The sequence below is a fragment of the Enhydra lutris genome, unplaced genomic scaffold (assembly GCF_002288905.1).
Source record: "Enhydra lutris kenyoni isolate GAN:26980312 unplaced genomic scaffold, ASM228890v2 scaffoldscaffold19, whole genome shotgun sequence".
Classification (NCBI taxonomy): Eukaryota; Metazoa; Chordata; class Mammalia; order Carnivora; family Mustelidae; genus Enhydra; species Enhydra lutris.
This window is the reverse complement of record NW_019154103.1, coordinates 13,724,078-13,796,166: the sequence shown is the minus strand read 5'-3', so window position 1 is coordinate 13,796,166 and position 72,089 is coordinate 13,724,078. Positions and strand designations below refer to the sequence as shown.

Here is a 72,089-nt window from a genome sequence, read left to right as displayed (position 1 = left end):
AACAAACAGTTGACTCCTTTATTGTGAATTGTTTTACTTTTTGTCCCTTCCCCTAAAGTAGCCTAAATTCTGGATGCAGAGGAAGGGTAGGGAGTTATAGGAAGTACTAGGAGGACAAAGGCACTGGTCTGGTGAACATCTCCAAAGATGACCCCCACTGCAGTGGAGCTTTGACTCCATTGCACTTCTCAAAGAATTGAGAAGATGAGCCATTTTTCACTGAAGAAACAATGTATGAGCTGGATCTTGAAAACAGATAAGTATTCATCAAAAGAAGAAAGTAAAAAAGGATCAGAGATGTGAGCAAGACTTTACTTGTAGTTTTAGATCACAAAATAATATAGGACTTAAGAACATGCAGGACCTCATTGAAAATGAAGGCTCAGTACCATTAACAGTATGAAATGTCCACAGCAGACAGAAAATTTGACCATATGCCACTTTATTTTATGTGGTTAAATGTCAATTTGAAATTGACATCCCTTCCCTCACTTAAAAGTTAAGAAACTAAAAGCTTTATTTAAGAAATAGATAACTTAGGTAAAGTCCCAAAGCAGACATCAGATAAAAAATCAAGATTTTTATTTCCCTCTTCCTCTGTGACAAGTACCTATTTGATTAGAGACTTCCATTAGGAAAACTGAGCGATGGAATATAGCATCGTGTAGGAAAAGAGATGTCACCATGACGCTACTTCTGGAATAGAGATTTTTAGATGCCTCTTACATAACTGATTTGATCATCTATATTGTCAGAGAAATACGGAGACACAATAGGCAAGAGCAATTATTTTTAATCACCCATCAACATAAAGTGTCCTACCAGCAATCTGTATCGCAGATTTTATCAACACATGTAACCTTCCTTTGCTTCAGTGAGAGTTGTGTGGGTGTCCGTGCACTGGAGAAAAGAATCCCACGAACACATATCGCTCTTCCCCATTTGCATTTTCAGTATCCTGAATCTAAGCATGCTCAATGAATCTGACAGGGAGTGCTACTGAAGTCTCAACTCTAAATAAATAGTTTAAAATAAAAAGTTGTATAAATATCGGTCTGTGCCAACGATGCGGTTTGAGAGGGAGTGCTATAAACACAAAGTAAATTAAATGGGATCTACTTTTGTGGGGTAAAAGGCTACTTAGACTGGTTATTATAGGGAAAATTCTGTTGTGTGGTGCGACAGCACGTACCCATGTGGCTAACCCACAGCTGGTAGAAGAAACGAATCCCACCCATACCTAGGAGCGGTGCCACAGCCAGACCACAATTCCTATGAGGGATGAACTTAATTTGCTGAAAATGAAGGCCAGGCTCTGTTGCAGCTCATTAGCTGGTTACAGACACACTGCGAGAGAAGAAAGTGGAATTCAGTCGATGTTCCAACTTCTACATGTGCTGTGAATAAAACAGACTATTGTTTTTTTGATAAAGAAGTATTGTTTTGAATGTGCAGAGCGGCTAAGTAAAGCCAGCAGAATTTTTTGGCCAAATATAGTCTCTTGCTCACTCCTAAAAATCCTAGCTTTCAAATTAAGAGCTGAAGTCATTGAAGAAAAAAAAAAAAAAAAGTTTACATTCCTACAGCCTCCTGCAGCAAAGCCAAACAAATGTTTGGCTTAAAGCTCACTTACATCTCTTTCATGAGCCTTTTCTTTAACATGGAAGTCTGAAAAGTACCATTTCTTTTATCGAGTCATTTAATGCCAAGCTTTGTGTGTGTGTGTGTGTGTGTGTGTGTGTGTGTGTGTATGTGTGTGTGTGTGTGTGTTTAAGTGAGGACATGCACACTCAGCAACAGTACTATAGGGTCAGTGTAGTGGTTTTAAAGCATGGGGTCATATTTGAATTTAAAGAAACCATGGTTTTACAGCTTCTGGCATAATTTAGGTCACAGTCACAAACTGATTTTTTTTTTAAGCATCATTAACCACTGAATGGACAAGGAATGTGTTATTTTCAAGGAGTTTCTTTGGTGCCATTTCAGGCAATAAAAAACTAAGGACAGGGGTCAAACTTGGGAGGGTAACCTAGTATGTAGTTGCCCTCCTGATGCACTTTTTTACCATAAAAAGTCAACATGCTTTTTGGCCTTCGGTCTCCGAGTCCAAGGTGGATAACACGGAGCAACATCAGTTCGTTGGCGGCAGGCATCTGGATGGCAAATTTTCATACAGTCAGTAGACGGCAGATCGGCAACTCTGCAAAGCCCGCTAAAATTACGAAAACTGCAGAACTGAATATGCAGTGGCCTAATATTTTTCAGGATCATGGGTTGATTCTCCTTACAATATTCTACATGGATCAGTCCAATTTTTGCTATAATTTAGTTGAGTTTTGTTATAACAATGACCTTCATAGAAAACAAATTCCCAGTTTGAGAGCAGACAATGAAGTGGATTCAATCAAGCCTCTTTATAACTAATTGGCAACTGGCAATCCATGCCCAGACCCGAAGAAAGGGAAAGGAGAGAGGCTGTGTGTGCTCGTTCTCATCCCTCTCTTCCTAGTTGTCTACCAGCTCCACACGTTGGTAGCATTCTAGTGTTTTCAGGTGTAACTTGGTACTAAAGGTACATTCTCTGAGTGCAAACGATCGGTGTGTCAGAGTGGGGAGAGCAGAGACTAAGTATGCCTTCATGATCGAACAATGGCACGCTGAAAGCTGGGGTTCTCCTTAGACCATTCTACTTCCCTTCTTAGCCTTCAAGAACTAAACAAACACTTTCATTACAGAGGGTAGTTGTTACATGGAAGGAATAAAATGAAACATTTACCATAAAACATTATTTATAGGTTGAATTGTTTTCAATATCAAAGAAACAGATTTGGTGGGGCATGTCCAGAGGGTCCACAAACTCTCTCTTTGGATGTTAGTGGTATCAGCCCTAATAGAATTTCACCTGCATAGACTTACCCGCAGAGTTTACATAATCAGTATACTAGTGATCAGTGTTAAAGGGAGAACTGAAGAAAGGTACAGTTTTCCAGGTATCTCAGGTATCAACTCTTGTGCTTTTGATGAGTGTCCTAAGATATTACAATCTACCAAGGAATGTTTCTGATTTATGTCAAAACCTCTAGAATTAAGTCCAGAGAGGCTGTAAGTGAAACAAGAAGGTCACCTTTTGAAAAAATGGATGGAGACGGCCTTCAATTCAAAACGCAATACCAACTCATTAATGAGATGGCTCCAGACATGTGTTTTCCAAATAAATATTTGTTGAGTATATAAACATACTAAATGTATTTATTCATTTTGACAATTTTTATTAGTTTCTAAATGTTTTCTAAGTGTCCTTGTTTTCATAAAAATGTTTTAGAATACAAATTTAAAATTTTTGTCTCACGTCCTTGTTGTGAGTCTCCACTGTTGCATTACATACCTGTGTGCCCTCTTTGCCCTTAAAGCTGGCTGCTTTCTCCTTCAGTTCCAGATCCTCAGTTAGGACTTTTCTACTGCTATGCCTGTGTCTAATATTATTTCACTTTCTTCCTTCCAATCTGTTTTGAGATAGGAAAAGAGATCTAAATTTGTTAATAATTTATGTTAAATAATAATCAATATGACTCTGTTTAAAAACCTACTATATAAATTCCCCAGAAGTTTTGCGACTGCATTTTCTGCCAAAAGCTTAAGTTGCCAAAGATGAGTAGTCAGGCAAGTGAGGAGTTATTGGGATATGTAAGTCCTAATCACCTCTAGACTACTTCAAAAAGTCAGGGAATACCTACACCAACAGAGATGCGAGTTGACCACCAAATGAGTTTTTTCCTCAGTAAGACTTTACATTAGGGGCTAATTTACATCCTAAGTTTCTCCAATCCCGCCTCATATTTGAACACTGGCTTATGGTTTATGAGCAACTTCCACAAAATATATGAGTGCATATATTACCTTCATAACATGAGTATGCTTGGCTTTTTTAGGTGACAAGGAACAGAAACCTTCTCAAGCTACCTTAGGTTAGTATAAAGCATTAGAGGAGAGTAAGGAATATAAAGACCTTTGAAACAAGCCAATTGGCCACTGGACATGACTCAGGGATGGGAAGATAGTTCAGAGGACTGTGAACCCACACGATCGGGTTATCACACCTGTACTTTGGCCACAGCAACACATTTCTTCCTTCACAGCAGCTTCACCATTATTCTCACCTATTTTCTTGTTTTAGTAAATTTTTGGTAATATTTAAAAACAAATTAGTAGAACAATTAAAAAACTATTTTCAGTGTTTAAAATATTTTAATTTAATTAAAAATGTATTAAATATTAACTATTTAAAAACTATAAAATATTAAAATTATTTTCAGTACTTTATGAAGGATTAAATGTTGCATACTTTAAACAACCGAACATGAAGATAGTACTTAACACTCATTCACTCTCTCTTTCTCTCACACACACAATTCACTAGTGACAAAAAAAAAATAATACTGAGCTTTTGGGTGTGAAATGTTTCTGGCAAAACACAAATAATTTCATCAGTTCTACGAGTTTCCTTAGATGGTTGGTGTTCAGTTAAAGATACAGACTTGAGGTGTATGTTTTTTCTTGGTCTAGAGAAAGAGGAATCATTTACTTGTTGCAACTCAACCCTTTGAAAGTCGGAGTTTCCTGTCTGCTTATTCTCTTGACTGCAAACTGAGCCTTCTCTTATGTGAGGTGCTTTCACTTAAGAAAGAGACCACTTTTCACACAAGATAGACCCAAAAAATCTTAACCAGAATAGAAAAATTTGTCAGGGACATAAAAGCCAAAAAGCATTAACACCACAGTCTCTGCAGGGGGACAAGGGAATGTATAGCCATTGTGTTTCCAGCTTCCCTGACCAAGCCTACTTCTGTAAAGCTTCAGTCTTGGGATCTTGAGAAAAGAAGTAATTCAAAAGGAAGTGTGGTGGAAATTTCCAAAATACAGAGAGTCTGTTTGGATAAAAACAGTGAAGACAGACTTCTATATTTAATGATGGGGCCTGGGTTCCCTGTCTTCTGTGATCACTGGCTCTGTGTGGTACACTCTGGTGAGTTTATGATGGTGTAATCCTCCAATGAATGAAGCACTCCCTTCCCTTCACTGCTGTTTATTCTTAGCTTATGCACACAAAGAGCAAAGAAAGTTGTCAACAACACGTCCAGTTTATACACTAAGCACTGTTATGAGCCAGATGACTCAAGTGAACCAAGAAGCCCTTGTATCCTGAACATCCTTCATTCATTCATTCACACACACAAATATTTATTCTGCACCTACTATGTGCCAGGTACAACAACAGAAGAGGTTAACTGGGGAAAAGTGAAGGACAGGGACATGGCAGTGGTAGAGAAGGAGGAAAGAGGGAAAAAATAGTTTATATTAACAAAAGGGGAGATTCTTTTCCTGACATCCTCTAAAAATTTGTGCCTCTCAGTCTAACTTATCCATCATATTAATTAAGTGTTCATTTCTGATTTGAACCATAAGATTCCAGAGAAGATTCCAAGAACCATAAGATTCATTTCTGATTTGAACCATAAGATTCCAGAGAAGCCCCATGTTGATGAGCTCCTTACTATTCTGTTCAAAATTCCCACAGTAGTTGAAAAATAAATCTACACTAGCTCTGTAAAATAATTCAAGCCTAATGAAACTCCATATATTTTAAGAGCAGAGAACAATGGAGATAATGTTGCTTTCTATGAAAAATTATAAATTTCATAATTATAAATACCACTGATAGGTCCATTTTACAATAAGCAAATAAGCAGATTAAAGAGGAAAATCCGACAGCACCTAAATTCTAATACTTTTGACATAATTATTTAGGAGAAGAATCAGAAAAGAACGGAAGATACGGGGTTTTTTTGTTTTGTTTTGTTTTTAACTGGAGTTTGGAGGAGTTGTAGATCACCTTTTGTCTTTAAAAACGAAGCCCTGCTGTTAGGGGAAAAAAATGGTAGCTCTGGCCAATGGCAAGCTGTTTTAATATCATTCTGTGAATTGGGACAACAAAAATAGCACTCGTTCAGAAAATGTTTTCAAGTCACGATTTCTAGAAGTCACCCCACCCATCACTATGTCAGAGTATTTTTCTTCAGTCCATTAGAAGCAGGTTTTGCCTTTATGCTGCGTTCAAGGATTCCAAAGGTTCACTCACAATGTCAGACTACAATAAAATTCAGCGTAATGTGAACCACTCTATGATATTGCCTTTCCTTATTGCCTTTCAGTTACACTGTTCTAAATGCAATAAAGGAGAAGTTGTTCTGAATGGGACAGAGAGAGAAATGAGTATCATTCCCTGAGTTGAAAAGTCATAGACTATATAATATGCTAACAGCTTTGAGCTGAATTTCTTATACTGGTGGTTGGTTATACTTGTTTGAACATCTGAGTAACCTGAAAAGCGTCTAAGATTGCTTATTACAAATTGGAGTGGTTTTTATTTAGTATGCATTCCACAATGGTCAATCAAGCAGTGTTCCCCCTGGCCCCCAGCTGCAACTATATCAGTACATTTTTCTAGAGAGCAAACCCACAGCACTGTGGTCATAGGAAAAGAGAACTCATGGCCATTTTCTCTGAGGAGCAGCTCCTGTGAAAATGAGGCATTTCTTTTTACACAGTGGCTTGACTCTTAGCAACAGGTCAGAGCTAGGGAAACAAGCATTGCCCAAGATATTCTGGGGGCTGTAAACACAGGAATGCTCTGAGAGGTGCCAGTGGGACCCCAAATGATCCTGAGCCATTTACACACAACTTTGGCACAGTACAGACCTGTCTCTCTGCATTCATTAGCCTGAGGTGAGCTTCTTGACGGGAAGTCAGGAGCAAATGACGAAGCTTAGTTTTCTATGCCTTCCAAGGAGAGCAGAACTGATCTTTGGAGGTGATGTCAGGAGCATTCCAAACATGAAAGTCAGTTTTAAAATACTGAGAGTATATAATGGTTATTTTACATACGGTCATCCATTTATGTGAGAATGAAAAAAAGGACTTCCAGACAATTCTAGCCTATAAATATCACCAGGCCCAGTCATTATTTTAAGTGTTTCCTTAACCCTCTAAGAAAAAAAAAGAAAAAGTTTAAAAAAAAACACTCCAAAGTAACATTTCAAGGGTAATTATACTCATATTTTGAAGTAACATATCTTAAGAATATGAATGATCCTGTCCAGCTTACATCTTGGGTCGTTTTGTGCAAAATTCCCACTAACAATCCCTTTGCCTTGTACTTAAAATAAACCCATCTATTCCTTCTCCCAGAAAGAAAATAACAAAAATCTCAATGGTCGCAGTGAAATTATCCCCTGTGACAGAGTGAGTCATCTAAGCCACTGCAGGCAAAAGCTCACTTCTTTGAAAACTTGTTCTCTGTCTTCCTTCTAGGGAACCTATATTTACTGGCGTATGACTGGAAAGCATGAAGCTTTACTTCACTTTATGCACCTGACATGGTCTGAAGGAATTTTGTTGAAAGTTAATGTTTTTGTACAAAAATGTATTTTCTCATTGGCTTTCACCATATAGTTAAAGCAGCAGAGCCAAAGAAAAAAATTTGGACTAAGCATTTTTAATTTCTGTTAAGAGTTCAACGTTTGCTTCATTTTTGTGATTTTTTCCCCATACATAATTATTAATTCTGCAAAATATCAGAGCTGATTCTATGCACTCATTCAGAGAACACTTATGATTAAAAAATTAAATATCCACAATTTCTGATATCTTTGACAGTATTTAATATTTAAGAAGTCACAGTGTGCCAATTTTATAGTTTAAATGCTCACTGCTGAAAAACATTATAAAGATTTTATTGATGAGAATTCATCAGCCTTACCAGTAATTTTACAGAAGATATATTCCTTTAATAACACCTTCTTTTTCTCTTCCGTCCTATTCCAATTACTAAATTTTTAAGAGACACAACTTTCATGGATTCTACTTTGAGGTACCTCAGATCTAACGGGTTGATTTCTTAAAACTATATCCTTTTATTTAAATCAATAAAAAAGCATAACAATTTTGCTACTACATATGACATGCTTTACTTCATTTCAATGAAATTAATAAGTTTTATAAAGCCAATCCATTTTTCCTAGAAAATTTTCAAAATTTTTTTCAAAATTTCCTCATTTTAAATAGGAATTTCCATTATTTAAAATGTTTACTGGAAGTTGTACAGACATTAGAGAAATTCTGAGTTACTCTAATATAAAAATATATATACCTACATATCTATCTACAAATATTCACAGAATTCTTTGAAATTAAAAATCCCCTGACTGCCTAGTTCTAGACAGTGTATTTTCTGACAGAGGTTTTCAGAAATACAACAGGAAACATAAGTGAGTCTATAATAAATCCTTCTTAAAGGTGTCAGTGTTTTCTGTTATCTATAAAAACTTAGAAATACAATAAAGAGAAAGGCACGAAAATCTATGTACAATGCCATATGCTGAGCCAAATATAATTAAGAAATCTTGAACTTATGCCCGTGCCCCCAAAAAACTTTACTAAATGGTTATCTTGGTTGGATCAGCTCCCTCCACCAAGACTGTCCCCAAACTGACAACCTCAGAGATAAGCCACCACCTCAGCACCACTACCCAAATGAGAACAGAGACAAATATCCTGAGAAATTTTCTAAGGAAAAAAATATGAAGGAGTTAGGGCTGACAGGAACATTAGAGGTCACTGGTGATAAAATCACCTATCTTCAGGGAATTAAATAAAGAAACCATAACATTTTATAATTTTAAAAATTAATGAATATGTAAGTTCAAATAAAGTACCCTAAGAATACAAGACCTTTAATAAGAAATAGAGATTGCTCCAGCATGGTTTAATAAATTAATTATATAACTAGTGCTCAGTGATTTTTTTTTTCTCTAACTTAGATAAAATAGATAATAGATAATTCAGAGCTTCCAGCTATTATTTTCAGGCCCTCCCTCTCTCTCTCTACCTTTTGTTGTCTCTTCCAGGAGACACTTCTGTATCCTATTTCCTCAGACTTATCTTCACCAAACTGACCAATGATTCCAATTAAACATTAACTGTAGCAGTTTAGCATGTTAATCCTGAAATGGGTTTTTCCACTTTAGACCACAAGCTCTCAAGACCCCAAGAAATGAATAGGAGAATTTAAAACAATTGACAAATAATGAGAATAATGTTTAGTTCACAAAGGGCTTCAAAATTTATCCTCAGGAGGCCATCTAGTCACATAGTTGTGATAATCGTTAGGGTAGAAGTTACTGGATTATAGAGATGATATTTACCACCAAAATGAATGGTAGAGTTTTGTTAGAATTATTCAATTATTAATTGTTCACTTCATAGAAGTGCTAAATAATAAACACGGCTCAGAAAATGGCACCGATCCTTCTCCAAAACATTTTCATGATGCCATTTGTGGAGAACGGGGAAAGAAATTGATGGAAAGTGTGCCTTCCTTCACGAATATACACATCTTACTAATTAAGCCATGTGTTGTAATTTTATCTAAGCAAGCAGGAATGCACAAAAAAGTGCCTATATTGTACCATAAGAATTTGATCTAAAACACAGTGTGGAATAGAATAAGAATAGTAAATTATCACTAAGTGGAAGGTGGTAACAATAGTAGTTCAAAATTCATAGTCAGCAAGGCAACACTACACAAATTAAAGCCCCAGGCATACTCTGCATTTGGGTGGCACAGCGCAGAACCACATATCCATGCTGAAGAATTCTGTCTGTGGAGGTTTATATGACAGCCAGCAAGACAAGCAAAGAAACTCACAAGATAGCATTTTTTTAGAGAAGAGTCATTCTTTGGATGGGGAGATTGTCTCCATTGTAATCCATGGCCTAAAGGACAACGCTGTTGTGAAAATTCCACGGTTTCTGTGACAATCTCTGCTACTCTACTGAGCTCCGAAGGTCACTGTCACTCTGTGTTTCTCTGGAGATTTCCAGTGAGTCAGCTATAAAATCCAGAGTTGCTAATGGTTACGTTCCATAGTCAAGTTTTCCAGAATTAGCACTAGAACAGCATGCCCTGAGACCAGCAGATGCTGTGGTCGGGCAGGACAGGTGTTGGAGGCACCTAAACAGCAAGTACACTGAGAAGCCAGGTAAAGACTGAGCATGTCTGGGAGCTCCATGAGGAACTGGTGGGAGCTACAGAGATTCAGAAGCAGAAGTTTTTATATGGTGTTATATGGTGATGGTGGTGGTGGTGGTGGTGGTGATGTGTGTGTGTCTGTGTGTGTGTGTGTCTGTATGCTTTGGTAGTGAAGTATTCAAACATTTAGTTCATACATTGACCCCGTGCTTGAATTTTCATACGTGCTCACCTCTAAAGGCCCATACTAAGGTTTTGGGAAATTGGATACTGTGTATTTAACAGAACAAAGACAGGGAAAGGATCTTGTGAGAGGGGGAGAAATGCGTAGGTGTGTGAGAGAATAGAGAAGGAACCACCTAACAAGATTATCCCTAAATTTGAGGTTAGGCTAGATTAGCTAGAATTGTACTGGAATGTTCCACAAACAATTAAGCTTTCTTCATATCCTACTTTTTTAAAAGACTTTATTTATTTGTGAGAGAGAGAGAGAGAGAGAGAGAGAGAGAATGTGTGCATATGTGCACGCACACGAGGGTCAGCAAGTAGAGGGGGAAGGGGCAAAAAGTGAGGGAGGGGGACAAGCAGACTTGACTCAGTGCTGAGCCCTGACTCTGAGCTCCATCCCACAATCCTGAGATCAGGACCTGAGCCAAAATCAAGAGCTGACTGTCCAACCCACTGAGCCCTCCAGGAGCCACTCTTCTTCTTCTTTTTTTTTTTTAATGCTTTCACTGACATTCCAGAATGAGATCATTAGCTGGCATTTCTCATTTCTTCCATTTTCCGGGACTTAGAAGTCCTATAATCCCAAATTTGACTGATTTGCCCTTTCTAATCTGCTAAAGGTGGGGAACAAACAAAAGTTTGTTAGAGCAGTAAAATACAAATCAGCAGGTTCTGTATGAGTAGAAGTACTAAGGGTTCTTCTACCATTACTGACATCGTGGACTTTTTCCCCTTGAATTACTATGCCCTTTTGGTTATTTCTTAATTCCTTACTATGGTCTGAATGTTTGAAATACTGTCCAGTTGTTATGTAAACTATTAATTAGTATTTTAGGCTTTACAATTAATTTTCTCTACAAACTCTAGATTTCAATTACAATGAATACTTTTTTTTTTTAAAGATTTTATTTATTTATTTGACAGAGAGAGAGAGATCGCAAGTAGGCAGAGAGGCAGGCAGAGAGAGGCGGGGAGGGAAGCAGGCTCCCTGGCAAGCAGCAAGCCTGACGTGGGGCTCAATCCCAGGACCCTGAGATCATGACCTGGGCCGGCAGCAGAGGCTTAACCCACTGAGCCACCCAGGTGCCCCTCAACTGCAATGAATACTTTTAAATAAAAATGGTGGGCAGGTGGTTCTGCTACTTCTTTATGAATTGTCATGTATCCGAATTAGTTCTTCTGTATGAAGTGTTATGCTAAAAGCAATGATGCTGGCTCCACAAAATGAACTGCACACGAAAATAAGCACATTATTTAAGGTAAATGAAGCTTGTAAGGGCTCTTGAATGTCAATGATTTGCATGGAGAGTGTTTTCATTTGTAGATAGATTTCCCAACTCATCTGGTATGAGAGATTCTGATGATAGGTGAGCTCTCACTAACGATTAGATGCTGGGGCGCAGATGTTGTACAAAGCTACATATCCATTAACAAATATTGATATGGCATCTATGATTGGCCAGGTCCTAGGCAAGATCCAAGGACCATGAAAATAAATATGATATCCTTATATCAAAAGGTTCATAGTCTAGCTTGAAAGATAAACATATCTTCAAGTATTATACAATGCGATACAACATGAATAAATGTGAAAAATAGGGATAAAGCAGAAAGATCTCCTGACTTCTATGGATGGTAAGAGAACATTTCACCACAAAGATGTCATTTGAACCATACCTTGAAAGAGTGGATACACATTCCAAAGGTGGATAGATTTCTGTGTCAGAAGACATTCCAGCTATGGTCAAAACACGGTTAATATTTAGTAGTTTATAGCTTGTTGTAGCTACAAGGAAGTAGTGTAGACAAGACTATGAAGTAGATGGATGATGGAATCTTTCTGTGCCACAGTGAGGAATTGGACTTTATCATGTAGGGAACAATAGACCATGGTAGTTTCTTAATCATATTTGATAATCCATCCACAAAATAAACATGCAAGTTAAAAATTCTGTGATGTACTTAGTTATGCTCTATCCTCCCTCTTTACAGGTCTTTGTATATCCCCACTCCCCAGAAATACAGCCCAGGCCTCTCCCTAGGCCTCTTGTGGAGGACTCAGGCCCTGGACAGAAAGCCTCTCCAGTCCTAGGGCAACCATTTATTTTAAACCTAAATTCACTCCAAACACTGACTAATCTCTTGCAGCATACCCAAATGACAAAGAATCCAACCTACCATTAAAATATCCCCAAATGCCGGAAATATTCAGTAAAAGGGATTTCATCTTGCAACCCCAGAAAAACATAATAAAACTTTCATGTAAGTATTTATAACATGATTGATAACATCACTTTTGTTTCATGAAATTCTCAGTATCATGAGAAAGTTCAAAAGCAAATGAGAAACAGTCACATCTTCCTTCATCCACCAGCAAAATCCAGTCACCTTGCAAATTGGAGTTTTATGGCTTTGAGGAGTGATAGGGTAATGGGAAGTGCAATTGTTTGAGCTACTTGCATGATATATTTCTGATAGCTCACAGAAGTCCATGAAGAGCAACTTATCTTCACTTCTCTCCTGTCAGCTATTGTGTGAGGAGGTGGCTCAAAATGTGTACTGAAGAGCGTGATTACAAGTCTTTACTAAGAAAAAGGAATTTCTTTTTACCCTGGACACACAAATAATGGTCTTGTTTCCATCACACTCTTTGCTTTTGTCTATTGATGATGACAAAAGTATAAATGGATTAAACCAAAGCCGTTGGGAAGATAATGTCAGCCAGAAGATCTGGGTTCTAGACAAATGATGGACTTCTGGAATTTAAAATAAAGTCAAAATTAAAGAAGAGGCCAAGACCAGAACTTCTTAAATCTCCTAAATAAGACATTGTTATCTTATTTACAGCACAAAGCTGTTATCCAGGTATTATATTATCAATATAAACCTAATGAAAGTATAAGAAATTAAAATTTATGAAAATGAAAATCAGCAGGCAAAAAAAAGGGTATGACCATGTTTTTCCTGCCTGCATGCTCTTCTCTATTGATACATATTTTGCTTCTCTGTATTTACTCCAACTCTTTTTTTTATAAGCCACTCATGTTTTTTTAATCAGTTGCTTAATCAAAGGATCTAAACACTCTATGGGAAATTTCTCCTTTCTTCTCCCGTGGCTACATAAAAATAAAGGCGCTAGCTGTGACAAATATTTTACACGGATTTCTGCTTCCTAATATATTTAACTGACAATGGAAATAAGACAGGCATTAAAGGTTATACACTTATATTGGTTTTCACTTTATTTCCATTAGCAACATTTTGCTAACTTTCCAAATTATGCATTGTTACCTTGACCCATTTTTTAGATGCCTCACTGGATCTGAAAGGCAGTAATTTGGAACTTAAAACTTGAACTTTCGATTGTTATATTTTTAGTACAATCTAACGGTATTCACAGGAAAACGTGGATCTAGGCTAGAAAATAAGGAGTTGTTTCAGAAGCCACCACCCTTTTAGTTCAAATCTTTTTATCCTTAATTTTTCCTAAAATAATTTTTTGCTAATATTTTTAGCTAATTACTTGCTTGGGCCACTGGGTTAATTTTACATTATTGGTGGGTTTTCAAATTGTGTGCCTTTACTAGGTTCAAGAATAAAAACATATAAAAACGATGTATGTTAACTTAACCTTACACTATAAATGTATGCTTTTTCATTATAATTTACAACACAAAGGTTTCAGACACTCTACATGGTACTCTGATTCTTACAAGAAATTGTTGAGATTCAGGAATCATGAACCATGCCTAAGTTCTTGGAAACTATGTGTCTGCTATGGTGGCTGTTGGCTCCTGTGAATGGAAAAAAGTGCCACAGAGAATTTCAACCAACATGAAGCAACTGTTCCAAAGAATGTGGCTTAAGATTTTCAAAGACAAGTCAGACAGTTAAAGCACGCAGCTGTACTAGAAGGTGACCAAGAATAAGAATAGATGAATCAAATAACAAATGCATTATGAGACAGGTCTGAACTGTCAGGACTAACTTAAGTTCTGTCTTTTTACCTGAGGAGACTTCATATTTCAAAAAAAAACTGAATTAAGAGAATGTAAACATACAGAGAACGAATTTCAAAATTGAGCAGCGGCAAACAAAATGGTAAACAAATGTTGTCCAAAATCAAAGTAATAAGAGGTTATCAAGTTACCCTGACAATGGGAAATACCTAAATCCTGTATGTTCTTTTGAGGATAGCACACACGACAATTTTAAATCACACTAAAATTCAACTACAAAATTCTCCCAGAATAAATTAGCTTCCCAAAAATCAAACATTTTCAGAGAGCCTATAAAAAAAAGATAAGTGTGAAATGTAGGCCTTCTGTGGAATCACCAAAACCTCTTAGCTCTTTATTCTTCCTTCTAAAAAGTTTCTCTGCCGAAATATAATTTAGAGAACATGCAGAAAATAAATGTAAGATGGGCCAAAAAAGTATGAAGGCTGAAGCTCCAATGACAATTTAGAGAAAATACATGTTATTAAACTTCAACCCATTTCTTCTTGGTGAATGCAACTCATTATTTCCCAAGGAAATCAGGCTTGACCAATACCATTGTGAATTACTTGTATAAATTAAATATGCCACTTCTATAGAAAACTTTAGGTCAGCAGCAGATGTTGGTAAATTCCTACAGAAATGCATGCCCAGAGAATGTTTTTTTTTTTTTAAATGGCAGAAATCTGCTAGCTATTCCTGCCTTATCTGCAACAGCTGAGCAATCTTTCAGTGCCACGCGGAGACGGAAAACTTGGCTCAGATATAGCGTGGACAAGCTTGCCTTAATCACATTGCTCTTTTACATGTGCACAAGGACATCAACATTGACAGTACAGAGTAAAGCAGCCATTTGCTGAAAACAACTGTCAACGTTGTCAAGTTTTTGGAACCTCTTATAATGTGATTTGTATGACAAATCTTGTGGCATTTTGTTTGTCAGCAACAGTAGTGAATTTCCATGTATCTGGGAAGGCAGGGAACTGTTCAGAAGTGGATTGGGTTTCTTTACACAGACTGCGTTAAAGGGAAAACAGTTATTAATTTTAAAATGACAGATTTCAAATAGATCTAGAATTTTAAAAGTAGAATTTCATTAAAAGTATTGCACAAAAGTATTTCCCCCCTTCCGCACAAACCTTGAAAAATTGCAATCATCGCTCAATTTTCCTTTGTTGCACTCCAGGTTTTGAAAACTGTTCCTGTAAAAATATTAATATTTTCTGAGACTGGAATCTGTAGCAGTAATTACTAGGGTGTGTTCTAAGTGACAACAGTAGGTTCAGTCCTTTCCTCAAGAACTAGGTGTGCACTGCCATACGGCTCATGAAATCGGATATAACAAGTTATAACTAACCTGGCACACACCAGTGTTACTCAACAATGTACCTATTAAGAGACTATTATAGAGATCTTATGGTTCATTAGTTTTTCAACATTTCCTTTTTTCCTACTCTGAGCTTGTGTTTTTCATATACCTCTTCCTTAATATGTTTCACTCATTTGTCCTTAGTCAAGGTCCTCCTCTGCTCGTACAGAGTCCACTTGAACAAGCGGTAGGACAGACCGCATATCTGCCCCTCTGTGTACCTGCCAAAGTGTCCTTGGGTATAGGAGACCAGCGTACTCACCCAGCCAAAACAATCTCAGGTTCTTCACATCTATACTAGTTATAGTTCCTGTAGAACAGATATGACAAAGTCTAGTGAATCTTTTGTATGCTTGCTCTCGTGTGGATCTGCTCAGAGAATTCCAGAAAAGGCATTCTCTCCCGAGGCGCCTGGGTGGCTCAGTGGGTTAAAGCCTCTGCCTTCGGCTCAGGTCATGATCCCAGGGTCCTCGGATCGAGCCCTGCATCTGGCTTTCTGCTCAGCAGGGATCCTGCCTCCTTTCCTCTCTCTCTCTGCCTGCCTCTCTGCCTGCTTGTATTCTCTGTCTGTCAAATAAATAAATAAAATCTTAAAAAAAAAAAAAAAAGCTATTGACATTGGGGAAGGTATGTGCTATGATGAGTGCTGTGAAATGTGAAGTGTGTAAACCTGACAATTCACAGACCTGTACCCCTGGGGCTAATAATATATGTTAATAAAAAATTAAAAATTTAAAAAAAGACATTCTCTTCCTGTTATGATCCTTTGCCTTTCTCCTCAAAATGTGCTGAACGTAATATGTACAACCACCCTTACAAATAGTAGATACTCAATGATTTTTTTAATTGAGTTGATTTCAATTGAAATGATAAATAAAATTAAGATACTTTTATCATTGAAGAATGAATCCTTCAAACTCTGTGATAGCCAGTTCTCCCTCCTGTTTTCCTTCCCTTTATTTTCTGGAAGAATACCAGAGTAGGGGCTTAGAATAGCAATAGAAATACAAGGCAAGCTACAAATACAAGCTACATAAGTGATTTTAAATTTTCTAGGAGCCATACTGACAAGTAGATACAGATTAATTTTAATAATATATTTAACCCAACATGTCCACAAATGTAAAATATTCCTTTTTTGTTGTAGTAAGTTTTTGAAATCTGATACATGTTTTATACGCACGGCACAGCTCCAATAGGACTACGCACATTTCAAGTGCTCAATAGCCCCATACAGCTGGCTCGTGGTTGCCCCACTGGAAGGCAGAGTTCTAGAGACCTCAGTTCAAGCACTGCTTTGTCCAACAGCTTATGTGACTTCAAGTAAGTTCCTTTGCTATTGAGTCTTGTTTTCTCCACCTATTAAAAACACTTTAATATCTCCTGTCTTATTTTATCTGCAGGCAGTTTATGACGAACATAGGGAAAAATATATTTAAAGGTGGTCCGAAAACTAGAAGTTCTCTGCAGTTTTAATTTTTTGTTGCTATTTCCTCTTCCATTCCCCAGAATTCCCTCACTCCCTCACTTTCCCTTTTTTTTTAAACTGGCTGCTACTTAAAATCTTATGGGGAAGGCTTGATGTGTTTTATGGTTTAAAAAAGCTACCATCAAATGCTTAAAGTACCAGCCTTTTTCTCTCAATAGCAGTTTGCCTTCATGAAATCCCAAGCTCTGGATAGTATCAATAGCTTGCCTTTTCTCTGATAGCCACTATTTCTAAAAGACACTCACATTCCACAGTTTTGGTGCCCTTCTTCCATCATCTAGTTGGGCTTTGATATTTCTAGACCAGAGCTTTGCCGAACGTCAAAGACAATGTAGAGATAAAAAGGCAAGACCTCTGTTCCTAGATTTATTTTAAACACCCAGCTTATTCTCTACTTACAAAAACACTCTATTTATAAAAATTATGTATATGGTTGAACTTTCAATCACTATACTTTCAGTACAACTTAAAGGTATTCACAGGAAAATGTGAATCTAGATTAGAAAATGCGGAATTTTATGAAAGCAACCAACCCTCTCTAGTTCAAGCCTCTTTTCATCCTTAAGTTTCCCCCAGAAGAATTGTTTAGCTAATATTTTTAGCTAATTACTTGCTCATGGGTAGGAAATGCCTGGGTAAGAAAGCTATTGTTCCATTTCTTTAAATTCTGAAAACCTCCTTTACCATCCCATGATTCTGACTGGCTTTTCTCCTCCAGATTATTTCACATTCATTGCCATCCTCTCCCTCCCTCCCTCTTGCTCTTTCTGTCTCTCAGTCTGTCTCTGTGTCTTTCCCTCCATCGCACTTCCTCCCTCCTTCCTGATCCCCGCTTGCCCTCTCAGTCTCCTCACTAAATGTATTTTCCGGACTAAAGCTAAACTGTCACCACACCCCTTTCCTTTCTCTGGGGCAGCGTGTATTTAGTATCTGGCAGGCTATACATTAACTGTGGCAAAAGAACTTTGAAATTTTTGTTTACCAACAACCAGTATCCTATATCCTACAAACATGTAATGGAAAATAAACTATAAATGCAACATGCAAAATATATTGATTATAAAAACATCTTATAAATGAATCTAGCAGAATCTAGAAGTATCACTAGCTGCCTAAGTCATCCACTACCCCAGTAAAATAGAAATCTATCAGAACAGTGATCTAAGTGTTGTGGGGTTTTTTTAATGCTTCTGAATACGATCTTAATCACCATTTCCAGTGATGTTCCTACATACCAGCTGCAGCCCTGCTGATTAGAGCATCAATTCCAATTGATTTTCTAACACATACTTGCAATGTCTATTGTATCTCATTGCACACTGTACACTATTGGTATTTAGCCAAAGTTAAGGGGGGGGCGAAGATTTTGTGTACAAAACGCATGGGCCCCAGGGAATTTTGTAATTCTCAGGAGAACAGAAGAATCAGGTATTCAATGTCACACTAAATGGCTTCTTAACCGTTAATGTGTTTGGTGGCCACGGGCTCAAATAATTCTCTTGTCCAGAGCCAGGGTTACTCAGCTGTATAATAACCCCTAAAGTCTCTCCTTCAAAAAGGACTCAGGATTCATGACTTTAATTTTACCACCGATAATATGAAAAGTATACTCCATATAGTACTGAGCAAGCATTCACTCTCAGCTTCCTTCCACTATAATGAAATTCTAATTGTTTCTAAAGTTTAGGAAGGATAAAATGGTTAATCTCCATGATGACAAAAGGAAGCCAGGAAAATAAAGTGACACACTTGAATGAACTGTGAGGAAATAAAGTGCACAACATGCGATAATGCCATGACTCTGTGTTATTGCGCATTTCTGGGCTGAAAAGATATGGTTTGATGGGTAATTTGTCATGCTGTGCAATAGAGAACAACAGTAAAGAGACTTCAGACAGAAGAAAATTACACAAATAGTAGGGTGGAAAGGTATAATTGAAGATGGCAAAAGATTGAAAGAAAGACATTTAAAATTACTGTACTGACCTACTAAATGCACTTGGGCGTGGAATCCTGGCCTCACAAGAGGAGGCATTAAATGACTTGGGGCTGTGACACGACTGCCTAGCAATGCCAATCTCCCGAGCTCTGGGAGAACAGCACAATGCACAGCCCACCGAACAGCCTCGACCTGCTTTCTTTCCCAGAGGAGCCGGAGCGTCTGGTGAACTTAGGAAAAGTTTTCCAAGGAGGCACTGTTTTGTTTTGTTTTGTTTTGTTTTAAATGAGGAGTAGCTTTAATCTCGAGTTTGGGGGGCTTAACTCCTTCCTTTTCTGAAGTCAATACATCTCCACTCTGTAAAACTGAAAAGCCACTGTAATACTTCTTTTAATGAACTCATGCAAAAAGGATGTTGCTTCTCGAGTCTGGTTGAGTTTCTAAAGGATACAAGAGAGTGGCACATGGTAGGACACACGTCCATAAGAGTGAGGAGCAAGAGATGCCAGCATGAGCCCCATCCCTTCCGCAGACTCATTAATTATGCAGGGCTTAGGGCAAGTCGCTTCACCTTGCCAAGCCCAAGCCTCCTTCCCTGAGAAGGCAAGGCATGGACCAGACACTTTCTAAAGACTTCTTTCAGTCCTGCAATTCTACTCTAAATAGCAGAACCTCTGAAATGCTTCTCAATCAGGTTATTTTCTTCTCCTTCCCAAGCTCATAAAGCATGGATGTCTCAAACAACCATACCTTGTAATGGGCTCGAGTTACACATCCCCTTTGTTCCCTTAAATTAGAGAAATATGCCTTCTACCTTTCATGCAAGATGATTACACGGGAAACAAAAACTAGACAGATCTATTTCTTACATATAACTGCTTAATCACGACTTATCTTTAAAAGTTGATTTTTTTTTAAAGATTTTATTTATTTTTTGACAGACAGAGGTCACAAATAGGCAGAGAAGCAGACAGAGAGAGGAACAAGTAGGCTCCCTGCTGAGCAGAAAGCCCGACGCGGGGCTAGATCCCAGGACCCTGGGATCATGACCTGAGCCGAAGGCAGAGGCTTTAACCCACTGAGCTACCCAGGCGCCCCTAAAAAGTTGATTCTTAATGACAATAAAAACTTATTACAGAAATAACATTTCTTTATCTAAAGGAAAGTGCAATCTTTAATGATGATATTAGATACTAAATTTTAAATGAAGTGGTAGCACTTTTGCAATTTTTATTATTACTATCATGTTTACCTTGCCCCATAATTTCTTCCAGGAAACAGAAATCTTAGGGTGTAAAGCTGTGTGATGCTCAACAAACTACTGAAAGTTTTTCCTTGGAAAGTGTCCTGAATGTATAATAGGTAAGGCTTAAAAATGTATAAAAATTCATAATTCATAATTATGAAATGATGATATCCATGTTTTGAACAATTTTTTTGATTTGAAGAAAGCTAAATAAGCTCAATAATAAGGCCTTAATAAAACCATTCTGTCTACTGACGGTTGCCGGGGAGGAGAGGGTTATGGACATTGGGGATGGTACGTGCTATGGTGAGTGCTGTGAAGTGTGTAAACCTGGCGATTCATAGACCTGTACCCCTGGGGCTAATAATACATTATATATTATATATTATATTATATTATATATTAATATATATTATATATATACACATTATATATATAATATATAGTATATTATATATTAATTTAAAAAAGAACAAAAAAAAGCATTCTCTCTAGATGACATCCAAAGGAATACATTACATTAAGAGATTTTAAGCTCATAAGGGTATATAAACCTAAAAGGTGTTCAGAAAGAAGGTGTAAGATGGTCTTATGATGTACTCTGGGAAAACATGTAGATTTGCCTACCGTGCTGCCCCAGAAATATCCTGAATATCATAAACAGAATTTTGGACTGGATTTCATCAAGAGACATCGTTATATTTTCTTCTATTCTTCTATTCATTTTCTTCAAGTTAAACATTTCATACTTCAGTATTCAGTATGTTTTGTATTTGCAAATTATAATATTGATGATAATAAGCAACAGGTACCATAACAACTCTCTCCAGAAACATCTTTTCGTTAATTCATTTCAGTATGAGGCTTAATTTAAAACTTCAGTAGAAAATGCATTGTAGTGGATTCTAGCAAAATCTTTTCCCAACTCCCAGGGCCTATGATTAATATATTACACATAGCAGAGCAAAGAGAAAGATAATTTCTGACTAATGTCAATAAAATCATGTGTTAATCATTTAACTATAAAGTTCCAAAATCAGGGTGCCTGGGTGGCTCAGTCAGTTAAGGGTCTGCCTTCGGCTCTGGTCATGATCGTAGGGTCCTGGGATCAAGCCTGCATCAGGCTCCCTGATCAGTGGGGAGCCAGCTTCTCTCTCTCCCTCTGCCTCTCTGCAGCTCTCTCTCTCTCAAATAAATAAATAAATCATCTTTTAAAAAAAAGAAAAGAAATTTCAAAAGTTGAAGAAAAATCAAAACTCACCTATGCTGGAGTATTATACATATGAGGTTAATCTTTTGAAGGATGTAATGAGCAAAGACTCAGTCTTCCGATAAACAAACTTATCCATCCAACAAATAAGAGTCTTAATGACTTGTAAGGTCTCATCCTGCTTTGGGATTTTATAGTATATGAAAACACGTAATTATGCTCAAGAAAATTCTATTCAAGATGGTTAGATCATGAGAGACAAAAACTCAAAATCCTCAAGACTTCATTTTATTGTCTACCTTTTGTGACTATTTATAAGAAGTCTAATCAGGGCCATGAAAATTATTATCATTTTGATCAATATAGGAAGGAACAGGTCTAAATGCTATCATTTAAGAAAATAATAATAAATCCCACATTCATTCATATATTTAATGAGTATTTGTTAACTGTTGATGATGTGCTGGAAGACAGGAATAAAGGGGCAATTAGACAGACAATGGATCCTGTCCTCACAAGGTCTAGGGAGGAAGAGCAGGCAGTTGAATAAATAACAATAAAGTGGGTGAATGTTAAGATGGGATACATACAGGGAAGTGTGAGGCCATGCAAGGCTCCATTAAACCTGTGGGAAGATAAGGTGAAGCTGAGACCTGAAGAATGAGTAAAGGTAGCTGATTTTGTGCAGTGTAACTTCTTGCTTACGTCTTTGAACCCACTTTTCTCATTCTCTACATGCCCTCCCCACCTCCTCATTCCTTCTCATCCTCTTGGATTTAGTTTGGGTAATCATCTCTTCAAGGAATTCCACTCTGAATCCTCCATCTCTACCAGTCTAGAGGGTATACCCCCCTCAATGCTCTCACTGAACCCATACATATCTTCATCCACTAGTCCTCTAAATACCTGTATAATCTTGGTCTCTTGTGCTATTCAAGAAGAGGTTTCTTTGAAGATCCTGAGAACATTCTTTTAGCCCTCCAGAAAGGCTCTGAAAAAGCCCCTTTGACTTGATAGCCATCTTGCTACTAGCCACTGATGAAGCTGACCCACAGAGAGAGTAAGGAAAAAGAATGGAAGGGAAACTGAGTCAAAACTACTGGATTACAATGTTCTTGAATTCCACTCTGCCCCTGGACTTTCAGTAGTGTGAACCAACAAATTTCCCCTGTACTAAAGCCATTTGGAATTGGGTTTTCTATTACCTATAGCCAAAAGCAGAGAGACTAATAAAACATTATGGATGGGAATCCTGTCTTTTTCCAACACATTATTTAGTCCATAGGAGCTGTTCAATAAATGCTTCCTGAACAAATGAACAAAGTAATTCAAGGAGAATATCTAAAAATGAAATTACTAATTTCATACCTAAATAAAATTGAAAACAAATTGTTTTAAAATTATATTTAGAACACCTGCCATTTTTAGAGGTTTCCCTATATTGTAAAGAAAGTACATCTTGTGCTCTGCTGTTCTAAGCCTCTCTCCTCAGAGCCTTTCTTCTCTCACTCTTGCCCCCTTCATGCCCACATTACTCCCTCATTATCCAGTGTCCTCATATTTCTTTACCCTTCCCACTTTCAAATCCTGTTATCAGAAAGAGCTGGTAAGCTCATTCATACTGATTTCTATGGATCTGATTTAAACAAAGTGTTACCATTTCTAGAGATATTTGCAAAATCCAAAGATTTTAATCTCTCATAATGCAGCTTCCGTTATGAGCAAGCAGGTAAAGGAGGCATTTGTGGAGCCTGAAAGCCAACTCGATGGCCCTGAAACAGCAGAAAGAAATGTATGATTTCCATGAACACAAAGGCAACTCTAGACATTATCATCAACGGCCAGCCCTACAGATCAACAGGAACCTACTCTTATTCATTTTTTTTTCTTATTCATTTTCTTAAGAGCAAATAAGTCCAGTAACCAGTGAATCATGTGATCAAGTGATATTCATGCTTCTAAGAAGTTCTGGCTGTAGACGTCATCCCTGGAACGGGATTTAACACCATCTGGTCTGTATCCCATTTGTAACTGAGTAACTTTGCAAATAGAAAAAGAATCCATAGTAAAAATTCCCCTACGTCCAAATCCTATTAGCTAAATAAATAATACTTGATTTACTCCATCTACGAACAAACTCAAGATGTTACAAGCTCCAAACTCAGATAAAAACTAAACTCTTAAAAAAAAAAAAAAAGTATATGTCCCTACATAAGTGTTCCAATCTAGAGCAATTAAAAATTGCTTTGGCAGGGTGCCTGGTGGCTCAGTCAGTTAAGTGTCTGCCTTCGGCTCAAGTCATGAGCCCAGGGTCCTGGGTTCCAGCCCCACATCTGGCTCTCAGCTCAGCAGGGAGTCTGCTTCTCCCTCTCCTGTGCTCTCTCTTGCACTCTATCAAATAAATAAGTAAAATCTTTTTTAAAAATTGCTTTGGCTACCTTTTATTTTGCAAATCAGATATTCCAGAACCACCTTTATTTCCAAACATAAAAGCATCCCATTGCACACCTCAACAGAATTGCCTGTATATCCTTAATGTCTTTCCAAGCAATTTTATGCAGTCAGCACCCTATACATTAGGGAAGGAATGGATGTATGCTCTATGGGTTTCTTATAATAGCAATGAACTTTCATAATCAGACCCATTTCTTGATTTTGCTTACTTTTTTATGCAGCTACATTAATACTACATTGTCAGACAAAGACAAGAATGAACATGAGACTTGAGTTTAAAACAATAACAACAACAATATAGCCATCCAAGGAACAAGTGCTGAGCTTGTGAAAAAAATAGCTCCCATTTTATTAAATAATAGTGTTCATGCAGGGATGTCTGAAGTACTCTGCAAGGCTAATTAGGACAGATCAATGTACACTTACCTCTCCAGAAGGCTGAAAGGTGTGTAGTGACTATGTGTCATTAAAAATTTACTTGACCATGGGCATCAGATGTGCATGAGAGAATGACCCTGGTGAGCACTCTAAGTTTCCATTTTACTCATGTCATCCTCAATGCATCAAAAATGCTGTAGACACCATTACTATCACCCAGCCTCATAACAGCTGATGTGCTATATATGTTTGAGAGGGTGGTATCAATTAACTATATTATCCATAAAGCCACTTGCAATTACTACCACTTCACAATTTATCATTAACACATTTGGCAGTTTTTTTCCAAAGTAACATTTATTTAAAGGTTAATCAAAATTCTTAGAACAGCATTTATTATAATGTGATTTTTGATAATTGACTAAATCAGTGGCTCTTAAGAAAAACACCCTGTCTCAGTCCTGCTCAGTATACGCCACAGTGCCATTTGGGGAAAAGAAATACATATTAGAAATGTTCATTTCAGACCTCGTCATGGAAGATCATATATTAATGTAATCAGGTGGTACATTTACATGCTCATTAGTAATCCATCATTAGTCCAAATGCTCACTATTAGGAATAAATGTACAGCGAGTTATTCAGAATACCCAGAAATAGTATTTCTTATTTAAACATTCAGAATAAGCTGACTGAAATAAGTGCACACCTTGAATTTGAACTTTCAAGGCACATCACTAAAGTCAATCAGTTATGTCAGGACACTCTTCTATAATAATCTCAATTATAAAATTCCTTCCCCTCCCTAACGGGGAGGTAGAGTTCCAATATCTGAATCTTTTGAATTCACTATAACTGCAAAAATTCCTGATGAAGTGTGTGTTTAAATTTTATGCTTTAATACATAGCATGCCACTAAAACCACATTAGTTATGCTTTATGCTATTTAATCATATGTCAAAATCTATAAAATCTCTTCTAGCATGCTAAGGTAATTTAACTGCAATTAATCAATCAAGGAAATAAATAAAATATAATAAATGCCAAATAATGTAACTTCTTTAAAAACAAACCACTATCTACACATTTATTCTAAAAATACTGACTAACCAACACCAACAAAGGAAAAACAGTGACAAGTAGGATGGCTGAATCTTTTTCCAATTAATACCTAGCTTTCTCTAAACTTACAAATGTTTTCAAGAGGTCTCTCTGACTTTCCAGCTAAAATGTGAGCAGCTTGAGTGTCAAAACTTACCATTTTTATCCCATGTCCAACACAATGTCATAATCATAATAGGTGTTTAGTAATTGTTTGTTGAATGAGAGAATGAATGATTCCAAAATCCACAAACTAGGTTCTCTCATCATAAAGATTGAGACCTAAACAGTCATACTTTTCTTCTGGCAAAAATTATATATTATACAACAGTAGTGGATGTATGTATTTGTATTTCTTCCTCCAGATGAAAACAATGATGTTCTTTCCAAGGATGTAATTTAACAGTTTCATAGATACAGATTTGACCCAAGACTAGGAAAGCCAATTATAAGTCATGGATCCAGTCAGCAAGAATTTATTAAGCACTAACTGCATACTCTACACTATGCTAGTAACTACAAATATACCAAAAGAGTCAAAAGCATGTACCTGCTTTCCAGATCAGAGGAAAAGACATATATATAAATTTTTTTTTTCATTCAGTAAGCATTATTGGCTACACTGTAGTCCACACGAGGCGCTAATTGGAGGGGAGGAGGACAGTCAACAAATCTCAGTTTTCATCAAGGGGATAACAAAGAAATTAACCAGCAACTGTATGTCAAATAGAAAGTCATGAGTTTCTCTGAAAAATTACAAACTCATTCTCATTGGAACCCTAGGAGAAAAAGCTGGTGAAATCATGGAAGTTGTAAAGAAACAGGTGGCATAAAAAGAGATCAAGAAAATTTCCAAGATAATATAAATAAGTGTATTTACTAGTGATGAAAGAATTGAAAATAAGCATCCAAAAGTTTTCAGAGTAAGTTGCTCACTTTCTTGATAATGACTGAAGTTATTTGTTCTCATCAGATTAGTTTCAGGAACATAAAATGCTAACTTCCGGATTCATGGCCACCCAATACAAAAAACATGGACGAATTTTTCTTTCAAGGTCCCTGGTGATAACCGTAGCTGAGAAATCTCAATACTGAAAGTATCACAAGCATATTACAACAAACGAAAGTTGCCCCTCTTACTGCTACCCCACCCACCCACATGTGGCTCTTAAGCACTCGAAATGTGACTAATTCAAGATGAGCTGTGTTATAAATGTAAAATACAAACTAGACTTCAAGGACTTCATTTAAAAAGAAAAAAGAATGCAATTAACACAGAAAAAAATTTTATATTGATTACCTATTGAGATAATATTTTTTGAATACACTGAGTGGAAATATATGTTACTATTTTCATATGTGTCTTTTTACTTTTTACTCAGGATACTAGAAAATAATTGGGCAGTACTAGCCTAACGTCATTTTAAAAAATAACTTTTTGAAGTATTTCATGCTAGAAAGAAAGGATAATGTTCAGCAACATGCAGTGGTGTTTTAATATGATTATCTGATAGAAAAATGTGATATAATGTACTCAATTCCTCCCCAAAATACACAGCTAGGAAAATGAGATCATCTCTCTAGATGAACTGAACCTTTCTGCCACTGATCTAACAGAAAGTGGCATCAGTTTTCATGCCTTCGTTTTTCTCTGATTGGCAGAACACTTGGGCCTAAAGTTTAATTTACTCCATTGCAGGCTTCTTAGGGAGGGCCTAGGTTTTTTGGTTCAGTTTTATCCCACACCCTCTTTATTACTTGCCTTGGTTCTGCCCCTTACTTTAATGGTCTTATTGTAAGTTACCAAAAAAACCTTTTTAAAACTAAGAGCTAAATAGCATATAAGAAAGTGAATGAGGGGTGCCTGGGTGGCTCAGTTGGTTAAGGTTTGCCTTAGGCTCAGGTCATGATATGGGTCCTGGGATGGGCCTGCCCTGCATTGAACTCCCTGCTCAGCGGGGAGTCCGCTTTTCCCTCTCCTGCTCCTTCTGCCCCTCCCTTCCTCTACTCCTGCTTTGTCTCTCACTTTGTCTCTCCCTCAAATAAATAAATAAATAAATAAAATCTTTAAAAAAGACAGAAAGATAGAAAAGGAAGGACGGAAGGAGAGGAAGGAAGAAAGAAAGAAAGAGAGAGAAAGGAAAGAATGTGAATGAACCCCTTCTAGAGTGTGGGGAGACTCATCATGTCAGTGACCCCTCTCCCTGTTACAGATGTGAAGCACAATGCATGTATACCAAGAGCAGACCAGTACTCACATTTGAGATCATAAAACAGAGGTGACCTCATCCATGGCTGTCAACCAAGAGTTGGTGAGATAGACAGGCACAACATTCAAAGGGCACAGTGAGTGCTGAAGTCATATATGCAGCTAAAAGTAATATGGTATCATATCAGAGAAAAAAGCAACTATCTGAATACCTAGAAATCAGGCAGAGATGGTCATTATCAGAGCCAATCATATCCTGTGAGACACCACAGCATGGAGTAAGGACATAAAGACAATACTCAAAGATCCAAGGAGACCTGGCAGAAACCTAGTCCCATAAAGAGACAAAAGAGTATAATTTCTGTGAGTATGGGCCACACAGGCCCCTGGGACCAGGCTCAGGGTCATGACCTCCCAGATCTAGTGGACTGCACAGATTCAAGTTGAGAATTAGCAGTAATATGGAGTCCAACACTGGTAGCTGAGTCACCAGATGTGCCCACTGAGGAAGAAAAAGTCAAAGGCTCTGCAAATGCTTCCTATTGTTGTTGGATTTGGTCCAGGAACCCATGGGCTTGGCTGCAGGTGGGAGTACCAGTCCGTTCAGTTCAACTTGTTCATGCAAATACAAGGCAAGGAAGGGAGATGATGGCAGTGTCTCTCTCCTTATAAAGTGGAGGAATAATATTGGTTCCTACATAACTCTTATTCCAAAATTAATGCTTCAAGTATATTTAAGCTACTTTAAAAAAAAAAAAACACTTCCCAAATAGCTTGCCAAATTCATGAAAAATCCACTGCTTCCTGTTAATCCCTATTCCTCTCCAAGAAATGCTTATAATATTATTTAATAACATTATAGATTTAGACTAACACAGTATGATCTTAAGGTTGTAGGAAATGCATAGAATATGTGGACTATTATGTAACCTTAAGAGTCCTAGTAATAAACGTATTTTAAGTAAATGAATAAAAATAAGAAATAAGTAAGAACTTTCTCAGATCTATAGAGATAGAACAGGATACAAAAAAGATCACGGTCACACAATAAAATTAGGACCACACAGTCACAAATTGCCAGAAGGCAAGAAATATTCTAAATCAACTATGCTATTGACACAGACTTGTATGTTTTCTTAAAAGTGTTAAAGGATTTAGCACACAAATAAAAAGTTTTTCTTTTAGAAACACAAAGTTTTTATTTCAGAAAATAAAAATTAATAAAATGTTAAAATGAAAAGTAGTACACATTTGGCTATAACAACAAAAATAATGAAGTCTCAGGATCTGATCAGTGATAAATGAACTGAAAAAAATAATAATAAATGACCTATTCAATCTAAAATATATTATTTCAGGATGCCTGGGTGGCTTAGTCAGTTAAGCATCTGCCTTTGGCTCAGGTCAGGATCCCAGGGTCATGGGACTAAGCCCACAGTGGGCTCCTTGATCATCAGGGAGTCTGCTTCTCCCTCTACCTCTTCCTGCCACTCCCCCTGCTTGTGCTCCCTCCCTTTCTCTCTCTGTCTCTGTCAAATAAATAAAATTTTTTTTAAAAATAAAAATACACAAATAATTTTTATCTCAGCAAAATTAAAAAAAAAAAAAAAAAGACCAAGACTCTACCACTGCATCAGTTTTTTAAAAAGAAGGATGAGTTCAAAAGAGCTAAGTGTGAATTTCACCAAGTAGACGTAGGTAATTTCAAACTGACTGCTATGTTGATAAAGGTAAATGAGGCAAACCAGAGCTGTCTATACACACACCCTGAGATTCTAATTCAGGAAGACTCAGATAGATTAAATACTTGGTGAACATCTTCTGCCCAGGGACTATTCCATAACCCACAGTTGCAGATTTGGACCCCCTCCTTAGTCCAAGGGCAGCCCCAAAGAGGCCTTCCTGACACGGAGAAGGGGTGTGAATTTCTGCAACAGCAACAAACAAAATGAAAATATTTCCATCTTACATGTGGTAAACCCACCTATTCGTAGTTTTGTGAAACTTAGACACAGCCTGGTAAAAATTCTAAGACAACTGAGTTGTCACAATGTGACAAGGACATTAATTTTGAGTCACTTTCCTAGTGCTTCTTACTAAAGACCAACAAAACCAAAATATGTCCCACCAACATATCAGAAATAATGTATTTTCTACTTAGTTCCAAAGGGAAAAAAACTTTTATAACTTAAGAAAACTCAAAATATGTGACAATCTGTCACTGAATTTAAGTTATAGTAACAAGTGACAATGCATGCATAATGGCCACAGCAGCTATGTGTTCATCTTTACATACCAAAACTATTTCTCAGTGGTCAGAATAAAGCTTTGGCTGATGGTGCTGATGACAGGATTGGGCTTGAGAAGAACCAAAGCTATGCATAATCCAAAATCGTTGGTATTTAAGTCTGGAATGAGTCTTTGAACTTAACAGTTGAACGTGTTTTGAGAAATGACACTCCTTTTTACTTTATCCATGCTCTTTTTTATAAAATGTCTCCCTTGTATGGTTGGTACTTTACTAAGGCCTTAATGAGCAGGGCACATCACCATGGGTGCTGGAGGTCAGGGGGGATCAATCACAAGCATTCCACAATTCCATTACTGCTAAGACATGCCCCTCAAACAGAGGCAAAGGACCTTACTGGGACACTTTAGGAGACAAAGAAGTAGTAGAGACATTGTCTCTTGACTTAGGAATGGGAACAAGGTATTCCTCCACATATGTACTCTATTACTTCCCCTTAACTGAGTATTATTACAGTGTATTGTAATTGGCTATTTAGTTCTTTGTATCCTTCATGAAATTGCAAGACTTTTCAGAAAAAAAATTTATTTTGAAATACTTAAAAATTCTCAAGAAAGTGCAAGGAAATGTACTCTCAGTGTACCCTTTCCCCAGCCCCTGTCTCCACCCCCACTGTTAAGATCTTGCATAATTACAATATCAAAACCAGGTAAGTGATATTGGTATAATGCATAGAGTTTATTCATATTTCAGCTGTTGTAATGTACTTATTTGTGTTTGTGTGTGTGTATAGCTGTATGCAACTTTATCACACACGTAGCTTTGAGTAACCACTATTACAATCAAGACACCTAACTGTACCTTTACAAGACACCCTAGTGCTACCCTTTTATGTCCACACCTACACTCTCCCTTGCCCTCTCACCCCTGGCAACCATTAATTGGTCCTCCAATGCTATACTTACATTATTTTATGAGTATTGTATAAATGGAAACAAGCAATAAGGTAATCTTTTAAGATAAACTTTTTTCACCAAGCAGAATCTCCTTGGGGCTCAGCCAACTTGCTGCCCTATCAATAGTTCATTCCTCTTTATTGCTGAGTAGAATTCCATACCATGGATATATCATATTCTGTTTAACCATTGATGGACATTTGGTATTTCCGGTTAGGGTTATTACTAATAGAGATGTTATGAGCATTCATGTACAAGTTTCAGTGGGGAAATAAACTAAGATTTTTAAGGGGATAAACAGTGTTTGATTCATTACTATAACTCCAATACTTTATACAATACACAGTAGGTACTAAAAAATGTTCATTAAAGGAATTATGAATGAATCACAAAATTACCTCTAAATAAAACACAAAATAAGACTCATCTTGTAGGAAAAACATAATTAGCTGGGAGGGAAAACGTCATCAAGAGGTCCTGAAAGTTGCTTTGCACACAAAGGAAACCATCAACAAAAGGACAAGGTGACCTACCGCATTGGAGAAAATATTTACAAATGATATATCTGATAAGGGGTGATAAGGGGTTAATATTCAAAATCTACAAAGAACTCCTACAATGTAACACCAAAAAATCCCCAAATAATCCAATATAAAAATGGGCAAAGACCGACATAGATATTTTTTCAAAGAAGACATATAAATGGCCAACAAACACATGAAAAGGTGCTCAACATCACTTATCATCAGAGAAATGCAAATCATAACCACAATGAGGTATCACCTCATACTTGTCAGAACAGCTAAAATAAAAAACACAAGTAACATCAAGTATTGGTGAAGATTTAGAGAAAAAGGAACCCTTGTGCACTGTTGGTAGGAATGCAAGTTGGTGCAGCCACTGTGGAAAACAGTATGGAGGTATCTCAAAAAATTAAAAACAGAACTACCATATCATGCAGTAATTCCACTACCAGATAGCTACCCACAGAAAATAAAAAACACTAATTTAAAAAGATAATATGCACCTTTATGTTTATTGCAGCATCATTTTAATAGCCCAATTAGGAAAGCAACCCAAATTATGTCCATTGATAAATGAATGGATAAAGAAGATGAGATATATACATACAATGAAATATTATTCAGCCATGAAAACAAATGAGATCTTGCCATTTGCAACAACATGGGTGGATCCAGAGGGCATAATGCCAAGTAAAACAAGTCAGACAATGACAATTACCATAAAATTTCACTAATATGTGGAATTTAAGAAACAAAACAAAGGGAAAAAAAGAGACCAAAAAAAAAAAAAAGAGAGAGAGAGAGAGAGAGAGAACAAACTGGTGGCTGCCAGAGGGGAAGTAGGTAGAGGGTTGGGTGAAATAAATAAAGGTTATTAAGAGTACACTTGTCGGGGCGCCTGGGTGGCTCAGTGGGTTAAGCCGCTGCCTTCGGCTCAGGTCATGATCTCAGGGTCCTGGGATTGAGCCCCGCATCGGGCTCTCTGCTAGCAGGAAGCCTGCTTCCTCCTCTCTCTCTGCCTGCCTCTCTGTCTGCTTGTGATCTCTGTCAAATAAATAAATTAAAAAAATCTTAAAAAAAAAAATAAATAAAAGAGTATACTTGTCATGATAAGCACTGAATGATGAATAAAACTGCTAAATCATTATATTGTACTCTTGAAACTAATTCTAACTATATAACTATGCATCAATCAATAATTTAAAAAATTATAAAAAAGAGGTCCTGAAAGTTGCACTCATGGTTTTAAGTCTACAGTATTCTAAAGGACAGGGACACACACACACACACACACACACACACACACTCCTACACCTTTTTCATTTTGCTTTAAATATTGAGTTTTGTATTAAGATGGTGTTTGGATTAATAAGCTACAGCTGAACTTTTTTTTTTGGAAACAACTAAGGAGACTTTCTATTCTAGCCAAAATGGACTAAGAGGGGCTATGTGTACCCTCCTTCTTAAAACAATATCAATAACAATGACAAAAAATATATAAAAAGTCTTGTTTTTAAGACATGGACATCAGGCAACAAAGAAATCCCTAAGAAATGAGAAGCCAAGGAGGTAAATCTTTTGCTTGCTCTGCTTACAGTCTTGAGGGTTTCTTAGCAGAGTCACAGGGAGGGTAACTCAAGAGAGGCAAACTCCTTGAGTTGAGAAAGCAGGTCTGAAAGTGTGCAAGGGTAAGTGCAAGGGTAGCTATCATTCACAGGACAGGGCACCTGGCAAAGGGCTGCTGTATAGAGAAAGATGTCCTGAGACCTGCAGGGTCCTGCTTGAGAATTTAGCAGAGTACTGATCTGGGCAAATGTGTGAGGAAACTTCCCAAGGCTGGGTATTCCTTAACTCTAAGGAATAAATAGATCTAAACAATGATCAATATCTGCTAACATCACAAAAAGAGAGAGAACCAGTAGTCTTGCTCAGCCTCCTCCAAATGCATTTGGTCAAGTTCCTAATCTTAATTACCAATTAGTAGAAAAGATATGGGTCAGAGGAGCTTAGTCTAAACAACTCTACAGGAAGGCATCAGCAAATACAAACTACCACCCAAATAATCCAGTTTCCTTAACAAACAAAGAAAAATAGATGGAGGGGAAACCTGGAGAGTAAAAGAGAAGAGAAATAACCAATTGCAATGTATGGGTCTTATTTGTACTCTGTTTCAAATAGTAAAAAGTAATTGTAAAAACGTAAGGGATAATTTGGAAAATCTGAATATTGGTTGTGCATATTTGATAAAAATAATAAGAAAATATTGACTGTTATGTATGACTCATTTCTTATGTGTGATTCATTTTTTCAGTTAAAAAACAAGTCCTAGGGGTGCCTGGGTGGCTCAGTGGGTTAAAGCCTCTGCCTTCGGCTCCAGTCATGATCCCAGGGTCCTGGGATCAAGCCCTGCATTGGGCTCTCTCCTCAGCAGGGAGCCCCCTTCCTCTTCTCTCTCTGCCTGCTTTTCTGCCTACTTGTGATCTCTGTCAAATGAATAAATAAAATCTTTTGAAAATATAAAAATTAAAAAATAATAAAAATAAAAAACAAGTCCTAAAAAAAAAAGTCCTAATCTTATAAAGATATCTGCTGATTGAAATGAAGTCATGCCTGGAATTGGCTTCCAAATAATTTGGGGTGGGGGTAGGAAATGGAAATAAGGGATATGTTGAAACAAAATTGTCCATGAGATGATAGTTGTTGAAGGTAGGTTGTAGCTGTATGAAAGTTCATTATACCATTCTCTCTAGTTTTTAGTATGTTTCAAATTTTCATAATAAAAATTTAGTTAAGTAAATTAGAAATACATCTATAAATACGTAAGAAATTAAGGCTGTGATTTAGGACTCAGAAGTCAGAGGCCATGATAAAAACTATTTCTTAGACATGGAGATATCAGAGATGATGCTTTATGAGGACACTGAGGACTGTGATTTGTAGCATTCCCTTAATGGAAGACTATATTTTCTCCACACAGAATACTGGCTTTTTAGCAAGGATAGAACTTCCTTCTGAAAATAGACCTAGCAGTATACAAGTGGTTGACTACCAACTGAAGACAAAAAAGACATCAAAGGAGACCAAAAACCTAGATCTACAGGTGTGGTTATTATGTCTTCCTGTTCTTTTAATAAGGTTAGGTTTATGAGAAGTCTAAAAAAGCACATGACTGCTGCCCTTCCAACAGCATCCCTGCTATACAATTCAACCAATTCAATCTTGCCATTCCTACATTTCCTGCTTGCTCACTGTCACAACTCCACCTTCCACACACACACATTTGGTTTTGAGGTCAGGGAGATGTCCAAATATTTTTTCCCCATTCAAATAATTCATCAGAAATACATTACAACCAGAATCTAGTTGTTTTGCGGTAGGAGGGACACTGTGAGTAGCTTGTCCGAGGTTCTGCCGAAAGAAGTCTCCTTTCTCCTCTTATCTGAGCCCTACCCATTCAAGAGGATATGTACAAAGCCAATAAATGGATCTCCTAAAAAGATGAATGTTACACCTTCCATTTTTAAAAATTCCTCATGGTCTCTAGTTCAGTATCTTATAAATAAGCTATAGCCTACATTTCTTACTCAAGAAATGAGCTGATTTGCTGACTCTAAAAAAAAAAAGTCAAAGTAAATTTTAATTCTCAGTATATTTTTAGCTAATAATTCTGTCTATAATATTACTGTACTAGTAATATTCTTAAGATATCATGATATATCCTAATGCCCATTTTCACTAAATGCCTAAAAAGGCCATGGGAGCATGGCTTGAAAATATGATTTAAAATGTGATATGTGCTTTGGCAGCAAAATTAGCTTTAGGGACTCAAGGCTAGTGAGCATGTTTGTAGGTTGGTTACATTTTGTATTGCAAGATGCATTAAAGAAATTGTAAGTGAGGGCGCCTGGGTGGTTCAGTGGGTTAATGCCTCTGCTTTCGGCTCAGGTCATGATCTCATGATCGGCTCGATGGGATCGAGCCCCACATCGGGCTCTCTGCTCAGCAGGGAGCCTGCTACCTCCTCTCTCTCTCTGCCTGCCTCTCTGCCTACTTGTGATCTCTGCCTGTCAAATAAATTAAAAAAAAAAAAAAAAAAAGAAATTGTAAGTGAACTTTTCAAAATCTTTATTATCATTTTTACAACTTTCATTGGAGTGTCTTTGTTTTTAGGTGCAGTCTTGCTTATAATGTCCATTTTAAAAATTGCTACCCCAGGCTTATAAAACAAAATTATAAGGTCTTCCCATCAACAGTATTAAAAGCATTCATCTCTAAGAAAGAGTTATAAAGAGATTCCACTGCAATGATAATTCAAACATTAAAGAAAATATAAAAATTGTTACTGTATGATAGAATAGCAAATAATTAGAAACTGCTTGGTACTTTAATTTCTTTGTTATTATTTTTTATTATGTTTAGTTAGCCACTGTATTGCAGTACATTAGTTTTTAATGTAGTGTTCAATGATTTGTTACATATAACTTCTGATAAAAGCAAAATACCTGCATAACTGCCAATTAGTCACATGTGACCTATGTAAATTTAAATCAATTAAATTTAAATTATATTCAAAATTCAGTTTCTCTGTCATACTAGCCATATTTTAAATGCTCACCAGCCACATGTGTCTACTGGTTACCATACTGGACGGGGCAGATATAGAACAATGTCTATTGTCTCATAAAGTTTGATCAAGTAATGATGGTCTTTGTTAGAGAAATCAGCACTGAGGAATGGATGTGCATATATCAATATTTCTGTCATGTCATTTTCCTTTAGTATAAGAGACAGAATTAAACTTATAAAATTTAAATTGCTTTTCTGGAAAATCTATATTCTCATGCAAATATTTAAAATTGTGTTACAAACACTGCAGTGTACATTTTCTTTTTCCTCTGCCACAAGGAGAACAGAATTCAGAAGATCCCACCTGCTCAAGACAGGGAATTATGGCATTAGCCTGTCGTCTTCCCTTTTGATTCATATTTTTATTCTTTATAAAGACCTGTTCTAACCCTGCTGCTTTCAAGCTTACCAGCAATGGCCCAACATTTATTCTGTGGCAAGGAATTCCTATTTAGAGGGCTGTACCTCAGGCCTCGAACTCCACACTTGTGAAGTTTGTTAACTAGCGTAAGAAAACTCACTTCCTAGTCAGGTCCTCCTACCAGGAGAGGAGGCTCTTACACTCTTCCAAAGTACTAACAGATTCCTTAGTCTAACACAACTTTTCATCTCTCAATTCAGAAAGATGCATTTTGTAACATATGTAAAAAGACAGAAACATGGAAAGGCATAAATAATACTGCATTCTCGTATGGGAAAGTGAAATGCTCCTGCAGTGAGATACTGAATAGGAAGGGTCTGTCTAATTCAGCGAAGAAACTGAATGAGATCATCTCTACCATTTATGCTTAGCAAGGAACCATGCTGCAAAGGAAAGACAGAAAACAAGAGCAACAAAGTAAATGAAAAGCATATGAAAAACTTCTAAACAGGGCTAAACCAGATGCATTTAAGTGCAACTCCTGAAAACCTTGACGAGCAGTAGTATGTCTATATTTAAAAGACTAGATAAATCATATAGTTGATCCAGATAGTAAAAAAAGGAAAAAAAGCTATCTACAATTATATGAGTATAGAGTTTTAAGTATTTTCATGAAAAAGTAAACAACAATGAATAATTATTTAGTATCGAAAATAATTTAACCTTAAAAGTAGAGAATGCAAATGAGAAAAAAAATAATAAAGTCCAAGTAGAGAAGTTCTTAATACAATAGTCCAAATATTTGTAAAGTGGATCTTTGTCCAGAATAGTATTGTTTGCAAATAATTTCTACAGTAGATTCAACAGATTCTATGGTTCCAAAAATTAATTAGAACCTTAAAATTAGCTATAGAAATTAGCTACAAGCTAATGAGTTTGGGGGAAAAAAAGAAAGAACACAATATGCCAACTTTTCAACCCTTTCTGCAAACAGACTTTCACATCTTAAAAATTACGCTTGCTTTCAAGATTCCTTGCATCCATAACTTCACCTTTTTGCTCACTTGCTCACTCCCCAAGAAAGTCTAAAACCAAATAAACCGCTATAAATGTTTACCAACAAAGTGTTATTTTCCAATCAATTTTTTCTTAATTTTTAAAGTTGAAAAAGTTTCTATTACAATTAGGTCACTACTCCTGGCATAAGGCCTCTGAAACATTGTTTCTCAGACACTATTGGGTCTTGGAAAAGTTTGAAACTCTCAATTCATTATGACTTTGAGTAGCTGTTTTGTACCGAAGAATGAGAATTGATGGAGAGGTTGGGACTAAACACATAATTTTATGAAATATGATGAAAACATAAGGGTTTTGTTATGACGCACGTAACAATCAAGAACCTGCTTCTTTTTAGCAAGCTCCTAAAAAGTACCTCCCGTATAATTATTAAATAAAAACACTCACTTATTCGGTACTCAGCTAGCTTTTAAACTCTGAATAAGAGAAGTACACAGTGAGAGAGGTACTTACGTGGTTTCCTTGGATACTGGATGATGCCATTCAGGTCTATGTTTTTATCTGAAAGTGGTGCCCTGCGGAGAAATGAGGCTTGGTGAGTGGCTGTTTATACATAGTAAGTAAATAGGAACTTTGTTTATTTTACAAAGCATTTTTTATTTTGACCCAGATTTCTTTTTCTCATCATACCCAAACCTTGTAAACAGCAATAATATGGTAGAACAGGTACTTTGCACAACTCTTTCTAATACCACTTAGGAGATCATAATTATCAAAGCAGAAGCTCAGAATGCTTTAAATACATTACTCCTTGGGCTACTTTATATATCTTAACAACTATTTATGTCAGACATATCAATGGATACTGCCTGCCTCTCTATTTCCCTTCAGAAGGAGTTGTTCTCAAACTGTCAATAAAGAAATTAATCTAAAAAAATTCACACACATGATAAATGTCCTTACCTTAAAGAGTAAGAATTCTAGCTTCACCAGCTCCTAAACATCCAGGGTTTCCATCGACATTAACTGTCATTTTAGATGTAGTAGTGGGGTCCTAGATTCTCAATAGTTTAAGGGCTACGAGCACACAATTTTGACATTCAGTCTCTCAGAACTACAGGCTGTCTAATTTTGGTAGCATGATTAATCCCTCCTATGTGATAAGTTTTAACCTTCTAATATTTCTCTGGATCGAAAAGAACAAATGAGCTACAGCAAAGAAGGCAACTAACTTTAACGCTTAACACAATTTAATAATGTGAAATGAAGTAAGTGTGTGCTATGTTTCCATTAAAAAGTTTCCAGCCACAATTAATTGAACAAAAACTTGTCTTGTTCCAAGATTATTCTTGGAAATGTAATTTTAAAGTCTGCGTGAAATGAGGAAACTTACTTTTTTACCATATGAAAGCAATCTCATTTTTTAGGAATGATTTTTGGATAGGCTTCCAATTTGATATTTTCCATTTGAACTAGCAGCATAGGGGCTTGGCAGGGGGAGGGGAGGGAAGCAATTCTGTGTTCTTTTGCCAGCACTGACAAAGGTCTGGTTGTCAGTGATACCTTTACAGCTAAATTTACCCCAGAGTGACAGGAACAGGTGCACCTCGGCCTGCCAGACACTTGTGCACAGGGATCACGCATCTTACGGCTTGACGATCAAGGGGGGAAAGCCTGGGTCTTCATAGAAAAGGAGAAGAGACAAACGCAGCCCAAACTGGGGGGTTTCTCTTCAAAGCCAGCTGGTCTGGCTTTATTCTACAGGAATTTTTTTTACCTGTCAGGGTTTGGACAACAAAGCCCTCAGCAGGTGCTGAAGGGTACAACTTCCTGGAGAAGCAGAAAGGCACTGGTGAGTTTCAATTGCCAAAATATATTTTTTAATCTTTAAAAGTTGATTTTGTTATCTTGGAAGAGGCACTGCTGAGGAACCTACATTCAGAAAGCTGATGAGACCATCGGAATCAGAGCCAACTAACTCAACAGTAGGTTTGCCTGGTGTAGAAAGTAGAGCTGTTACCATTTGACAATTTTTTACATTTAAAAAAAAGAGTTTTATAGGAAAGACTTTATATTTGAATGTTGGTCTCTTTCATTACTAACTCCAACATCTGAAAGATGAAGAATTAATTACATATATGATATTAGACTATTAAAATAAACACACAAATATCATTTCCTCTCTTTTTATCTAATTCTGTCATAATCTATTCTGAATAAAATGTTTTTTTAATAAATCAAATAAAAATGTGAAATGGTACATGCTCTTTTCAAACATTTCATGTGCTAGCATTTTTTATGTGTGCATGTGACAGGAATATGATTAGAAAGAATATAAAATTAGTTTTATTTATAATACATTTTTTAAAACATGTATTGCACAGAATATTTAATAATTAAAAGTAGCAACATTTTCTCATTATCTTACAAAGAGTTTCTTTGGAGAAAAATCTTTGGAATAAACAACCAAGACAGTACTAAAGCATGTTTTTACGTCACTGATTTCCAAAATTAGTACATTTATATATTTGGTATTTTTATTTTGTGAATTCGAAAGTTTAGGCAAAAATATTTTTTTTTCAGAGTAGGATTTTAATTAATACAAAACATGGAAAAATAAGACCACATGTCAGGATATATTTTTAAAAAAGTGATTCTATTTCAAGGACTCATTCTTTTAACTACGCTTCACAGCATTTCTCTACAAATTGTTGTATTATACAAATTGAAAACATTTATTTAAGCAAGCAAGGAGTTCAAAGCTAAAGACTATACATAGTAAACATATGAAACCATTTTAATAACCAAATTCCATATTCACAAACAACAAGGGCTAATGAATGTAAAAGACACACAGCATACACCGATCAAGAATGCTTAAATTATTAGCCCTAAAATCAATTTTCTGGGCTGTGGGGGGTACAATTGGTACTTAAGAAGAGAAAGGCTCCTACCAATATAAATTACTAATATTATGAGGTAATTGTTTTTTCGTGATAATCTCATAAATAATTTTCAATCTACATGCTTAACACATAGCTGTATAGTAGGAAAATAATAAGATCTGACTTTTTTTAATGACCATTACATCTAAAACAATTATCAAATCAATGATGATATGGATAAGCCACAAATTTATAAGTATCATACTCTGACTTAATTATTGTTTAAAATTATGAACTATTTGTGGTTTAAAAAATTATCTGAAATGATCTAGACAACAAAAAAATCTGATATTTTTAAAACATAATTAAAACCCAAATCTGATTTCCATTATAAATTACTACATATAGAATATCGTTCAGAAAATTAAAGTATATTCTATTTTTTTAAATGATATATTATGGTTTCAAACTGCTATTTTTGTATGATATTCTGTCATCTTCATATATTGCTTCTGGTACCTAAGTAACCATGATCCAATATTGCATTTTTTAGATAGCTTCATTGGTCTCTTAAAGAATGATTATGTACTACATGCACTTGATAATTTTGTTATTTATCTAGTCTGTTAAGTACTATATTCCTAAAGAATCAGAGCACTCATTTTTTAGAAATAAGTACTACAAACCTGAACACACACTCTTAAGTCAACTTTAAAATTACATTTGTGAATTCTTTATGTGTATTACTATTGGCTATAATTATTATACAGTTTGTCATTAACACTCAATATAAGCCACACAAAAGCTTCTTCCAAACTATTTTTCATGACTCTTGTGAATTATTTACGTGTGACTGAACCTATTAGAGATAATGTTAGGTATAGCCCAAATATTCATAAATAACCAAAATTTGTCATCTTAATCATGCCCTGAATTGTGGGCTTAATCCAAAATTTCATGTTTTTTTCTTGTAATTATGGAGAGAAGCTTTAATTCCTAGTACAACTTGCAGCTACATTTTGTACTTTCCCATAAACCTTCAACTTTGTGTCACAAAAATACCTATGCCAACTCCCTCAATGTATGGAAATGATTTCTTTTAATAAGTTTTAGTCAGAAATTATGATGATGTTGCAATGACTCATATGCGTCCTAAAAGTTTAATTTAAAAACATCCTTTTAAATTTTAAGCTTTATTTGCAATGTATCCTCACAGCTTAAGAATGGATTATTTATAGTGGAGAAAAATTAATTATTCTCCTGTTTCAGAAAAACATTTGAAAAACATTTTGTTTACCCATAGACACACAGGGAAAATCCTGATTCTCCCAGCAACTAATGTCAACAAATTGTATTGTGAATACCAATCTATTGAATTTCAGGACAATGAAGCTTCCAGCTAAAATGGTTTACTTGTAAGTATTTAAAGACACAAAAATACTTTGGCAGCTTTAAATGTTATCTCCTCATTGACCAGCCACCTGACTGACAGCTGTCAACTGTCTATGGGCCAAATGTAACCCAGTAAAGATAAAAATTACATATTACTCATCCCTGTTGATAATACCTGGTGCCAGTAAAGTCTTCAAGTAGGAATAACTAGACTTTAGATATAAAGAAGTAAAAAGGGAATCATTTCCACCACCCACAATCCCTCCTTTGTCATTAACTTATTTCTCCTTCCTTTTCCACTTATCCCACTTGTCTTGATACCCATAGCTCACACTTAAAAAGAGTTAATTTCCTTAAAGAAACTTCAGATGTATGTAACAAGTGTGTGACCATGAAAATACTGGGCAGCCAGGTAATGATGCCCACACATTTCTTTCAATCAAATCTTCTTTTGAGCTCATGGAGTGTTTGAATTGTGGGAAAGAGTCTTTGATGCTTTCAACTACTCATTTTTAAAAAAAATGAAATGGAAGCACAAAAATAAAATTTACCCAAGGTTACCAGCATGACGATGTAGATGTAGACTTGGCTCTGTCTCCCAACTTCACATCCAGTGATTTTTTTTTTCTGTTAGACTTTAAACATGTGGACAATGAAACTATAAGTAAAAGAGAGCACATGGAAAATTAATGTGAGACATTCCACTGGGGAATTGTTTGCAGCCACCAAACTTAATACCTTCTTAGAGAAATACAGTTTTATCAAAGCATATTAAAATGTAGCTTTAAAAAAAAGAACATAAACCATTAAAATACCTATGGTACAAACTCTTTTTTAGATTCTCTTTACTATTTAACCTGATTTCCAAATTAAAAACATTTATGGTGTTTATGAAACAGCAGAAAGAAAAATTAATCAATGGCAATATAGATGTTTAGAAGATAAATGACAAATTCAGGTTGCAAATTTTTTTGAAATATTAGAAAACAATTAAAAATACAAAATATACCAAAGCATAAGCATACATACATTACCTAAGTACAGAATATACTAAATAGTTCACATAACCAACACAACAACTAACAAGTGTCTGTGTGTGTGTGTGTGTGTGTGTGTGTGTGTGCGTGTGTGTGTGTTAATTACAAAACCCCTCAGGACCCCAGAGACCTCACCAGCAAATGTTTCCTAACAGCTCAGAAATTCTGTGACTCAACAATCCTGTATTAATATAAGTATCTGGTATTTATTCAAATAATTATTAATTATATTAATATTTTATATTGCTATAATATAATTTGTTGTTAATGCTGCACATCATATTGATTCAATCAAGGTCATGAAAATATATTCAAACTAAATATTTTATTCTTCTCTGACCCTTTAGAAATCATTTAGAAGGTAACTACCATGTTCTGAATTTAAAAGTATTTATTTTAACCCTGAGCTTTAGAGCTGTATTTGCCTATGAGAAGTTTGCTTTAAAACCCAAACAAGCAAATGAATTTTTTAAGGAGGGAGACCTTTAAACATTAATATAGAATATGAGAGGAAATTGGAGACAGGATTTCCCTGCAAGGAATTTGGGTAGAATAATCTCCAACAGCTCTATGATACCATTTAGCAACTAAATTATACAAAATATCTAAATTTACAAACTTATTTGTTTATTCTATTACAATTAGTCAAAATCAACATTATTAATCAGCAAACCACTTAACAATATGCAATAACAGTATGCAAATCGATTGCAAGCAAAATAATCAGTAAATAATACCCATTTCTAGTAATTGTGAAAGACAGGGGTGTCAAGGCAAAATGTGCAAAAAATTCAGTCATCTCCCTGCATCTCAAAGGGGTGTTAGTGAAAGTGAATGACTTATCTCTCATCTGCCTTTGAAGGGTCTTAAATGTTTTCTCATTAGAGCTGAAGAGTACTGTCAGAAGAGCACCAGAGTAGAAGTAGGCAACTATAAGTCATAATCTCTCTTTAACTGCTCAGTAATTTTGTGACTGGAAACAAGTCATGTAATCTCTGGGAGGATACTGAAGGGATGTGACTCTTTGCTGGGCTATGCATAAATCAGAGGAAAGGCCATTCTGGAAGGTGTTTATCCAGTAGAAGATGTTTCTGTTCCTTCATGTGAGGTCCCAAAAGGATTCTGGATAATATTGGTGGGTTCTGGTCTCCAATGGTCTGCCCTGCCCCCTCCCTACTGCTATAAGAAGCCCACCATATTGGCAGCATTCCAAATAATTAAACTAACACCAGTTTTTAGCCTATGAGATGAGTGTGGAAAACAAAATCACTTTACAATACACTACTGACCAGCTAGCCATATTTTTCCTACTTGGGTACCCTGGTAACAAAACATAAAAGGTCTTATCTTCAAAATTACTTTGTCACACATAGCTTGGAAATTTTCACTAACTTTATAAGGCGGAGTTGCCGCATACAAAAAACCTACTAGTCATTTAATGCTTTTATTAATATTTTTCAAAAAAAAAATATATTCTCCACACTTGCTGCTGTAAGCCAGCTTGAGAACATGTTTGCTCGTGTCAGAAAAATGTTGGAACAAGAAACAGGCTCATCAGAGAACCCCCTAATCTGAAGTGTTAAAAATATCTGGATCCAAGAGAAGTTAATAGTAGCAGCTGGCTACGCAGAGAGGTTAAAAGGCTGCGAATATGGATCCCCTTGTCGCCTGGGATGACAATGTTGTGAAGGCCTTATATGACAGATCAGCACGCAGAGGTAATTATCAAGGTCATAAGGAATATTTGTATTAATTGAAAGTCTTTTTAGGGAAAAGCCACATTTCTCAAGTGATTATGAATGGGACTGGTCCTGGTTGCCAGGAATCGAGGCTCATAAGCCGCTGGCAGCCACAGAAGCATGAATGTGTGCTCCTCTCTGTTGTCACTGATGGTAGATGTCATGGGATCTGAAACCCATTTTACAGGTTTTGCTGAGATACTGGGATCCAAGAGCAGAGCTCACCCAAGAAAAAATAAGGACTGACCCTCAGATCCATAAGGATGAAGAACTGGGTCCCTGTATTGCTTAATCTGTCTTCTAATCACAATGGGCAGAATATATGTGGCATGTCCTTTTTGATTGTTTACAGTACGAGCCAAGACAAGCAATGGAAAGATTCATATCATTCTGACCTCTCATTGTTACTATTTTGAAAGGAGTTCACGGATTTAGAAGTTCCATGAAACTAACGATTAGTTGAGAGCGTGGGAACGAATAATGTAGCAAATGTAAGGTTAAGGAATTAGAAGTCTTCACAGATCTTATGATCACCCTTACCCTAAGGCAGTGGCTTGAAAGCAAAAGATACATAAGAAACACCCAAGAAGCTAGTTTTAATGCAGATTTCTGAGGCTGTTGTTCAGGGGAGCTGAGATGGGGCCTAAGAATCTGAGTGACTCGAGGCCCTCTGATAAACTGTTTTCTGTGCTAGATTGTCCAGTCCTCACTAAAGGTGAGGGACTTTTTCAAGAAGGTTGGTTTTCTTGCTCTGCAGTAGCAAGAAAACCAGCACCCAGCGATCTTGGGTCCTAGGAGACCAAAGGAAGCCTATGGATACAGCTATAGAAGTTCTGTGTCCATTTTTATTTATTGTTAGATATAATTGCACTTAAATAGTCTGTTTATTTTAATTATTTCCATGTAGATTGGCAAATGGTAAGGTTCACCCAACACTAGAGATAAAGCAAAAATCATTCTCAAGTTCTACTTGAGTTTCAGGCACTAAATAAAACAGCTTTAAATATGAACAATGGCTTGAATTGACTCTTGAGAAAATTCATTAAAAGATAACAGAGTGCTGGTTACGAAAAAGTATGTATATATACATATATATGTATGTGTGTGTATACATATGTGTGTGTGTGTGTGTGTGTGTGTGTGTGTGTGTGTGTGTGTATACACTCGAGTTTTAGAATACTTGATCATCACTGACCCAGGGAGTTTAGAAGGCTATGGTCCAGCAATAATGTAGGAGAAACCACAGGCTTTATTCTCCTGTTCACGAGTTGTTTTGTGGCCATAGGCTACCCAAACGAGAGTCTCACAGCTACAAAAGGGTGAGGTGAGAATGTGTGAAACAGACTAGATGGATGAACATAAATCCTTTGAAAGCAGATAAACATCGCAAGCATATGCATTACTCGCTGTGAGTTAATCATCATTGTAATCAGAGTGATTATAGTGATTAATAACAAAAAAATCATAGAAACTCTTCTATGACCATATTATCTATAGCATATATCAATTGTTTAGAAATAACTTCCCTCGTTAGCAGTATTTTATTTTGAAGGGATTCAAATAAATAGAAAATTATTAATATCTTATGGTTCTGAAAGAGAAAATGTAACTTTCCAAAGCATGAAAAAAAAAATCTAATTGTTAATAACCAGTGGGGTGTGTGTGTGTGTGTGTGTGTGTGTTTATAGTTGTACTGGCTTTATAACTGAAAATAAAAAATTTACAACTGAAGATGAGAAAATGAAGCAGAAAAGATGAAGGAAGAAAGAAGGAAAAGGGGAAGGAAATGGAAAAGACAGGATTAAATCTATTGATTAGCTATATCACTATTGCTAAAGGGATTGAAAGGCATAAGAAAATTGTAGAATGTTTCCTACTTACCCTTCTTTAAGCAGTGTTCAAGGTCTTTTACTTAGAATCCTATTTCCTCATCTCTGAATTTCTTCAGAATATATTATAAAGTATATTGTATTTGATATGGAGGCTCCATATTTACAGGTTTAATGCCATACAAAGTTGGGAAATATTTGATTCACGGGCCCTATCTTTGCACACAGGAAGATGCTTTGTCTGTGATTTCACAGAGGTCATAAAGGGCAGAATGTAGTTTTCCCTCCAACCTCGAACCTCTCCCCAACCCTTCCAAATTCTAACCTTCATCCAGGAAGCAATACACATGCTTGTCACAGGGCTCTTATATCCCCTTCACGACATTTCTGGAGAAATAATCACTAATTACACCTCTGATGGCTTTTGGAGGCAGAAGGGAGTTCACACAGGGTGAGACAAAGTGACAACATGGTAGCAATGGCACAAGGGACATGCAGCAACTGTGTGCCTCCTATGCAAGACAGGAACAGAAAAAGAGACCGGAACAACAGGTACCAAAGTGTTATTATATATTTTTAAAAAGATAGGTAGATAAATTTTCAAGGAGCATCACGGTACTTGGCTGATAGAGAGCTCATCTTTCAATCACAACCTCTTCAAAAATAATAGTTTCTTCTTCAAGTAAGAGCCAGGCTTTCTACTTACTGGCTAGCATCTAGGGCTAACTTACATGTCGGTCAAGCGAGAGGGACCGGAGACATGATGAAAATCTCCTCCCTGAAGCATCTCCCCATCAACAGAGCAGGGAATTTATGGAAGTTGTGTAATCATAGATACTCCTTTGGAGGATGAACTCCTTTCAGAAAACTTCTGAAGAGAAGTTCATTTAAAGGAGTAACACATTGATACTGCATCATGAAGTAAACTGTTGGAGTGGCGGGCTCCTCTGATAGAACACAGTCCAAGAGAATTCTGGAACATAAAAAGAGTGCTGAGGAATGAAAGGACCTTGTGGGTCACATCAGTGAAAGGCTGTGAGGAGACAGAGACACTCAATAAAGAGCTATTATTGATTTTAAAAATTGCTGCTGGGTGAGTGGAGCATGCCAGAGTGAAAGAAGGACAAGCTGAAGGTGAGTCTAGGGAGGCTGGTGATACAAAGACAAGCTTTAGCAACCTTACAATTTTGCCTATACCACACAGATAATATTGATTTTAAAAGACTTAAAAACTCAGATTTAATAAAAATCCGCTAATTCTGTATATTTATGTGACGGTTCCTTAAATTTAAGTGTAAGATTATGCAATCAATAAGCAATTTAGAAGATGTCTGACAGAACCAAAAAATAATCTTGGAGACTTATACTGAGCAAATGGATATGTAATTACTTTCGTAAGTCTGACAAAATAAAATATGAACACAAAAAAAATGTTTCTCTGAAAAGAATATGGAACACTGACAAGGATAATATAAATTGACAACCCCAGAATGTAAGATTCTTGGTATAATATACATTGGTTTAATCAACATATTATCCTAAATATTTTATATTTATTTCAAATATAAAAAGCTATATTATAAAATAAAAACTGCTTTGAAGCATGAAAGCTGATAGAAAAGGAAACAACTTCTAAAATATTGTTAGATAAATGAGACATTGAGGTATTTTCATGCATGCAGTAGTCCTTAAAAATGAAATAGTATGTTAGTGAACATTTACTGAGCATTCTCTTTTTTTTTTTAAGATTTATTTATTTGACAGAGATCAGAAGTAGGTGGAGAGGCAGGCAGAGAGAGAGAGCAGAGGAAGCAGGCTCCCCACTGAGCAGAGAGCCTGATATGGGGCTCGATCGTAGGACCCTGGGATCATGACCTGAGCCGAAGGCAGAGGCTTTAACCCACTGAGCCACCCAGGCACCCCTACTGAGCATTTTCTACATGCCAGGCACTAGGTGACTATAGAAGTACAATCTTATGTCTTCCTTTCAGGAAAATTGTCATCCTATGGAGGTCCTGCCATGTTTTCTCTTTTATAACAAGGGCATTTTGAAAATTAAGGTCAAATGGTTATTAAGTCTGAACCTGGATTCTAATTCAGCAACTCTGATTTACCCTTCCCTGTCCCTTGTACATTCCTTGTAAAGGTATTTCCCATGATGTTCACATATGATATGTAACTTCTAATTGATGAAACTAACTTTTTAAAACTTTATGATGTTATTGCCAAAACGTCTACTTAAAGGCTACACTTTCACAGCAGGAATACCCTTGAAATTCCCCTTTTGTATCTGCAATTAGTGTCAATTTATGAGCCAGATATCAAATAATCTGCTGCTTTATAATCACATCATAGTTTCCATCAAGCACCTTGTTCACTACATTTGGTTTGGATTTAGTTTCACCAACAAATTCATCCTTAATGATAATGATTTGCCAACAATCAGTTAAGACTGAATAGCAAATTCCTAAGGAGATTTCTATAGAGACCTGTGCAAAGACATTATCACTGAAATAAGCGAATAACTTCCTAAGCTGTCTACCCGAAGAGGATGACACACATTTAGACATGTATTTCTAAAATATTTTCTGGTGGGGGGTAAAAAAATATCGATTACATCACCTCCTGATCTCATGATCCCTATAAGTGAGCAAAGCTTATGAGTCTAAGGATACAATACAGCATCACAGCTAAGAGCATCACTAGAAACAAACTAACCCAGCTTCATGTCCCTTGTCTGGCACTAGGGGCTATTAGACCCTGAGCAGGTAATGTCACCTCTCTAAGTTTTAGTTTTTAAAATCTGTAAAATGAAGAGAATTGTAGTTCCTGTCTGAATGGTTGTTGTTTGGATAAAAAGAAAAAAAAAGTTTATAAAGCAGAAAATATAATTAATTAAAGCAATTAATACAAGACTAATAGTGAGTGGCCATTAAATATTACACACTTTAAATTTATTTCAACTCTCATTCTAATAAAGTAGTATTATTTTTACACATATACTACAAATATCCTTGTATTGTAAATATGAATATTATTCACATATAAATATCAAACTACAAATTTAGTAAAAAAAGGAAATCATCTATAGAAAATCAGACTTCCTTGGTTTGAGTCTTTGACTAAGTGAAGTACTATATACTGATAAATCAAACCAGTTTTAATGCCTGACAAATTTAAAAGTTTTACTGTATTTTACTTTTAATTCTCACCATATTGCAAAACAATTTAGAGAGACCTCATCCCAAACAATGAAAATCAATTCTCTCTTTTCCTGGTAAATTAGCATATGGATATAATTACGTATCTCCTTGTTTTCAAATTTAGTAAGTATGAGAAACATATAAATCTATGCATGATCTTGCCTTCCTGAAAAAATAAAATTTGTATTATTTTCCTTGGTTTCTAATTCTAGGTTATATACAAAATATTTAGAAGTAATTTTGTAAGTTCTCAACTATGTAAAACACCATCATTTGGAAAATTACCTAGAGAGATAAAGAAAACAAGGTACATTCTGCAGTGTGGTGGCTTTATTCTCTCCTTTCTAGATTTTTCTTATTTGGTGTTCTTAATGAGAGATAGCAGGTATACCAGATATAAATTGTTTGTTAATACTTTCTGAGTCCATTTTTCCCTGTAATACATATTTACACAAATTGAAATCAATAGAAATCACATACGTCCCAAGTGGGACTTTATTAAAACCAAAAACGCAAAATGTCTATGGCTTCTGTTTTCCAAGAAGCAGCAAACAGTCCCCTAGACATAGTTGTAATGTTGATCATGCATCCAACAGAGAACGTCTGGGTCCCTCTTGAACAGAATGCTCCATTAGGCATTCCATGGGCTCCCCCTTCCTGGCAGGCCTTGGCCCAGCCCCATTGCCATAGATGGCCATCAGACATTTGGAATGACATAAGGAGATAATCTGAGCAGGCTCTGCCCTAAAGAATTCAAGCTAGCAGGAGACTGAAGATATCAATGTCTTCTTGGCTGACAACAGCATTCCAAAGGTCAACCAGGGTGAAAGAGGATGGACTTGGGAGTTTCCAGTGCCTTTTCAACAACCAAGCAGCTAACAAGTATAAAGAAGCATCCCTCAAGACAAAAAATAATAATAAATTAAGACAATAAAATTCTGGAAGTATACTAGAGATGCCATGTCTGTGAAAGGGAAATAAAACAACATACATCCATTCAGTCAGGGAATTTTAGGTTTGAAAAGATCACCTCTCTTAAAAATAAAACAAACAGTTCTCATCCTAAACCAATTCCCACCCCTCTGGACAATCTACTTCTCCAACTTTTTATACAGTGTCAGCCCTTGTATGGATGAATATGGAACTTAATGGTGTAGAAGTAGAAGTTCTTTGCAGAAGAATAAGAATGTCTTTTACTACAGTTTACCAATTTCCCAGCCCAGTGCTTTGTTGGGTGACTCATTTAATCCCCATAACAAAGTTTTAAGAGTAGCACTTTATGTTTCACATTTTACAGATGAGGAAACTGAGGCAAAGGGAGGTTCCATAACATGTACCTAATAGTATCTTCATCGAATTTGGGAAAGACTATGCTTTACTAACAATTTCCACCTTATACAATACTTTTCCTCCCTGACCTTAAGAGTGTTTTTTAGCTTTTACTTTAAAAGGATAATTCCATTTCCTCAGATTTTTTTTAAGTATAAATAAGAACAATGTTATCCCAACCAGTCTCTAGAAGAAGACATGATTTCAATCTATGAAACTACCAGTAATACATTTTTAGTTTAGGAGACAGTGTTCCTACACACCTTATTCTTTACTAGAATTTCTTCCTAGAAGAATGCTTGGAAGTACTTTCTCTTGTAAAAGGGTACTCCTGTCAAATCTGTCAGATCACCTTTCTATAGGGCGAATTTGCCTAGTCAGTCTCAGGTAAGGTGCCCTGGTCTCGCACAAAGTATAGTAGATAGACCCTGCCTGGTGACCTTCACTTCTTTCTAAATTCATGGCGTGATTTAGGGGTACATCTGTTAATTTCTCTGGGCCCCATTTGTCTACCCTGTAAAAAATTAGGTGCTTGTGTTAAATGTTCCCCAAGACCTCTTTCAGCAAGAAGATACGGAAATTCTGACTTTAAAACTTTCCACACTAGTGCCAGGAAATGCAAATGCCAAGAGTGTCCTAAAATTTGGCTGGTATCATAAAGCAGATTCATTCTTTCTTTCTCTTTCTTTCTTTCTTTCTTTCTTTCTTTCTTCTTCTTCTTTTTTTTTTTTTAAACCAGCATTCATTTAAAACTCTAGAGCAGCACATTCCAATAGAACTTTACGCAATGATGGCAATGTTCAACATCTCACAGTCAAATAAGGTAGCCACTAGCCGCCTGTGGCTACTGAGCACTTGAAATGTGGCCAGTATAACTGGGGACCTGAATTTTGAATTTTATGTAATTCTAATAAGCTTAAACTTAATGAGCCACAGGCGGCTAGCGGCTCCCATATTGGCGGCAGCTTATAGCTTCAAGAGCACGACAATATAAACATTTTACACCTTTGATTTATTCAGCCGAGTACTTTACAACGTCTTTGGAGCATTGATCTTTTCACCACTCTTGGAGCGTTTGGTACAGCTCCACAGTTAGATCAAAGAACAGCCCAGGCATTTGCATTTCGTGATGGCATTTTTTGCTAGAGACCCCAGTATTGTTCTCACGTGCCAGCAAATAAAGGGGAGGGAAAGGGAAAGGAAGTTTTGGGTGGGAGAGGTTGTGTCTTTTCTCCCCCGTCTCCCATTTGTCGTGTAGCTTGGGGCCTTTCCCGAGCCAAAACGCGCACCTATCCACCGAGGCAGCTTAACTAGCAGACGCAGCAGTTGGCTGTCAGTTTTTTTAATAATTGTGTAGACCCTGAGAGATTGGGCTGTAAAATCCAGCTCCGGGACCGCGTCCTTTCCTATTGGTCTGTCAGGTGAAAAACAGGGCTGACTGGCGGCGGGACAGGGGCGACGGCGGGACAGGGGCGGCGGCGGGACAGGGGCGGCGGCGGGACAGGGGCGGCGGCCGGACCTGCGCCTGCCACTCCTTCTCCCCCAGGCGCGCAAAGCGCTCAGAGCCCCGGCGGCTCCAAGGGCCGCCGGACGTCGACCGCGTGCCAGCGCTTTGTGCACCGTGCGCGTAGGTGGGTTCACTGGGCGCCTCGCTCGGAACTCCCCTCCTCCCCAGCCCTCTGGGGTCGTCGCTCGCCAGCCTAGGGGAAATATCCCTGAGATCCCCAAACCAGACGAGCAGGGCAACTCCCCGACAACGCCACCGAGCTTCTCCAGGGCCCACCCACCACCGTTGCGCCCTCCTCCCATTCTCCACAGCCCACCACGCGGCCTCTTCGCCAAACCATCAGCCGCTTTCCCCCGAGCCGTGACATCCCCCTCAAGACGCAACCCGGCACACTCCCCGCCAAGACAGCCCGCCCCCCTCCGCGCACCCAGGCCCACAGGCCCCTGGAGGGCCCCGAGCCCGCCTCCTCTTCGCCCGTGGCGCACGCACGTGGCGCACTCACCCCCTACTAGCTGCCTCCGAGCTCTAGAAACGCTCCCGGGAGGGAGCCCCCGCCCCCTCGGCTCCGTCCGCTCTGAGGAAAGTGGGTGGGGGGGAAGCGAAGACGGGCTGAGAAGGAGTAGGTAGGTCGGTCCGCTCTGAGAAAAGTGGGTGGGGGGAAGTGGCGATGGGCAGAGAAAGGAGTATATAGGTGGAGAGCGGTGTTGGAGGGGACGACCGGCAATAATTGGATGGCGTTGCGGCTGTTGCGCCTCTGTGAACGCCCAGCCAGCGCGGATTCACTTTCCACACAAATCACCGGGAGGGATTGTTGCTGCCTGCAATCAATAACTCAGCAGAGTAAGCTGCTGAAACCACAGGCGTCCCCTGTCTGGGTCTCTTAAGGGGCCGTCCGAACCGAATTCCAGCCCTTGGCTTCCCAGACAAAGAAGTGGGCACCAAAACGCAGGACGGAGATTTTTTAACCCCCACCCCCCACCCCGATCCCGGGTAAAGATCTTTAAAAATTAAAGGGCACACACGTAGAGAGGTATCTGGGCGGGGGGGGGGGGGGGGGGGGGAGGGGAGACACCAAACAGTTAAAAGGGGAAGTGTAACAATCCATTCTTTGACTTGAAGGTTTCTGTGATATTTCGAGAAATGGGATAGAATCAATGTTCCGATGAACATTTAACGATTTTCTAAGTGAAGGTAAAGCCCATTAAATTTAGCCATGCATATGGATACTTTTTAATCAGCCACACATTTGCAAGGAAATTACTGATCTAGCCTTATTTGGGCATACTGATCCAGGAAAAGGAAGAAATGTATCATAATTTGTAGTGGCATTGTTAAAAGCCTTAGCATATCTTTCAGACATTATTCCATGAAGATTGCATTTCTGTAAGGTGAAAAGGCCCTGGGAGATGTGTATTATGATTCCCACTTAACAGACTGTAATACCAAGCAGAGCTGGGAGAAAGGGTATTCACTAGGTCACCAGATACTACCCGTCACTAAGTTTAGACTAACTCACTGTAGGCCTGAGCCTAAAAGACTAAACTCAGCTAACACCCCTAAAATAAAAGTGGCCAAAATTCATTTCTCCTTGCCTGAAGCAATTTAAAAATAAAAATAAATCTTAAGAATGTCAACCCAAATATAGAGGCTTTATAAATCTTAATGTGTCTTCACTATGAAAAGTCTTCTTGCTAAAACAAATGGGTAAATGGATATTGACCATCCTGGTCTGATAAGTCTCAAGGTTGGGAGGAATAGACTCATTCTGAAGCCAGGGAAAAGTTCATTTGTATGCTTGAAGTCATAGAAAGCTGGTTTCAAACAGAGATTAGAACACAGGAGCATTTGTCTGTGCTCAGTATAGTTCAACGCTGCGGGCTAGCATAAGGTATTATTGGTAATAGAATTCATAAAAGGTACTGAATCCACACCACTAATCCTGAAGTATTTAAAACTGCCCTTTGGACGCCATACACAGTAAGCCCTTTCAGCAACTTCAGTTGAAGCTTCGTTATCCCTACTTGACAAATTTTGTTAGCTTGGGATATGGTAGATTTGACTTCTCCTTTGTAATTCTTAATCAGATACAAAATTAAAGGTACAAAAAATAAAGATAAATATAGGCTCTTTAGATATGAGATAAAGGATATGATTAAACCTTGGCTTGGAATAACAAATCCTTTGCATATTGCAGATTCTCAATCACAAGTAGTCCATATGGTGTATACTGTGCATAGGCTAAAGCTGTACCTAAAGAATTTTTGAAATTTAGATATTTGGCACTATTTATATTAAAGGCTAAAAGTATTTTCACAATTAATGATCATTTTAATTATTTTGTTTTTAACATACATTCATTTGTTTTAAAATCAGAATTAATACTGATGTTACTTCAGATTAGAAGTTTTAGAAATAAATTTATTTGAATGTACTTTAATATCAGCTTTCCTTAAAAAAAAGTTTTTAACTGTTACCTTGTTGTACTTACACATTTAAGGTGCCAAAGAAGAGTTGAAAACTGTGAAGTAACTTCTATGAAGAGATGAAGTAAAGAATGGAAGGCAAATGACTGTATGTGTATGTGGTGAGTGCTTAACATTTGTTATATCATTTACCACCAAGCTAATTCATAAAGGTAAAACTGCCAAACTCCTTGTCATTAGGTATCTATAATGTAGACACATAAAAGTGATAAAGCGTGATGGCAACCATTATATGCTTTATATTAAAAACAATACCATGCCATTTTGCTTAAAGCTCACATATCACCTGGCAGGGCCTACCTTTGCAAGTCTCTTTTACAGTTAATCCATTTCAGGGGAAGTTATGTATGTCATCTCTCTTGTAACTATAAAAAGATAACATTTTTAATGCTATTGGAATTTGTATCTTACTACTTTTTATATTTTTCTGAACTTCTATATTCAATTATCATGTTTGTGTTGAAAGTATTCTGGCTGAAGAACAAATACTATACAGTTGAATAATCTTGAGGGGTAGATTAATCTATAGGCTCTCTTCATCTTAGGGTGGGTTGCTGTGGCAACCGCCCCAGCTTACTTTAAAATAATTTTTTAAAGCTCACTTCAAGAGCTACACCCAGCGTGGGCCAAGCTTAAAAGCAGGCATACCCAGTGAACAGGGTTTTAGTAGACTGCTGATTTAATGTAGGGAAGTAGTAAAGAGAGGAGGGTGGAGTAAGATGGTATACAACCTTGAACAGAAATTAGAAATTAGCTTTCCTTAGAGTCAAGTCCTAAGGAGTATGCTCTCTGTAACTTCTGTGGTACTTCAGTTAAATACATTGCTAAACAATTCTTTTGGGGGGGGGGACAAGTAAATATATATTTACATACATAATAAAGCACTTATGACAATTGTTTAATGGAGGAAATATTTGGTGATTGGGGGGAAAAAGTTTATTTAAATAGTATGTGAATCCCAGACATCATTTTCTCTTAACCAGTTTGTCACCTTTTATTTAACATGGTAGGTCCCTAGTGTCCAACTGGCTTAAAGGGTGTGAGAATTTTCTACTTTCTAGTCATAGAACTGGAATAGATTGGAGAATTCACATAACTCATTTAATGAACAAGCAAACTGAAGCCCTGAAAAGACACACGCAGTACTTAGGCACAAATCTTGAACCAGAGAATATAGGCCTCCTAACACCTAGTACAAGCTCCTCCCTACACCAGAAAACATAATATAACCAAGTACCATTAGGTGGTAAAGATCAGGATGATTTTGGTTAAAAAAAAAAAAAAAAAATCCAGAGTATTTAAAGAATACAAAGCACATTTTGTATTAACTACTTTGTGAATTACCGATGAATAATTTTAAATCTCGGTGACTTTCTATTGTATATTTCTGCACAACCTCTTCTGTTCTGCTTCAAATATGAAGGCTCATGGGAAGGAAACTAATGCTAATATTAACTTAGGTCACACATAATTAAGAAGCTAAATCTGCTGAGGGGAATATCTTATATTTTAAAAGGCCAACTGTGATACATTTCGGATCCAAATTATTTCCAAGTATCCACAGTGTGGGGTTATACGTATTCCTGAATGCTTGTACTCTCATTGATGATTATGAGTTTGTTATAATGTTTATTATTAAATAATGCGTTAAGATGTTAAAAGGTAAAATAATTTATTTTTGAGGGAAAATCATCTAAAACTGAGGTGTACTGTGGTAAATAGAAATAATCTATAATCCATCAAAAATAATATGATTGAGTCATGTATTGCCTATGTCTATTCGCTCATGTAAAATAGGCTTTTACAATTCATTACATTAATTTCAGGCATTATGGCAATAAACTTATATGTTCCTGCAAATGTTTTGCTTTGTCAAGGCATTTGTGAATCTAGAAAAAAATTAATTTCATTTTCCCACCATATATAGACATATCTTAGTATTCAAAATGTTATGCACCTTTAAATTTTTGGATTCTTTTTTTAGAAGTTGTACCTTAAATGAAAACCTGATACAGACTATCTCTGCCATATTATTAAAATGAATTCATGGTAGTAGCAAACTCACCAGATGAAAAACAAACAGGCAAACAAATATACTGTAGATACTAATCTGCAAAAAAATAATACTATTTCAGATGGCTTTTGCTTTGTGACAGTTTGCCACGCTTTCCTATAATAAAAGCAAGATTCATCTTAGCTGTGCTGATAGTCACAGTGGTGATGAGCCAGAAGCCTGGAGATTGTTCAGATCTGGTTGTACTTGCCTGTAAAATCAACCTTCTCCTTTCAAGTGAAGCCTTGGGGCAGACACCTAAATGTTGACCCCACTCTTCTAAGAAAAGCTACTCTCATCAAATAGCCCCTACAATGAAGCAGGAGGCTTTTCGAATCACACTGTCCTCACACATTAAAATAGTCTAGAGGCATGGTGCAGAACTTCACAGGAAATGCAACTAGTCATTGGGTTAAACACATAGTGTTGAAAGGATTTTTTTTTAAGTGAGGAAATATCTTTAATTAGCTAGATATTTCAGTATGCACCTATTGTCTACTCCTGTACGTTCAACGTTTTTATTTCCTGAATGTATTTTCCCTTCTTCCTTTCACAATATTAAAGATTTTTAATTTGATTCACACAGTTTATATGATCTATAGTTCCACTGGCGTGCAATCTTGTCTTTTCATGGTTTGTGTACTAGTTGATGTATTTTATCTTTGGCTTTATTGGGTGTGGTGTAATTGGCTAGAGAGAGAAGGTGCCTAACCCCTAGAAACCTTTCCTAAATCTTGAATATTAACCTTTTTTTTTTTTCCCCCTGGTCAGGTCAAGTGTTTACTGGGCTTAAACCTTAACATAAGTATCTTCCTTATCAGTCTCTATTTCTGCTTCCTGTGCAGCTGAAACTCTTCAGGATAAGTGAAGTCATCAGCTATCGGATAGGGTAGCCTAATGCATTTGGGAAGTTGGTTTGGTTTACATGTTAATGCTCTGGATAAAATCCAGTAAGGTGTGGAAGAGATAGAAGTAGGAGGAGGGAGGGGAAATCTCCGAGGAAGCTGCCGCCTCGGTAAATATTTCTAAACCGATTAGAAAGTTCATGGCCCCGCGATGAAGTCGAGATTTCAGAACTGGTAATTATTTTTATTGCTTTGTACATTACTAACACATAGGAAGTATTTCGGCACGCTTTCTGGCCCTCCAACCTTTCTGGGCCGAAAACCGCGTATTCTGGGCGTGCAGGAAAAGCGCGCTGGAATCGAGTGCTGCAGACATCCTGGACGGTGGCTTTTACGCGTGAGTAACAGGAGCGCTCGGACCGGTGGAAGAAAGAAGTGGTTAACGCGTCTCCAAACGGGGGAAAAGTCGCAAGAGCAACTATTAGGGTCGCGCTCCTATTGGTCAGAGGAAAGATCCCGACTTTAGAAGGACTTTCCTGCTGGCTGGCTCGCAGAGTCCCCGGGGAGCGAGCGCGCTGCAGCCGGAGATGGTTCTCCGAGCGTTCTCAGCCGCAGCGTGGGGAGAGCAGGGAGCCGCCGCTCGCGATGTTGTCTTCATTTCGCGCAATAAAGAATTGTCATTAGGTTTGCGTATGGCATGTGCCATTACCCCACCGTAAAACTAAAATTAGCAAAATGTCAGGAATGGAAAGATTGATTCACCAAGATGCAATTATCATTTAAAAGTGCTTGATTGAGGTACTGATGTTCAGTGATTTATTCTGCATACCATATACATAATTAAAGTAGTGTAGTGGAGTAATTTATCAATCTAGTTGAGACTGGAGGGGTGAGGAGGGAACTGCTGTATGTTTGTTTTATTAAAATGCTCCGAGGTCTAGTCCCGCCCCCCTTTTGCGAGAGTGAAACTGATGATTTCTCTAGCTCGCGAGGAGAGAGTCAACGGTTTGGGATTGTGAGGGAGAGAGAGACGGAGAAAAAAGGCAGCGCGAGGCGGAGGCAAAGGCAAGGGCAAGGACAAAATAAAGGGAAAAAAGAAGGCAAGAGGCACTTCTTAGGACGTGCCGCTTAGAACCCCAAGCCCGTCTGCTCCGTTTTCCCTGCCACCCCCGCCTCCCCTCTCAATATCCTTCCACCACTGCCCCCCCCCCCCCCCCCCGCCTTTTTTACGCGATGTTTCAAAGGCTGCGAGCGGCTCTCCTTTTCCCATTCGTCTTCTGTCACTTCCTTCCTGGACGCAGTTTTCTGGACGAGTCTGGTTACTTTTAATCTGGCCGGCTGCTGAAAGCTACTTTCTCCTCCTCCTCCTCTTCCTCCTCCTCCTCCTCTTCCTCCTTCTTTTCCTCCTCCTCTTCCTCCTCCTCCTTCTCCTCCTCCTCCTCTTCCGAGCGGCCTCGGCGCGCGCGAATGCGCGGCCCCGAGCGCGCCTCCCCCGCGCGCGCTCCCTCCGCGCGCGCACACACTTCGTCTCCAGCTCTCTGCTCGTTCTGCTCTCAGTCACAGACACTTGAGCACACGCGTACACCCAGACATCTTCAGGCTGCTATTGGATTGACTTTGAAGGTTCTGTGTGGGTCGCCGTGGCTGCATGTTTGAATCAGGTGGAAAAACACTTCAAGGCTGGACGAAGTAAAGATTATTGTTGTTTTTTTTTTTTTTTTTTTTTTTTTTTTCTCTCTCTCTCTCTCTCTTAAGAAAGGAAAATATCCCAAGGACTAATCTGATCGGGTCTTCCTTCATGTAAGTACCTCTGACATTTCTCGAGGAAATGGAATAGCCTGGGTATTGTCTCTGAAATCTGCATCAGTATATTCCACCGCACTGGGTCTATTCCTGTGCCTTTTTGAAGGCTGAAGTTGAGGTTTGTTGTGCATTCTTTTTTTTTTTTTTTTTTTCTTAATTCCGTGATTTCCTGGTCTGTTGCTGAAAGTAACTTTTTAGATAGTCTTATCCGTTTGCCATCAGTTATTGAAATCACTCCTGACTCGTTCTTGCTACACCAGTGTGTTTAAAGTTTCATGAAGTTAGTTCACGTCATTAGCATGTTTGATATGGTGGAGTGTGTGGAGCCTGGTCGATTTTAATATTTCACAGAATGTTCTGTGACCTTGAAGTACATGCCTTAAGATTTAGCCGCTAGTTTACTGTGGAAAGATGCTCCTGTGAGTCCCCCCAATGACTCTGATTTGCTTTGGGTTATGCTTCTGAGCCACTAATTCTTGGGATTAGTTTGAGCTAAAGCATGGCTGTCAGAGTATACCTTTGTGCATCTCCTTCCCTTACCAAAGTGCTGGCTTGATAGAGGGCTTCTCAGTTGGTGTGGGCAAAAAGTAATATCCTGGCCACAGTAGTCTACATTTCATAATTCGTATTGGGGTTCAGTATATGCATTGCTGTTCAGGTCAAGTCAAATTCATAGCTATTTAAAAAGAAATGAGGTTAAGACACTTTAATTGCCTTCTCTTTGGACTTTGGATGAAAGTTACCAAACTCAGTGATAAAGTTTGGCACAAAGGCAGTATATATATAGACACAACATATTGTTTATTGTATTATTTAAATGCTAGGCAAGGATTTAAATTTAATAATAATGTTATCTTCTTCCCAGAATATGGCTATTAATTCTTAAAGGAAATTTTATATCTGAAACATTTCCAACTATTCTAGGTCCAGTAGTTACCATTTTTTGGAAAAAGCTCTTTTCTTCACAATGTAGGAATGTGTGTCTTTTGTATAAAATACCTTTATATGTAAATGCTGACAGTATAATAGGTAGAATCAGGCTCTCTGCCAGTTCTTTAACTGGTCCTCAGTGGAGAATTGCTTTGACACAAACTGCATTTTACTATTGTGAATCTGATACTAACTCTAATAGTCACTGTCTTGTGAAATGGTTAGTGACTGCATATATTTTCTAAGTGCTATAAAGGGAACTCCAGCCACCTCATTATATCAGTCCAAAAAAGTGACCAGCCTCTTTTTCACTGGCACCTTGCAGTGGAATTGTGGTTGCAGGGTAAAGATGTTTATATAGAGTATAATAACTCCAATCCCTAGAGACTTGGAAGGACATGGAAATGTGACCACCTGTGAACCCCGTTTAACCTCTGTATTGCATACTAAGTTTAGCTTTAAATAGATTAACAATCTCCAATTCTCCAATTTGAAACTGAAACATCTTACTTCACTTTTAAAATAATAACAGTTTTGGCTAGTCTTTGAAAATGCTCAGTATGTACCAATCTGACACAAGCAGTATTTTTGTTTTTCCATCAGTTTCAGTTAAATATAATGCAGTTAATAAACCATATTTTGTCTTCCCGTGTATGCATAAAATTATTAAATTAAAAGGAGTAGTTTAAAGCAAGTAGATTCAGAACTTGACAGGTAAAATGAGATATGCCTATCTAATATCCCATCTCAAGAGGAAAAATAATCTCTAAATCAAAAATCTCAATTTATTTGTTGGAAAGTACATTTGGCTATGTAGTAGAGTACAAACTCAATTTTAAAAGTTTTCGTCAAAGCACACTTTAAATTCAATGTTTAAAATATGATTCCCCAGTCATGTTAAGGAGACAATAGTTGGCAGTTATCTTTGCTTCAAGTTTTACTAAACTTTATAAAAATTTACGGTTATTTGATAATGTAATTCACAAAGCTTTGGAGTATTTGTGACATATTTTCCAGACTTCTTACAAAAAACAGTATTTTCCTTTACTCATTAGTTACGCGATTTACATTCTGACTTCCGTGTATGCATGTCAAAGACAATATTAAAGACCTAACTTTTATTAAATATTAATTGGTTTCTTAGGTTTAAAAAACAATGAGCACCTTCTATTAAAAAGTCAATTTTCTACCTTTTCAGAGCTGTTCATACTTTGAAAGTATACAATCACATATATCATTAACTTTTCAAAATAGAAGCATATAACATTAAATACATGAAATTTAAATAACAAGGACTTTACTGCACCTTTCCCCTTTTCTTCTTTATAAACATACTCAGTTTTCAGAATTTGAAATGGTTTATTCCTATAGTGAGATGGACTGTTTGTTGATTCAAAATTGAATACTGAAAAGACATCATGTTTTATATTTTTCAGATTTCTATGTATTTCTTCCTTGGCCCTCACTTTTATACCGAGTCAATAGATTGAATAACAGTACAACCATATCTTTCCAATAAATGATTTATTGTATTATATTTCTTTTATAAAATGCTAAGCTAAATAACTCCTTGGCATATGTTAACATTATATTTCAAAAGTTTCTTCTGTTTATTGTAGAATGTTTTGTGGTTTTATTTCCCAATGCTGCATGCGGTATATTTTGAGTCTATGAAATCTCAGAAAGTAACAAAAATGGGGAAATATCTGTGCAATAGCACTTGTGCTACATAATCACCAAAAAAAAAAATAGTTATTAAACAGAGAACCCTGGCTTCAGGGACATGATTCAAAACAATATGGGAGAATTTCCTATGCAATTAAGGGTTACAGAATAGACTTTAGAGAGATTATCACTAAAGTTCTACTTTTTTTCAAAAGCACATCCTCAGAGAACACACCAGGCAGATTAGTATCTAAAATTTATAAAAATGCACATATTCATTTTATGAATATAGTGATTGCCTGGATACAATGAAAAGATTTAATTACTGATGTTCACTCTGTGTGCTGCATGTGGAAGGATAGGTGATTAAGATCCCCGACCTCAGCACTGTACCTTAATCTCATGGACGCGTGGACTGCCCTGCACTCAGTAAAGCCTGACTGTTCACCGAGATCTGTCATCTTTAGGAAATCAAACCAGATTACAGAGGCAATTCACAAAACCAGGAGCAACAACAGAGTCTGTGCACCTTACAAAAGGCGGATTACGCAGTTCACATGTTATTTTGATAGGTCAAAGATAAAAGCTGATTGTTGAGGAATGGCAAGACACTCCAATTTCAAATGATTGCCAGATAAGTATACCACAACCCTGTTGCTTCATCGTTATGAAGAGCCATTCAAACAATAGAAAACTCAGTTTTCAAGTGACAGGCTTTCAGTAGGGAAGTAAGAGAAAACATATCCTTTGTGTGTGTGTGTATATATATATATATACCTTCATCGCTTAAATTTTTAAGTTCCATCACTTCTTTATGAACACACACCAAGTTTTGGCTGCTTATGTGAAGCAGTTATCATAAGGTTTAAATGCAGTAGGCATTTTCAGGGGCGTTCTAGAGAGCACAAAACAGAATTTGCCAGAAATAAAACCTACACTCATGGTATTGAATAACTGAGCAAAAAATGCATAGTAGTCAATAGCCATTATGTTATTCTGTTCCCAAATATATTCTTCATAAAAATGTGTAATTACATAGTTATGAATCTATACATTTAAAATATATCTTGATAGGTGTTTATTGGTCAAATTATATGTATTTCATGAATGTGATGTACAGATTATTCTTTACAACAAAATATGATGTTTTGAGAGTTTATTTCAGAGAATCAAGTTTTGGTTTACATAATAACATTTTGAAAACCCCAACTTCTTACACATCCACTCTACAGTAATTTCTTGCTTCTTTAAAAATTGAAGTCCTTTTTTACCCAACTGATGCCTCCTAGTGTTTCGCACAATAAAACACTAATGAGTCACCCATAAATGTAAACATTGCATTTTCATTGCCTACATTTTCTGTGATACATAAAATTAATATTTATGTGTTTAATTTTCTGTGCATTATTATAAGATAAGAAATTCTATTGAATGAGATGTTTCATCTGAGTGGATTTGTGGCACACATTGCAGCTTTTCTTTGACCATAACAGTATCTTACTAAGTTTTAATAAGTTTATTACCTTCAGTTCCAGTTTATATATTCACTGTTTATATTCACTCTTATTCTAAGTGAAAACATAAGCAGAATAGTAGAGCTTCCATTTTGTAGGCCTGGAAACTGTATAGCTGAGTTTGTCGGGGAATGCCTAAAGAACATATTGCAAGGGGACTAACCATCTTATTTAAATATTAAGATATTTTTAAAGATATAAAAATTTGCCAACTTTATGTCTTTATACCTGCAGATTTCTATGTGAAATGGAATAAAGAAAAAGAGTTTAGGAAAAATAAAATAAAGATAAATGCATAGATTTCCCACAAATATGGAGTCTATCACTTTATTAGAAAATAACAAAAAACGTGCATGGTGAGGGTATTAGTCTATACAATAGAAGGAAGACTTGTTAGAACGTAACTTCTCATGATCAGCAGGTTGTTTTAATGAGGTAGAAGTTAGTGGATACCAACTTTGGTGTGAGTTTTCTGTCATTAACATCATGAGCATAGACTTTCGATACTTTTGTCCTGTGACAAAGACAGCTTTCTGCTTGTACGTATTTTAGATGGATTCTTTAGTTTCTGAATATTTTTTCTTTAAAATATTTATGAAAGGGAGGAGACATTCCTCTAATGGGTCTAAAATTCAAAGGATACACTCAAAAACCTGTAACATTTGTGGGCCTCTTCCTTAGTTGTCATACAACATACATGTGCACAATAACAGTGACAAATTTCTTCCACTGACACTTTCAAGGGGTCTCAGCATCCAAATGTAGATACTAGAGTGAACATAGTTCATTTCTGTTACCTGTGTGTGTATCATTTAGTTCTCCTGATTCAAAACACGTATCATTTTAACAATATTTGACTCTCATTTAAGATTTGCTAATTTGGTCAATAATACAGTGCAATTCTGTGCATGCTGGACACATTTCAAAGAATGTAAGGGGGTGTGTTCCTTTCATTTAAGGAAGCAAACATGTAGAAAGGGGTGGACTTTTCCCACAAGAGCTAGATTTCTTCCCTTGGAGAATTGAAGCAAATATGCAGTGTGTAAGTGAATAACAGCATGAGAAAGAAAATAATTTCTCATAGTCTGATAAAGTTAGTGAGCAAAGAAACTGCTAGGTTTTTTTTAAGCAGTTCTTATTGATAACCTTTCTCACACTGAATGTTGAAAAAAGTCTATGAAAGTTTATAATTTTAATATTAAGTAACTTCTGTAAAGTGCACTGAAATTAATTTTGCTCAAAACAAGAATTCAATAGTAACTATTTCACAGATATATTGAGGTGTAAAAGAAGTAACAGGAGCTAGAAGTACTCATTCCCTACCTCTCCCTTTCAAGAATAAGTAGATAACATCAGTGTTCTTATGTTAGTTGTTTTTGTCTGTGCAAGAAAAATAATTAAAATTCTATAACAAAGAATACCAGTGTAAAAAATATTATAAAAAAATTATCCAATATAATATTCTCTCTTATTTCTTTGATACTATTTTAACATTAACTGCAAAAAGAAAAGTCATGTTACTATTAAGTATGGAAATTATACCCGTTATATAAATTCATGTTTTGGTCAGGTGATAATATCAGTAACATTCATTTGTCATCACCATAATGTATTTTTTGTACATTGTCATTATATTACCCAAGTTAAATCTGTATATTTATTTTAAAATATAGCCAGTGTAAACAAAGTTCAAAGTACATACGAAGAGAATCTTTTGAGGACATTATAAAGAAAATTGGTGACATTACAAGCGATAAAAACAGTAAACCTATTACGGGCAGATTTCTGCAGGAATCATTACTCTTTAATAATGCAGATGTTATACAGACTTTATTAATTCTTAATGTTGTAAATTTTAAATGAGTGGAGCAATGTTGTTCATCCTGCGAATGGTTGCGATTCATGTAGAATGACAGTGCAGATCTTCTCGTAATGATTTAAATGAAGTACCTTAAACTTGTTTTTAGAGACTGGAGAAACTGATTTCTGAGGCAGTCCCTGGTAAGAACCTGCTTTTTCCAAAGAGCATCCTGAGCATGGTCTGGTTTTCCTCTTGTATCTTGTTGTCATAGATAAGATGCACATGAAGAATTCATAAAAATTGTTCTCAGAAACTGTGGGTCTCTAGCATATAGGATTTAAAATGTGATGGATATGGTCTTTTGATAGAATGAAGTGTTTTTTAAAATAGCTACAACTACCTCTCTTTTTTTTACACATCTATGATTTTCAGCAAGTTAGAATGATAGCACGAGAATGCATCTTTTTCTGAACCCCGAAGATAGGCAGCTTTGGCTTAGATATGCTTATTTATTTGCAAAATTAGAAAGTAGATTTACTAATGTAAATAAGTGGGGACAGACAGGAAAATTAGTCTACTATTTAATAGAGTAAACATGATTTTCTTTTAACCTCCTAATTAATTGTTGACCATGCATAAGGTGTGCAACCAAGGCTTATTATGGAAGGCCAGTATTATTGCTTAATGTAACATGAGGCACTGGGATTTCTTTAAAGTAATTTTGAAGATGGGATTATTTAGCAGAAATATTCACTGGAGCATTTTATTTTTAGAAATCATGGTCACACAAGGAAGCCTTTATAGGACCGACTACCTAATTGCAGTCAAAAAATCTCTTTAATGAAGGAACACACTCACACACATACACAGAAGACACACATTTTAAGAAAATAATGGCCTTATATTTTTCAATTATTTTGCCACGTTCTTTATATCCGAACAGAAGGTACATGTCTAAGCAGATGTTTTAAGTTATATCCTTCATGTAGGTGAGTCTGTAAATGTACCATTTAACTTAAATGGCTTTGTGGGAAGGTAGTTTGAGGAGTTTAAAAAGGGAAAAAAAAAAAAAACCTCCAGTTACTATAGTTTCAGCTCGCTCTTTTTAAAAACAGTAATTACACTCAGAATAAAGAAAGAAAAATAAACTCTTTTAATTCTCTGTAACATCCACAGTTTCTGAGGTAGAGCCCTGGTATATTTTTATTTCTGAATATGCAGGGCAGGTACTGGCAACAGAGCTACAGAATGAAAACTTCCTGGCTGCAGACCAGATACAGTGCACAGTGCCACATCATAAACTTCCCCTCTTCTGTCTCGGAGTGATTTCAGCCCGAAGTAATGTCCTTTTTTCCCCTTGCGTAGGCTAAGGAGCAGAGGGCCTTCTTCCTGGGCAATCGCGTTGGGAAAGGAAAAGCAGAACGTTTCCCCTCTTTAACTTGAAAATTCTGCCTCTTAAATCACTAAGACATTAACTGCAAAGTGGATTCAGTATGTTTCCTTTCTCTTCCCATATAGCAGTGTAGAATGCATAAAACAATAGGTGTAAGATAGAAAATGAGACCTCTTCCCAACCCCCTCCTCCAGCACACCCAGGCCCAATCAGATATCTGTATTTTTTTGTTTTGCAGAGAAAAATATAACGGTTTCTTTTCAATAAGTCCTGTGCATTATATTCCAGATATGTTAGGTCATTTTGTGATGCAAATTAACGTGGAGTGTTTTTTTGTACTTATCTGAGGAAATAGCAATGTTCTACCACAGTATGTGGCACTACAGTAATTTTTATTGATAAAAACTCACAGTTTTAATGATTACTAGGTCAAAATACAGAGTACAAAGAGGGAGAATATGGGTTTTAGTTTTCAGATTTGGTTTATGTTCTTCGTTTCAAAAGTACAATGTAAGTAATGTGCTTATTACATACAAAATAAATCAACTTTTAAATATTTGCATTAATATCTTTGCATTTGAAACTTTAGTCTGAAAACTCATACTTCTCCTTGTAAAATAAAAAAAATTGTTATAACTGTCATTAATTACCAATTACATTTTCAACCAATACCAATGTGATTTTTAAATATCTTGTTAAAAAATAATTTTTAGCAGCCATGGTTCCTTTCAGTTAGTAGCAGAATTCTTATTTGTATAAAGTAGACAAATTATTGCCAGAACACTTCTCTAAAGCTAGCTTCCTCTTGTAGAAATGTATGAAGTCTTAAGTAGAAAATGGTACTATGTAATAAAATATTTGTTCCAACTTTATTTTTAAACTAAATTGATTTAATAGTATACAAATAGTACATAAATGTTAGTTTAGTCATTAACCCACACAACCAATTATTAATTGCCTGTATAAAAGTAACCAAGTCAGACAGTTACATGTAATTTAATTTTATTTCTCTTTAAAATAGATAAGAGATCATTTAAATGAATTTTAAATACCTAGGAACTATTTTTCTGTGTCTGCAAGTGTTTCCTAAAAAAAGTATCAAGAAATTATCTTAAAATGTAAAAGGTAGCTCATAAAAGCATGATCACAATGACCTATTCTTGCCAAAGGTGTTATGAGCAGAGGCCCTACACCTGGCACACTTTCAAGGCTCCTTAGCAAGAAGAAAATATGTTAAACTTTTGTGTGTGTGTGTGTGTGTGTGATAATATATACTTAGGAGTTGGTAATTTTCTGACATTCATTGTTTACAAAATTAGACACTCTATTTAAAAATCCAGTTTCAACTTTTAAAACTATTTCATTTAGGATATGGTATGAGACTTCTTTATCTTCTTGGGATTATCCCAAACTGTAGGGTAATTTGAATCACCACCACTCAATAAATATTGTTAGACATATTGTAAAGTTCAATTGTTTGATATGTGTACTGAATAAAAGATTTTAAATAGAAAATGGATTTTTTTGCCGTTTAAATTATAAAACTGTACCTGATTAAAATATGAATCTCTTGGAGATTTCCGTAGTAGGTAATTCTCAGGGCAAAAATATTTAAAATTTTAAACTGCAACCAGTAACTTACCGAGTACTTTTTTAAGGAGACTGATTTCTATTTACATATGAGGAATTTCATTGAGTTTTGGGTGGCCTTGTAGTAAGGGTTCTATGGTTGAGAAAGGAGGTCTTTTCACCCTTCTTCTTCAACAGTTCGTATGTTAAAAACAAAAAATCCAGTCCTAATTCCATTAGGGTTATTTTTCTTAACTAAGTGAAGACTTAGTGAAGAACTAAGTGAAGACCTGCTTATCTAAAAAAAAAAAGTTTGTCCATTGAATCATTTCTAGCATTTATCCGAAGATGTCTCAGAGTCTTGTATAGGTTATATAGGTTAAAGGGGGAAAAAGGATGACTTTTTTCTTTCACATTTGAGTTTTTCTCCCTTTACATAAACCAAAAAGAAATTCCTATGATGACATTAATAGATTTGTAAAGGACCGGGTAAGCTGCTCAGTCCCGTTGCTTGTTTTCCTATGGACCTTTGGTTGAAATGAATGGTCGTTATCTTTTTTAGGAATGGTAGATCTTTCTTGAGTTAGTGTGAGCTCTATGTAATTTTTTTTTTCCTACTCCTGTTTTATAGCTTCAAAACTTAAAGAATTCTTGACTTTATCCTTTTTTTCCCCCTCATTTTTTTTTTTTTTTGATTCTCTCCTGAGTTCTCTTCTTGCTTCAAAACATTTGGTATTGTGATAAAGCAAGTATACTTTCAACTGGATTTGACTACACATGAGATTGTAGAATGTCTCCTTACACTTGAGAGATTGATGTGGTTCATCAAGCTCAATGCTATGTCATGTCCAAACACTGATCTTGAAACAGCAAAGGCTACATGATGACACCTTTGTAAGAAACTGCCGACAGCTTTAGAGTCAGTGTATGGTATATCTACAGCAAAGATGCACGGTGTTGTGAAGTCTCAGGAGGTGTTACAGTTATCGGACTCGTTGAACCAAATTACGGCTTTCATAATGTTTGTGAAGTGTTGGGCCGAACTCCAAGATGTGAATGTGTGTGTAAAGGGTGGGGCAGGGGAGGTTTCAGTGGAGGAGAGCAGAGAGAGTAAGAGATAGAAAGATTGAGATGAATGAAAGAGAAAGAGAAAATCGGGTCTCTTGATTCGCAAACATAAAAAGTTTGAAGACCCAGTGCCATATTAATATCATTTGTTTATACACATATACACATATGTGCTCTTTAAGAAGAAGGCCCTTAAGTGATAGAGAGTAATGGCTAAGAGTAAGAACCAAAGTGGGTTCAAAATCCAGCCTCCCATTTATTGGTTAATGGTTTCAGAAAGGTTATTTATCCACCAGAAAGCCTCAGTTTCAGCATCTGTAAAATGGGGATGATAATACCCAACTTTTAGAGTTGTTAGAATGAAACAGGATGATACATTTAAAAGCACAATGTAAGTGGTCAGTAATTAGCAAATTATCATAGCACTATGCTATGTTTTAATCATTTTATCTTCCTCCCAATGATGACCACTTAGAAATGCTTGACGGGATAATTATTTTGAACTTTTTTTCTGATAATACTTTCATAGCATTAAAATCAGGTCACTTTGAAGAAAAGTCTAATTCTGATGCTGTTGGGTCAATGTTAATGGCTACTAAGAACAATATAGTTTTTTCTCCAAGAAACTCAAAACCTTTCACAGATCAGATGTTGTTAAATATCATATTATTTTTAGAACTGGAAGTGGGACCAAAGAAACATAACAATTCATCTATGAGTTTTAAAAGTCATTTATTGAAAGTTCTGAATTCCAGATAGATCATGGCTTAGTTTTGATAAAAATTCAGTTTGGATAACGAGTTTGATGTACATAGAGTTATTGGGTGGTTTTAACTGTAAAGACAGCCTCACCAAGAATTCTAAAGGTTTTTGTTTTTTGGGGTTTTTTTTGTCTTGGGTTTTTGGGGTTTTTACATTAGTATTATCCACTTTTGAGGGCTACATTAGTGTTCTTTATTTTTTTATTATCTAATTTTTTCTTACCCAGTTTTGATTGCATGTGGAGACAGAATTAATTAATGAAGAATGAGGATCATTTTACTCAACTTTCTGTTCCTTCACAGTCACTCTTGCCTGTAATAGGTATTCTAGAGACAATCACTGAATAAATTAATGACCTGTATTTATTTGTAAAGATAAAATATATTTTTAATCGAATAGTTAAAAATAAGTAAACGACATTCCTATCATGCTTTCTTGTTCCAAATTTAAGAGATTATTTATTTTAATTACAGTTTATCAACTTTGAGAGGATGAACAAATGAACTAATCTTGAGTATTTTTCTACATGTGAGAAGAAATATAAAGTTGTACAGAAAATGCAGAATTTTACCGAGAATTACACGTTCTAATAACAAAAGTAAACAAATTTGGGTTGGATGTGGATGAAATGGGACTATTTCTGGTCTCAGCATCTGTTTACCACTTCTTTGCTCAGCTTTTATATTCACTTAATTTCTCGAAGAAATTCATATTTTGGATGACAGGTAATGTCGACAAGGCCTGCCTAGTTTAGACAGCCTGTGGAGTATTAACCACTTAGAATTATTCTCACACTCAAATAATGCCCCTCTAGTGTGCACCTTGCATTTCAGCTTTTTCTAGCCCTGTTTTAATGTAGGGCTAAAGAGTGCTCAGTGCAAGGAATACTTGCAGAGTGGACTTCCCTATGGTAAAACAGCATGGACAGCTCCCAACTCTGCAATCAAGGATGCCTCTAAAAGCTTTAATTTAAAAATAATAATAATAATAATAAGTCTGCATGAAGATGATGGAGCCCTCTAAGGCACATGGGCTTAGAGAATTATTCCCATCTGCAACCCCCTCCCCCTGCTTAGTAGCCCTTTCCAGGGTTATGATTACTGGAAAATGGCTGTTAATCACCAGATTTTTTTTTTTTGACTGCAGCTGCTTCAGTCAGACTACTAATCTATTAAACAACTTCGTCTCCAGTTTAAAATTTGCATTGTATACTGTATAGAATAAATTTTCATTGTAATCAGAGCATCCAAGAGAACTTCCTGATATGATTTATAGAAGCACATTTGTTTTTATGGATGGACCTCTAGTGCCATTGAGCCAACTGTTTCAACAATACTGTGGTTGATCAGCATAAAATAAAATATTGTAGCACTAGTGAGTGTAAGCAGCATTTACAATAGTCACATTTGCAGAAATTTGGATTGTGGCATCTCTAGCACTTGGCAGTGTAATACCCACATAATTCAAAACTTAACCTAGATATTTAAAATTTGACTTCAACCTGAAAGGGTTTTTTAGAAGTTTAACATTCTTGTACCAGACTGTGGTAGAGTGGTTTGGCCTCTTTTTCTACCCTAATGCTTATTACATTTGCCATAATTTGAAGAAATAATCTAAAACCTGAGTCAATATTTGCTGTTAAAAAAGGACAAAACAGCTCTAACTTACAAAGGACCCTTTAAAAACACATTCTTATATGTAAAATTGACAAGCTACAAGAGGTGGTTGGATGAAGTTCATCATGTTGGAAAGAATGTTTCAATTAAAGTTGAGCACTTTCTCTTCCAGGTCTTTTTTTCTCCGTTTTTTATTTGCTGTGCCAAGGTATCCATGTGCGTTTTT

The 72,089-nt window shown here is 36.5% G+C and overlaps 1 long non-coding RNA gene across 1 annotated transcript; it reads right to left on the bottom strand.

Annotated features, from left to right (window-relative positions):
* Nucleotides 1-37,955: 37,955 nt before the first annotated feature.
* LOC111148220 lies at nucleotides 37,956-52,940 on the bottom strand. Its single transcript, XR_002640680.1, has 3 exons — nucleotides 52,864-52,940; nucleotides 42,269-42,375; nucleotides 37,956-38,015 (listed from the first exon to the last, which is right to left on the bottom strand). It is a non-coding gene; the product is annotated as an uncharacterized LOC111148220 (long non-coding RNA).
* Between the last annotated feature and the right edge of the window lie 19,149 nt (nucleotides 52,941-72,089).